The following is a 72,089-nucleotide window of genomic DNA, read 5'->3' on the forward strand; positions in this document are numbered from 1 at the left end:
TGCCCAGGAGGTAAGACGAGAACATTCCAAAAAACCTGTGTTAGCACAGCTGACTGTCAAGATGATGAAAAGCTGGACATAACAAATTCACTCCACACGTGAAACATTTACCCACTTTTAAGAGCAAGATTTAACATAAAGCCAGAAACAGCTTATTCTCTTTCTTATAATGGGCATGCATTGGAACAAAGGAAATAAAGGTTATGTCACAGAAAGCAGCATGAGAGTCCTTGATGTGTCTTCAGGTGCACATTTAGAAGAAAGGCTACATTCAGTGACGTGAAGCCTTAGAGTATATCCTCCCCTCACAGTTCTTTACGTGCATACAGGTTTTGAGCTAAGGCTGTTTGTCAGCCAGAATGCCATCTTCCGTTCCTCTCATTGTCACCCCACTCCATTGTCACATTTGGCTCTGCTTTGTTTGTGGAGTTTGAACACTGAGCTTCTTACCACAAGTTCTACAAAGCTGGCAATTACCCAGTCCTCAATGGCTGAACCAACAAACTCCATCTTTGTTAATATGTAAAGTACTCTGTGGGTGACCAGAAGAACCATATTTCTGATTGAATATATTCATTAAATAGTGATTAAAAAACACAGAACATGGAGGCCTGAAAAATTATTGGAGGCCTGAGGAAGGAACATTAAATGTATCTTCTCTGAAGCCAAGGTCGATTTTAGTAATACATCAAATGGTGCCCTGGTGTCTTGAATTAGTTAATTATATAAGTAGAATGCCTTACTCTCGGGGGGGGGGGGGACGGGACGGGGACGGGGACGGACCTAACTCAATATTTATTTTTCCACAGGGTTCAAACCCTTGTCATAAAAGCCAGCCAAATGTTTCTAATTCTAGGGAACATGTTACTTTAGCCTTGGTAATAGTGACTCATCTGTGAGCTTTACTGCTATGCGGAATTCCAACAGAGATGACATTTTGCAATCCAAGCAGTGACATGTCCCTTGTCTAGGGGCAAACCGAGAAATAGTTCCCTTCAAATGGGCCTCTAAACAGCTGTCAGGTCAGAATAGCTTCAAGTCATTACCTATCTGAGCCATGCTGAAGTAAGGACTTTGAGGTGGTGAAAATCTCTGTATCATGTTACTAATCTCACTGGCCAACAGTGGCTATGTCAACAGCCAGCTTTCCCTCTTAGGAAGCAGCAAAAATAAGACACTGCTTACTATTGGAAGTTCAAAAGAGCACTGGAGAAGCTGGAAAACTCAGGAAGTTAAAAATGGGCCGCCTGAGAAATTTGCCTACCAGAGTGAAACAAGACATCCTTTAAATCACAGATCACTCAAACTCTGACCTGCTAATGGTTAGCAACCCAGACTTTCTTCACAATGACCTGTAAGTAGTAGCCTTCTGCTAGTCTACATTAGCTCCAGAGCTTGGGCCCAATTTCCTGGCCAATTAGCAGCTCAGCAGTCTAAATTAAAGAAATCGGGAGCAGCTGTAAGCCTCTCACTACGATTACTTATAAACCCTTCAAATCTAGACTCAAATAGCTTCCCTATAGTTTTGCTCAATTGATTAACTCCGACTGGTTTATCACTAAACCATTCATTTACTTTAACAATCCACTAAAGCCTCAGATAAAATGCATTTCATGTCCCTTCTTGGGCCTTTAATAATTAGCCGTGTCTACCATGTCTTTTAATCTCTTACTTAATGAGCGCCTCCAATCTTTAATAATTTAAAAGCATATCAAGCCAAGTATCAATTAAAGAGAACTCTTCCAGGCAGCAAAAACAATAAGTGTTAAGTCAGTGGAGAAACGTACACAGAGCCCTGTTGCTTTCCATTGCTCAAGAGCACTTGAAAACTATGGGATTATTTCAAAACACTACACTTCACTGCAATTTATTTTAGTTCGCTTACAGGGAAATTAAATATAAGAAATAAGCATGAAGCATTTTGTGCAGATTCAAAAGAGAATCGTGCATGGCAATATCAAGCCTGGCTCTTACTTCTGGATATATTGCAACCTGCTCAGTTCTTCCTCATTGCCCAAGAACACCAGCTGGCTTATGCTATAATTCACTGGTAATCGATCCTTCCAATACTCTGCCTCGTCTTCAAACTCTTGATTGTTCTAAGATATCCAACTCATTGAAGCTGTTTCACATTATGTCAGGGGACATGTGCTCCATATTTATTAATGAGACTTCTAAAGGATTATTATTAAACCTTTGTTATGTCCTCTTGGAAGGTCATTAGAACAAATTTTGCTCAAAAAAGTAGGTAATTTCTTAGATCTTGAGAGTCAAGGACTTAGTCTAAAAGAAGCTTTAACAGACTATGAAAATGGCTGAATTATCCTCCTTCCAATACTGCAGAATTTATAATGTGACTTTCCATGGGAGGTGAATACTTGGTTCACAGCCCTTGAAATCAAAGTTGGCCTTGTAATTTTTACTCACTAGAATTTAATGGAAAACAGGTGACAGAGAGATCTATCTGTTCTGAATTCAGGGGTGTGAGACTTTGAACGTATCTGCTTGCTCCCTTGGAGACTTGCCATTGTGACAAAGTCTGAGCCACCTCACTGGAGAGTTAAAAACTACACAGAGGAGCTAGCTCTCACAGCTAAAAGGACATCTTAGGAAGCTGTGCTAGCTAGTTTTATGTCAACTTGACACAAGCTAGTTATCTGAAATGAGGGAACTTCAATTGATAAAATGCTTCCATAAGATCCAGCTGTAAGACATTTTCTCATTTAGTGGTTGATGGGAAAGAGCCCAGGACATTGTGGGTATTGCCATTCCTGGGCTGGTGGTCCTGGGTCCTATAAGAAAACAGCCTGAGAAAGCTATGAGAAGTCATTAAGCAGCATCCCTCCACAGCCTCTTCCTCAGTTCCTGCCTCCAGGCTCCTACCTTATTTGAGTTCATTCATGGCTTTCCTCAGTGATGAACTACAATGTGGAAATGCAAGCCAAATAAACTCCTTTCTCCCCAACTTGCTTTTTGTTCATGGTGTTTGATCACAACAACAGAAACCCTAACTAAGACAGCAGGCAGCCTCAGCTGAGTTAGAAACTGAGCATGTGCTTATGAGACAACAAGCCCCAAGAAGAGAAGAAGCACCCAGTGAAGTTCAACCCATATTGTGAACCAACAGATTATAAAATAAATAAATAAATGTTGCTGATGTCTTAAACACTTAAATTTAAGGATGGTCCAATATCCAGCAAATACAATCTAGTGCTTGATCCAAGTGTTTTCTGACTAAATCAGTTCTGAATAAATCACGCATTATTATCAAAATAGAATAGAAATTCAACACTAGTCCACAAATAACAGTTATGTGCTACCTGTGGGTCATCAAATTGCTGTTACTACCAAATGCCATAACCGTCTCTATCTGCACCAAGATCTCATATCCTAAATAATGATGATCATTATTATTATAAAGCCTAAAATTCTAATATTCCATGAATGGAATTTTCTCTATTGACAGGTAAGTATGATGTGTTAGGGAAAAATGGCCTTCAATATCAATAATGTTAATACATCACACATGCTTATTTGGATGTCTCAGTAGCAGAGTAGTAGTCAGAGGACATTTCTATAACTTTCAAAGCAACAGCCGTCTCATTGTTATCTAGGAACACATGCATATCACAGTATCATTGTCTCCATAACCAGTTGATTTGTGAGATAACAACATGAGTAACTCATGCGCCATTCCTAACGTACTTTCTTTAACAAATAACTATTGCAAATTTCTGACACTTTCTGATGACATCAGGAGATATGGCTGAACATTCTCTGGGTGCTGCCACAGCACTGACATCATCTGGCTTTGCTTGCTGATGGAGATAACAACGTTTAGGTGTCAATTTTGATGTCTGTATCTTAATATGCTTAAACACTGAGATTCCTGGGGCATGGGTCAGTGAGGGAGAGCATGTAGAAGGGAGAAGCATAAGCAAAGAGCTTGTTTCTCTATTCTGTTCAGCACTGAATCTGGGAAAAAAAATTGTTTTGTTTATCTTTGAATCACCAGCCATATTAGTGCAGCTGCCATAGCCCTGATGCTACACTGATGTCTTCTCCCTTTTTTACATATCATGAGATGACTTCCAAAAGACTCAGACAAAATAAACCCTGTGTTCATATTTTTATAATAAGGCACTTAGAATCCAAACTTCCAAATCTGCCAAGAATCCCTAAATATGGTTTTGCTTGGAAGGCTAGTGACTATTTAAAGAATCCAAATATGAATATCTTTTGAATACAGATATTAAATTGTGTGATCCAATTTTATTTTGGTTTCTTGAAGTATTTTCTAAGTAATAATGACAACTTTTTATTTGTTTTGTAAATTTGCATCTCATAAATTCTTTCATTCCAAAATTCAACTAATCCTCTTGATATCTCTATAGATACATAAAAAACAAGCACTGATCATTTCATTGTAAAGATGAGAACACAGAAATAGGCATTGACATATGTAAATTAGACAAACTAGATGTAAATATGTTTTAAAATTTGCTCCTGCAGTAATATCTAGCTAACCAATAAGCCAAGTTGAGGCAAGAAAAATATGAAATGTATTGTTCTGGGCTGAATGTAATGTGTATTAATAATGGTGAATTGTTATGCATTGTTAGAACTCACTAAGAAACATGCTTTGGAAGTGGATTGGTACCCCCAACCCATTTCATACCCAAGCATATTTGTCTTACAGTGTCCTCCAACGTCTCTCATGTTGGGATTGGCTGCTTCCCTTAACTATGTGACAGAAAGAGATTATAAGAGTAAAACAATCCAAGTTAAAATACCCTATCCTTGAGAATGAGGTGACTATTGTTTATCCCACAATATAAAAATGCCTACAGTGGGAAAGAGAAGCCTAAATTTCAGCCATGGGCAGCCCAGACATGGAGGGAAAGCTTACTTGGGAACTCCAACAATTGTCTCAATTTCCCTAGTCAGTTTCTGTTGGATGCATTGAGTATACTTGATTTGACAATGTTTTCCTTTCCATCTATCTCTATGGCTAGCTGGATAGCTAGCTACTGGTTTTCTTACTTTGGCTTGCTATATACTTTAGAAACTTACTAATTGAAAACTATCATAGATGATTCTCCCGACCATATGACTTTATAGTATTTTATATGGCTATATAAATTAACATTTCTACCAACAGCATACAGAGATCATTTTTTCCTCATAACTCACCAGGACTTATCTCTGTCTTTTGATAATAGCCAAGCTAACAAGTACAGGGTTATAGATTGAATCAAAATGTGTCCTCTCCTGAGGTCGCTATATTGAAATCCAAGCACCAAGCTAGCTGCTAGTACTTTTAAAAGGTGAATGGATCATGAGCATAATAACTCATGAATGAATCAGTCCATTGATTAATTCACAAATGAATGGACTATTTGAAGGTGGCCATAGATGGGAAATATTGATACATTTTGCAAACCTTTAAAAAGCATATTTTGTCCCTAGCCCCTTCCTCTTTTGCTCTATGCTTGTGGCTGCAATGAGATGTACTGTCCCACTGCTAGGATATTCTGCCTCATTATTGGCTCCTGGAAATAGAATCAGCCAGTCTGAGACAGAATCTCTAAAACTATGGGCAAAATAAATCTGCTTGAAGTTGATTTCTCTCAGCTATTTTGTTGTAGGCATCGACAGCAGAAATGATATCTCATGGTGGCTTTTATTTGCTTTTGTTTCCCCAGTAAGAAATGCTTATTTCTCCTTTGTGCGTGTGTGTAAGACATACATGATTTGTGTGTGTGTGTGTGTGTGTGTGTGTATGTGTGTGTGTGTGTTTTAACAGGTTCAAACCTAGGGCCCTATGCATGATACATAATAGACAAGGTCTCTACTACCAAAGCGATCTCCTCAAAGCACTCTTCATTCCTTAAAAATAGCTTTACTAGTCTTAGATATATGATTTGGAAAGCTTCTGCTGAAGGCCTATATACAATATGTGGAAGTCTCCTTGCAGATGATTGGAGGCATTTGTTTGTATGGTAGTTTGAATGAAAATGGCCCCATAGGCTCATAGGGACTGGTACCATTAGGAGGTGTGTCCTTGTTGGTGTTGGTGTGGTGTTGGAGGAAGTGTGTCACTGGAGGCAAGCTTTGAGGTCTCAGAAGCTCAAGCCAGGGCTAGTGTATTTCATTCTCTTCCTGCTGCTTGTGGATCAAAATGTAGAATTCTCAGCTACTTCTCCAGCACCATGTCTGCCTGCATATCACCATGCTTCTCTCCAAAATGATAATTGACTAAATGTCAGAACTATAAACTAGCCTCAATTAAATGTTTTCCTTTATAAGAGTTGCCTTAGTCGTGGTGTATCTTCACAGCAATAAAACCCTACCAAGACAGTTTGTCTATTTATTTAGACAGTTATTAAATTATTTTTCTGACTTTTGAGAATTTGATTATTATGATGATCCTTTTGTACTTAATATGACTTCTTAGAACTTGATGAATTTAGATATTCAGTCTTTGGGTAGTTTTATACAGGCTTTTGTCATTTTTGGTGCATAAGCTTGCAGCTCTTTTGCCTTTTTCTGATCTTTTGGGATTTCTATCATGTATAATATTGGTTTACTTTCTAATATCTTTCCTGTCCTGTAGATTTTCTTCAGTGTTTTTCATTTTTCCTCTCTAGGTACTTAACATGAACTTTTTTTAACTTAATTTTTTTCTTCTCATTGCATGCTCAGATTTTTAACTTAGTCATTATAATATTCCAATCCAAAAATTCTATTTCATTCTCCTTCATGGTTTTTATCATTTTTGTAGAAAAAAAATGCTACTGTGTTATTATTTAGATTCTGTTTGAAGGTCTGGTGTGTGTGTGTGTGTGTGTGTGTGGTGTGTGTCTGTGTGTGTGTGTGTGTGTTTAGTTCATGAGCTCCTTTGAGATGATTATTCCAAACTTTAATCAAGTAGTTTGTGGAGAATCAGCTTTTATAAGCCAGTTTCTGGCACTGTCTTGTGTTCCTTTGGTGCTGTTGGGTTTTCCTTTTTGAGATCCTCCTGGTTTTGTATTGGTGTTTGTGAATATAAAGAAGTAACTACAATTTATAAGCTAGATTGGGCTGGAAAAGTTTTTCATCAGTGTTGTATGACTGTTCCTGGGGAGATGCACTCTAAAAATCTTTTCTCTCCAGAAAGGGAACAAGTCATAAACCAAAGTAATGATTCTGCCAAAGTCCAACTTATTGGGGGTAACATGAAAGAATAAGGGTGAAAGGCTGCTTACAGTAGAGATTACTCAAAGGCAGATGGGTCAATGAAAAACCCACCTCAGCCAAGGTGATGATTCATGGAATCTGCAACCCTAGAGCTCTCTGTATCACTTGCAGGAAGCTCTGCTGGTTGGAGAGTCTTCTTTCCCTAGCAGTCCTTATTCATCATATATCCTTGGGGAGGGAGGTATAGGTAGGCTTCAAAGACTTCCTGAGAGCTATGAGTTATTTACCTCCTGCCTCCTAACATTCCTTATTATAGGATGGAATATATTGACTCAGAGAAAATTGCTACACAACAGTTAGTCAGCCTATGGTAGTATTAAGTTTTAGTTTGACGACTATGGCACAAGCCTTAAGCCATACTTATAAGAGATTGTCTAGAGCCGGGCGGTGGTGGCGCACGCCTTTAATCCCAGCACTTGGGAGGCAGAGGCAGGCGGATGTCTGTGAGTTTGAGGCCAGCCTGGGCTACCAAGTGAGTTCCAGGAAAGGTGAAAAGCTACACAGAGAAACCCTGTCTCGAAAAAAAAAAAGAGAGAGAGAGAGAGAGAGAGAGAGAGAGAGAGAGAGAGAGAGAGAGAGAGAGATTGTCTAGATTCAGTTAACTTCTGAGAATTTCTATGAGGAACTGTCTAGATTGCATTAATGAATATGAAAATAGTTATCTTAATTGTGAATGGGATCATTTCTTTCATGGGAGATCCTGAACTATATAAAATGAAGAGAATAAGCAGAGCACTACCTAATTAGTCTTCTATGATAGTCAAACTTATAGCCATGTTAAGTTTTCTAGGTTTACATAAATATAATCCAGTTAGGTAGTTAATCTTCAGACACTTCAAAGACCTACAGAATATAGCATTTAAAACCTTCAAGCATATCTACAGTGAAAGGGAGCAACAAGTGAAGTAAAAAGATGTCTGGTGAGGATCCATGCAAAATGGTAGCTGTTCTGGAAACTAAAAAGTGTTTGAAAGTACACAGCAGACAAGTCACATAAAGTCAGTGTACCTGAGTACAGCTGTTTGACTTTTCTGCTACTGGATGGTCTGCATCAACTCCCAATAATTATAAAGTGCTTTTTTTTTCTTTTTACCAGGTTGAAAATGTGCAAGCAAGCCTAGAAAATTTTAAATAAACAAATCTTTTTTATTTGTTTCTGAAAAAAAAAGAAATAAGAAATGTACTCAATGGGTTGCAAAGGGAGAAAAAAGGAAATAAAGTTGAGAGGGGAAATGAGGGATCTTGGAGAAACTGAAAGGTGAAGGGAATTTAGTATGATAAAAATGCATTGTATACATCTATAAAATTATTAAAGAATAGGTAAAGAAAGTAAAAAAATTTAAAAATGTAAAGTTTATAGAGGAATAGTATGTGAGCAAGCTTAACATGAGCAAGGTGAGTGCAGATGGCCAAGTCTCTAGGACTGTTAAAGGATTAGTTCCAATAAACAGAACCACTTGCTCTGTACTGGGATAATCAGAAAGGTGCCCAAGAGGAGAAGTACACCATCAAAGGTACCTTTGGCAGAATACTATTTTAAGATGTGTTACATTTGTTTATGCTGTGGAACATTTGTTTTAATGATGCAAAGATGTATTACATTCTTTAATGTTGCATTTGTTTAACTCTGTGAAAATGTGTTACTTTGCCTGATGGTCTAATAAAGAGCTAAAAGACCAATAGTGAGGCAGGAGAAAGGATAGGCAGGGCTGGCAGGCAGAGAATAAATAGAAGGAGAAATCTGGAAGGAAAAGAAGAAACAAGAGAGGAATGAAAAGGACACTAAGAGCCAGCCACTTAGCCACACAGCCAGCCATGGAGTAAGCATGCAAGTAAGTTATACAGAAGTAAGAAAAGGCAAAAGCCCAGAGGCAAAAGGTAGAAGGAATAATTTTTTTAAGAAATTTTTTTAGAAATGTTACATACCAACCACAGATCCCCATCTCATCCCTCCTTCTGTTCCCCCTCTCCCTCACTTAGCCCCCCTCCCATCCTGTTCTTCCAAAGTGTAAGGCCTCCCATGGGGAGTCAGCAAAGCCTGGTACATTCAGTTGAGGCAGGACCAATCCCCTCCCCTTGCATCAAGGCTGAGCAAGGTATCCCATCATAAGTAATGGGCTCCAAAAAACAAGCTCATGCACCAGGGATAGATCCTGATCCCACTGCCAGGGACTACTCAAACAGACCAAGCTACACAACTGTCTCCCATATGCAGAGGGCCTAGTCAAGTTCCATGCAGGCTCCACAGCTGTCGGACTAATTTAAAGTTAAGAAAAGCTGGCAAGAAACAAGCCAAGCTAAGGCCAGACATTCATAAGAAATAATAAGCCTCCATGTGTGATTTATTTGGGAGCTGGGTGGAAGATCCCCCAAAAGAACAAAGAGCCACTACTCTGGTGATAGGATGGCCAAATACCCTAATAGTCGTGCCAGAAACCCCATCCAAGGACTGAGGAATCTGAATGCAGACATCCACGGCTAGGCCCTGGGTGGAGCTCTGGGAGTCTAATTAGTGAGAAAGAGGAGGGTTTATATGAGTGAGAATTGTTGAAACCAAGGTTGGATAAAGCATAGGGACAAATAGCCAAACGAATAAAAACACATGAACTATGAACCAAAGGCTGAGGCGCCCCCAACTGGATCAGGCCCTCTGAATAGGTGAGACAGTTGATTGGCTTGATCTGTTTGGGAGGCATCTAGGCAGTGGTACCAGGTCCTGTGCTCATTGCATGGGTTGGCTGTTTAAAACCTGGGGCTTATGCAGGGACTCTTGGCTCAATCTGGGAGGAGGGAACTGGACCTGCCTGGACTGAGTCTACCAGGTTGATCTCAGTCTTCGGGGGAGGCTTTGGCCCTGGAGGAGGTGGGAATGGGGGGGTGGGCTGGGGGAAAGGGGAGGGGGGCAGGAGGGGGGAAGAACAAGGGAATCTGTGGCTGATATGTAGAACTGAATGGTATTGTAAAATAAAATAAATGGTAAGAAAGCAAAAAAAAATTATCAATATAATGTGGTAAATTAACAATATAATGAACAAGGATCCATTGCAAAATACAGTTGGATATTTAACTGTAAGTTGGTGTTGCTTCTAAACTGATAATATGGCAAATCCAAATGATAATAAAATGGTATGTGTAGTTTTAAAGTGGAGATAACAAAAAACTACAAGTATTAAAAAAAATCAAGCAACAACAGGTACCAATGTGTGAAAGTTCAAATTCATTTGAAAGGAGATAGCCTAAGCTCACAATTCCAAAGTTTATGCTTTTGGAAAAGTTTCCCAAGGGGCAGTATACAGAGGCTGATGTAACTGTGGTCTAAGGGGACAAGTTCCATTAAGTTGCATCAGAACTTGGTAGCATTGCCTACACGGTGATGCTTTTTTCAGGTATGAAACATGTAATCATGGTGTCTTGAATCATGATCCCATAGATCTGCTGAGGCTAAGAAATGTGTAGCAGGATCAGAACCTCTGCAAAGAGACACTGAGGCTACTGTGTGAAGCTGTAAAGGTGAATTCTAAGCTGCAATGGAGATCTGAAGGATGCTGGAAAATGTGGGTCTCCCTTTACCGGCAGGGGAGTGGGGGGATCATTGGCCACCAGCTAATGAGGAAAAAGAGAGCAGGGTTCTGAAGGCCACGAACATGACAGAAAGAACTTCTAGGAGTCAGCTTCAGAGAGACAGCTCATTTTATTGTTCCAGGGATAAGGTACATAAGGGTTCTTAGGGTTATGGGAGGGTGGGGCTAATTGATCATGACACAGCACCTAATTATCATGTGGATTGGAGGAAAGAGTGGGATTTGTATGCTGAGTCATAAAGTGTTTACATGGAGCTCTGTGCAGGTTCATCCTCCAAGTAAGGTCAGGCATCTCAGCTTAGAGACATTCTTTCAATTCAGGTTAGTGGAGAAGAGGAAGCTCCACTAAGAAAGGGAGTCCTCCATTTTGCCCCAAGCTCGGAGAGCTATCTGGACATGGTGGACTACAACTTTAATAGCAGGGCTTCTCCAACAGGAAAGGCCAGATTCATGGGGTGTCCACTGCTAAAAGCAGCATTCAGGAGTGAAGCTGGAAGAAAAGCTATGTGTTTTTCAGGTGGCAGAGATGGAGGGGTAGAGCTATGTAAGTCTTTAGAATCCCACATCAGACACATCAAATCCAAGCATGCTTGGACTTGGAACTTGGCTTAATCTGATTGTTCCCTTCTGTGCCCCCATCCTCTCCTCACTGGACAATACACTGGGAATGGAACAAAATTTTTTATACCTCAATCTTCCCCGCCTCCACCAGTGAGACTCCTCATTCAAGAAAGCCACACCTCCAAATCTTACTCTGCCAAATCAGCTGGAACTGTGAGCGTAGGGGGCATTCTCTTTCAAACCATCACTTGAGGTGAAACTTTATAGTTCAACTCCAATTCTTGCTCAGACTGGGCCTCCCTCCTGAATGTGAATGCGTTGTGATTAGCCAACCTCCTGCTCCTGCTACCATGACCTCTCCGCCTGCTTCCTAGGCTTCCCTGCCATGTATTCCTCTGGAACTATGAATCAAAATGCCTTGCTTAAAATCAAATCTGGGTATTTTATCAAAGCAATGAGAAAGCAATTAAAGCATGTAATAAACAACTAAAAATGTAGAGTGAGTGGTACTGCTAAATAAAATTGACTAAAAACCAATAGTAATCAATGCAAAAGAGAAGTGTTGATTAGTTTTTTAATGCTACAAATAAGTAACTTTAGGTATTTTTCTTCAAGTAAATGGAAATTTTGAAAGGGTATGCTTTAGAGTAGATAGTATTATATTAATAATTGGAGATAAAGTTTTTAATTTTGTTTAATAAATGTTTTTTTTAATTTTTTAATTTATTTTACAATACTATTCAGTTCTACATAATAGCCACAGATTCCCTTGTTCTCTCCCTTCCTGCCCCCCTCCCCTTCCCCCCAGCCCACCCCCTATTCCCACCTCCTCCAGGGCAAAGCCTCCCCCGAGGACTGGGATCGACCTGATAGACTCAGTCCAGGCAGGACCAGTCCCCTCCTCCCCAGATTGAGCCAAGCGTCCCTGTATAAGTCCCAGGTTTCAAACAGCTAATCAGCCCAGGACCTGGTACCACTGCCTACATGCCTCCCAAACAGATCAAGCCAATCGACTGTCTCACCTATTCAGAGGGCCTGATCCAGTTGGGGGCCCCTCAGCCTTTGGTTCATAGTTCATGTGTTTCCATTCATTTGGTTATTTGTCCCTGTGCTTTATCCAACCTTGGTTTCAACAATTCTCGCTCATATAAACCCTCCTCTTTCTCGATAATTAGACTCCCAGCACTCCATCCAGGGGCCTAGCAGTGGGTGTCTGCATCCAGATTCCTCAGTCCTTGGATGGGATTTCTGGCACAACTATTAGGGTGTTTGGCCATCCCATCACCAGAGTAGGTCAGTCCCTGCTGTCTCTCGATCATTGCCAGCAGTCTTTTGTGGGGGTATCTTTGTGGATTTCTGTGGGCCTCTTTAGCACTTTGTTTCTTCCTTTTCTCATGTGGTCTTCATTTACCATGGTCTCGTATTCCTTGTTCTCCCTCTCTTTTCTTGATCCAGCTAGGATCTCCCGCTCTCTTTCCCTCGACCCTCGCCCTTCATTGCTCCCACTCATGTCCAGGCTGTTCATGTAGATCTCATCCATTTCTCTGTGTCTTTCTTGGGGTTCCATTTTCCAGGTAGCCTCACTGGTGATGTGAGTAGCAGTCCAGTAGCACAGACACTGAGACAAACAATCAATCAATGGGACCTCTTGAAACTGAGGAGCTTTTATAGAGTAAAGGATACGGTCAACAAGGCAAAGCGACAGCCTACAGAATGGGAAAAGATCTTCACCAACCCCACATGTGACAGAGGACTGATATCCAGAATATATAAGGAACTCAAGAAATTAGACATCAAAACGACCAACAGTCCATTTGAGAAATGGGCTTTAGAACTAAACAGAGAATTCTCAACAGAGGAAACTCAAATGGCTGAAAGACATTTAAGGAGTTGCTCAACATCCCTAATCATCAGGGAAATGCAAATCAAAACAACTCTGAGATACCACCTTATGCCTGTCAGAATGGCTAAGATCAAAAACACTGAAGACACTTTATGCTGGAGAGGATGTGGAACTAGGGGAACTCTCCTCCACTGCTGGTGGGAATGCAAGCTTGTACAACCACTTTGGAAATCAATATGGTGCTTTCTTAGAAAATTGGGAATCAATCTCTCCCAAGATCCAGCTATACCACTCCTGGGCATATACCCAAGAAATGCTCAGTCATACCACAAGAGCACTTTTTCAGCTATGTTCATATCAGCATTGTTTGTTTAATAAATGTTATTCTTTAGAGATATAGCAAAACATGTAGGCATGCTGTTACTTTCATGCAATTCAGGAAAAATGTAACTGGAGAGAGATTTGTGTGGACCTAAATGTACATATAAGTAAAAATAGCAGCGTTTGATGCATATAGATAAAAAATGTGACTATTAGCTATTATGTCAATTTTTCTTTTGGTTTGACATTTTTCAAAATAAACCCTTTATGGAACAAAAGAGAAAATAGTCAAAGTACTGTGTGTTTTGGTCCTAAATACTACCCATTATTTCGAACTCCTCCATATACATGGAGAAAAAATTAGGAGTCTTTGTATGGTAATGATGTTTGAGATATTCCTCAGCACTACCACCAACCACTCATCAGAAAAAAATAAAAAGGATCCCTGGATTTCATTTCTCAAAGAAGGAGGAAATTTTAATGTTAAAAAATCAAGGTGAAAACAGAAAAGTACAGTCCTGTGAAATAGCTTAAAACATTAAAAAATAATGTTTTACCATGCTGAAATACCGTGTAATGTGCATGCCTTTCCCTGTCACCCCGGAGTGTGCCTTGTGTGCACCATTGGCCTTGCTCCCTCTACTTACATCAGTTGTATTTAATACTGGCTCCTTTAAGGGAGGCAACTGTGAGTTATCTTATTTACTGATTTGTTCATCTTTGTGCTTATGCAAAAGTTACTTATTGAGTGTCTCATATTCCTTAAGCACTATTCTATACACTATGTACTGGAGACATCAGAATAAAATAAAACATAAAAGAGCAAATTTTGGGATTCCAAGAGCTTTGTATTTTGTTAAAGTATGGGGCCATAATAAGTAAATCAAAAGATTATAGGTCAACTGATGGCTGTGAGTATTATTTTAAAGTAAAGGAAATGATTATTGGGGAGGGAGTGTTTTTAGAATGATTTGTCAGAAACAGTCTGAGTTATGCAGTGATGATTCTGAAGGTCCCTGTTGGAAGGTTCTGGAAACTTTAGGAAGTGAGGCACAATGGATGAATTGGGTCACTGCGAGTGTCTTTGAAGGTTCTTCTGGGTTTGAGTGCCTTCCATAGTCTCCACTTCCCATCTACCAGCAGGCAAAGAAGCTGTTCTGTTCCCACTGCCACATGCACAGACCAAACAGTCTTAACTAAACTCTCAAAATAATGAACTCAATGTATCTTTCTTCCCTTAAATTGTTTCTGTCAAGCATTTAGTCACAGCTATGGAAAAGCATGTAATGTGTTCCACTCTTTAAATCCCTTTCTGTTTCTCTATCCTCTTTCCTCAGTCTTTGGGTCAAATCTGCTCCATCTTTGCCATACGTGAACACTTAACATGGTACTTATGACCCTTTCATGCAATATGGGACAGTGTTCCTTTAAAATTCATAATCATTTCTGGAAACCCTCTTTGTTCACATTACATGATAACAAGAGATTCCGTTTTAGGACTTTGATGCCATAGCAAATCTTAGTCTACCACAAGCAACACTATAATTGTTCCAACTTGGTATGATGAAGGCAGGAGGTGGGGGAAACTGGGAATGTTTGCAAGAGATTTATTGTATAATACACCATTAAGAAGAATTAGAAAGCATAGAGCGAGGGTGAGAAAATGTGAAATAAGTCCTCTCAGATCAAAGAATATAGGCTTTCAGTGACCCAATACTTTTGTATGAGGTAAAAGTTAGAGAATGAGATGTTTTGAGCTGAGACTACAGAAGGATGACACTCAGGTAGAATGAATGAAAGAGTAATTGGAGAAGTCATTTGAGTCAGTTAGGCAATTCAACAGAATTTATGGCCAGAGTAATGTTACAGAGACTGACACTTTACCAAGAGCAAAAAAAGTTTGAAAAGGAAAAATACCCTTTATCAACAAAAATAAGATATAAAAAGTAAAATGAAAACAAAGTATAAAATGTATTTTACTATAATTTTATTTATTATTGCAGATAGCAGCATATGGACTATGATGGATTGTTGTGCTCAAGCTCAGGAATCTCTGATTCATTCTGCATATCCTGCCCACAGCACAGATGACTTCTATTAACATTAAATTGTGTCCATGCCTAGTCATACTTCACATTTTAAGATCATTATATTATCACATGGAATTAAATCTGTTGCAAGCCTGAGACCTACTCAGCAGTCTTTGCATTAGGAATAGTAAAGTAACCACAGATAACATTGATATTGGACTATTATCCAGACAATCATTACCTGAGTGCAAACCATAGATCACATTGCATCAAACAGAAAAGTCTACCAACTAAGAAAATACATATTTGTAAGATTAAACAATATCAACGTAGGGGTCAGGCATGTCTAACCTTTTGACATTGTGCCGATGGTGCTATTTGCAAAATTAATACTTCAGAATTGTGCAATCAAGTCACACACACCCAAAACAAGACATGAAAAATCTTAGGGTTTTGGGAAACTTTATGACTTAATGCTGGGTCACATTTATAGCGATTCTGGGGTTTGTGTGACCCATGAATCACAGGTTGGATGTACTGGTAGACACTAAGCTGAGGAAAATGTCAACAGTGAGAATCCACAGCAATTTTAGCCACATCTGTAGAAGTGTTGAGAATGTCCGCTGGAGCATTTTTAACAACTCAAGTTTTAAATAAAGTGATAAAATTTGAATGATTGTTGGAAACTGAAGACTATGTTTGTTATTTGCCTCATGTACATTTCAGTAATAGAATTAGAACCCAGATGCCAACTGGTTAAGTGGGAGATTCAAGAATCCTGTTTCCATGTTTGCCTGTGTGGTCTCCCTTGGGTTCCTAAGGAACTGTTAAAATGAGATCTGCCTTGTGAACAACATCTCACACAAATAGACGCAACACACATCCAGGAAGTAACATGTCCTTTCTCACAGAAAGCATTTGCTTTCCAGTTTGTATTCATCTCTAAATGAATTGGGGGCATTTCTCATTAGTTCTTGTGTGGCTCCAGTAGGTTTGCAAATCCTTAAGAATCCTTAAGCATATGTTCTAGAAGGATTTTAAAACTATATGTTATAATGCTAGATAGATTCTTTACCAAATAAGACATGTTTTCCAAAGCACGTGGAAGGTATTTTATTATACAACTGTGTACATCATTATTTCATATTTTTCATGTGAAAAGATTTCATACTTTCGAGAACCCTTATAAATACTGAGCAACTCTACATAAAACTGACATTTGCATTCCTGAGGAATGCTCTGTTGGAACTTTTTCTATGCTTAAAGTCTTAAGGTATTTTACTTATGTAGTGCTTCAATCTGCCTAACTGAAGACCTGGCTTTCTTTCATTTACCATTCTGAACTGCCATATTGTAATGTTGATAATGAAAAGCTATCAGTTAACTTCTATTTAGTTTGTATTATCATGTTATAAAATTCAGAAGCATATATTTCAGTAGTTTTGGCAGAAAGCTTTTAAATTGCAGAAAGACAAAAGGAAAAATCATTCCACTAAGTTTCCTGCTAGTACGTGAATCAGTACAAATTTTCTTATGCTATTTCATATAATGACTCTTCTCAAAGACTGGATGTTTATGATCTATATATATGATCTATGCCCAGTTTATTAAAATGATATGAGGAAATAAATAATACATGTGTAGAAATATCATTGAAGATGGAAAAGACTATCAAAATACCCCAAGTCTTATAGAGGTATGGTGAAGAAATAGGTAGATTAAAAATAGATGCTCAAATAACTATTTGAAGGGAAAATTCAATCTAATTTTGGGCATTCTATAAATTGTCTTATACTCAGTCATAATAAACACCTCACAGCATATAAGTATTTGTACTATAGTTCATTGTCTCTACCAACTTCTTAAACAAATAAAACTGATGTAAAGAACTTTTATCTAGGGGCTGGAGTGATGGCTCAAAAATTAAAACCCTGGCTGCTCTTCCAGAGGTCCTAAGTTCAATTCCCAGGAATCACATGAAGGCTCATAACCATCTATAGTGGGGTTTGATGCCTTCTTCTGGCATGAATTCATACATGCGGATAAAGCACTCATATACATAAGATAAATAAATAGTTCTTTAAATATTTTTTTTTAAAAAAAAGAACTTTCATCTAGGTGTGGGAATAGGGTGGGCCTCACAATGAGTCACATGACTTTGTGACAATTCTGTATCATCATTAAAAGTAGACTGTACCCCAGGACTCAGTAGGCTGTGAGCCACATCTACTTCTGAGATAAGAGCTTGGAAATGCTTTGTGGTCTAATAACTGGCATGATGGTCTCTGCAGAAGACTAGAAAACAATAAGAAAGAGAACAGGTTGCCTTTTCAGTCATAATGTTTTAAATAGGATTAAATACAACCACTGAGGAAAAATTTCTGAAAGATTTTCATTCATACATAGTTTTTCCTGAAATCTTTTCAAAGCTGTTGAAAAGCGAATAATGACTAATCATTTACTATTGAATGATGTTGCTTAATGTCTATAAAATATCAAAGTTCATTTTAAATACTTAAGAAATAAGTAAAAATGATTGGGAAGAAACTTGTTTGTGTAATTTCCATAATTAACTTAAATTCTTTTTGAAACTTTGCTCAAAGCATTTTTACATTAAAAAAATAATTAGCAAGTCAATAGAAATCTATAACTTGTAGAACCTGTTCTCAATCCCACTAATCTTCTAGTTACTACTTTTTGTTGCTGAAAAATAAAGTAATTTAAATACTATATAGAGCACAGTTGCTGCGGCAAAATTTAAATGAACTCATGGCACTGTTAAACTCATATAATATATATGTTGCCCTTTCAAAAGTGTTGAGCAGTTGTGCCATGAGCATTATGTTATCCTCTACAGCCAGCTGAAGAGTACCATCTTCCATAGCCAATTGAAGTGCACCAGTTTCTATAGACAGATGAAAAGCTGTTGTTACACATGCTGGTATTCTTTGGGGAAATAAAATTTGTCTTAGCCTCAAACTTTCCTCTAATTCTTTATTCAAAGTGAGCTCACTTACAGTTCCAAAATAAAGATATTAATTGAGTGTTAAGGTGTATAACTCTTGGAAGAAGCTACAGGTCCAAGAGTTGGAGCAATGGAGTTGACTCATGGTAAGGTGCATAGGCTGGGAGAATCTCACAACTCATGGTTAAAGCTGTGGACCTAAAGAGAGAACAGAAATTGACTCAGATTAAGGCAACAGGCAGAGGTGGAGGAAGGGTGAAGTTGTTATACAACTTTTGAAGGGAGCTCTGGACCCCGGGAGGAAACTAAAGCTGACCCAATGTGAGATACTCCAGTTTGCAGATCCTACAACACCTGGCAAAAGCTGTAGAAAGAGATAGGAGGTCTTAACTAATACAGACTAAAACACCCTGGCACACGGAGACACTGAACAATTGTGGGGAAACTACAGAAGAGCTGGCCCAGGGAAAGTTATCTAATGTGGAGAGTCACACCACACAAACAAGCCAGGGGTGTGTGTTGACCCTTGAATAGTGCAGATAGTAGCTGACTCTTAGAGAAGACTAAAGATATAGTCAATAGACCTGAACTAATATCATGTAAGAAAATGAAACTTCAGTCCTACTACAACTTAGTAATATCCTAAACAATGCAAAAAGAAAGGTGACTTGAATTTCAAAAAGAAAGATTCAGCCAATAAACTAACTAGGTGTGTATGTCACCATGCAATAATAAACAAAATATGAAAAACCAAGGACATAAGTATTATCCAAAAAATTACTCATTCTGTAATAACAACCTCAATGAGAACTACTTGGATGAAATCCCAGACAAAGAATTCAAAAAAATGATAACTGTACCCAAATACAGTAAAGAAGATATGAATGTACAATATTCCAAGAGAAAAAACTCATAGAGCTAAATGAAATAAGGAAATCAATAAAAGATATAAAATAGAATCAAATAAAGAGATAGTAATATTTTCAAAAGCCAAACTGAAATGATCCTGGAAATGAAAAACACAAGATGCCAAATAAAAAGCTCAGTGGAAAGCCTCACCAGTAGAATAGAACATGAGAAAAACAGAGTATCAGTACTTAAAAAACAAGGTAGAGAAATTAGATATCCAGTAAAGATCAATGATAATATTTTCAATTATGAATTGAACTTGGGAATGCTTTTTACCACTATGAAAAGATCACATTTTAAAAATTATAGCCATAAAATAATACCATACCTAAGACACAAACTATTTTCAATAAAATCATGATGAAAACTTCACAAATTTAATAGAAAAGGTGTATATTTATGTAAATGAAGCCTCTAGAACACAAAATGTACAGAACCACATGAGAATTTCTCTGTGACATATTTTAGTTAAAACACTAAAGATGTTGGAGGTATTTTTTGCACAAGCTTCAGTTAGTCAATAATCCAACATGGAGTGTGAGGGTAGATTGACTATGCTCCAGTGGACCACCCCCACGTCCCTATTGTATTTAGGCAGCATAAATTGGATATGATAGGTTATAAAATAAAAACAAAACAAGGACATGCAGTTGGGGTGAGGTGGATTTGCAAGGACTTAGGGAGAGGGATGAGGGGTGCATATGATTAAAATACATTGTATGCATGCTGCATGTATGATATTCTCAAAGAATAAAAATAGATAGATAGATGATAGATAGATAGATAGATAGATAGATAGATAGATAGATAGATAGATTTAAAACTTGCAAAAAATAAGTGAAAAGTCAGTTTTAAAGCTAGGTCCATCAAAATAACATTTGAGTAATCCGTGGAAAATTTAAAGCCAGATGGATCTGGAAAGATGTATTATTACTTCTGACAGACCACAGTAGAAATTAAAATTTTCATGATATGAACAGATTAAATAATGGTCTGAACACTAAGTCATCTATATAAAGAATACTAGAAGGAATCTTTCAGTCTACAGAGAAGAATAAACACACCCAAGAGACCATGGGGCACAAATAAATGTTGTCAGGAGAGTTCAGCAGAAGATAACAAAAATGTCTACGAAAAAACCACAAAATCAACAAAATGCCTAGAATTAATATGTAGTGTTCAGTAATTAATCTAAATATCAAAAAATCTCACTCTATAAAAAAATAGCTAGCAGAATAGTTTAGAAAACAAGATACTTCTTTTTCTGCATCTAAAAATATACCTCACTATTTAGGACACATACCACCTTAAGGCAAAGGGGCTGAAAAAGGTATCCCAAGCCAATAAAAATGAGAAACAAGCAGGCATATTTATTTCAATATCTGACAAAATGGAATCCAAACCTAAACTTGTCAGAGAGATTAAAGAAGGTTTCTTCACACTCATTAAGAAAACAATTCATCAAGAGAAAATTACAATTCTAAACATATATGCACCAAACACAGGTGCACTCAGATTCATAAAACAAATAGTTCTAGATATAAAGCTACAGATTAATCACAACACAGTGACAGTGGATGACTCAATACCCCACTCTCACCAATAGATAGATTACTAGGACAAAATTTAAACAGAAAAACACTGGAGTTAATTAAATGACTTCATAAATCAAATGGGTCTAAGAGAATCTAGAGAATATCCCACCCAAGCACTAAAGAATACACATTCTTCTCAGCAACCCATGGAACTTTTACCAAGATTGATCACATATTAGAACACAAAGTAAGGTTCAACAAAGAAAGGAAAATTTGAATGCCATGCTGTAGTTTATCTGACCACAAAAGAATACAGCTAGATATCAACAGCAATAAAGATTACAGAAAAGGTGCAAATTCATGGCGACTAAACAACATATTTGTCACTGAAGAAATCAAGAAGGAAATTTAAAAAATATTTCTAAAATTGAATATAAATTAAAACAATAAACCAAAAATGTATGGTGTGCAATGTAGGTAGTCCTAAAAAAGTTTATAGCAGTAAATGCTTGCATAAAAATAAAGAGAGACCAAGCACATGCCTTTAATCTCAGCACTCAGGACACAAATGCAGGTAGACCTCTGTGAGTTCAAGGCCAGCCTGATCTACACAGTGAATTCTAAGCCAACCAGGACTACATAGTCCAACTCTGTCTCGAAAAAGAAAACAAGAACAATAAAAAGCAAAACCCAGAGAGAACACAAATTAAATTCAACTTTAATTTAATGATATGCTTTAGACCTTGGAAAAACAAGAACAAACCAAACCCCAAAACACTAAATGAAGAAAAATAATCAAAATGAGGGTAGGGCTAGAGAGATGGTTCAGCAGTTAAGAGCATTTCCTGCTCTTTCAGAGGATCAAAGGTCAGTTCCCTTCACTCACATTGGGTGGCTCATTATTGTTCTTAAATCCATTGCCAGGGGATCTTATCACCTCTTGAGGTCTCTGCCGGCAACCACACACATATGGCATACACTCACACAGACATGTACACATACACATAAATACATTTAATGCAATTAATAAAAATTTAATACAGGACAGAAATTAATGAAGTAGAAGTTTAAAAATGGGAATTGATAAAATGAAAATTTGATTCTTTGAAATGATAAACAGGCATGACAAACTAACAAAAAGAAAGACAGAGAAGACACAAATTAACAAAAATTAGGAATAAAAGGGAGATCCTCAACTCTCACCTTGCACAAAACTCAACAATCAATGGACTCAGCATAAGACCTGATACTGTGAAACTGCTAGAGGAATTTGTATTCAATCAACTTAAAGGCACGGGTAAGGATTTTCTGAATAGGATTGTAGTAGCTCAGAATATAAGACCAACAATCAACAAATAGGATCTCATGACACTAAAAAGCTTCTATATGGGAAAGGAAACTGTCAGTCAAGTGAAGAGGCAGCCCACAGAAGGGGAGAAAATCCTTGTCAACTGCCCATACCACAGAGGATTAGTGTCTAGAATATACAAAGACAAAACCCTAAACATCAAGAAAACAAATGATCCAATTAAAAATGGACTATGGAACTGTACAGAAAGTTTTCAAAAGAAGAAACATCAATGGCTAGAACCTTTAGAAGGGTTCACTGCCCTTAGCCACAGATTAAAACTACTTTAAGATTCCATTTCATTGCAGTCAGAATGGCCAAAATCAAGAATACAAAGAACAACAAATGACAGCTTGGATGTGGGGGAAAAGGAGGCTTTATGTACTGTTGGTGAAAGCAGAAACTAGGAAAGCTACTTATTCTAGTTTGTTTTTTATTACTGTGATAAACACCATGACCAAAAGCAACTTGTGGAGGAAAGGGTTTATTTGGCTTACTTCCATCTCACAGTTAATCACTGAGAGAAGCCAGGGCAAGAACTCGAGCAGGAGCTTGGAGGTAGGAACTGAAGCAGAGATTGTGGAGGAATGGTGTTTACTGGCTTGTTCTCATGTTTTGCTCATCCTGCTTTGTTATAAAGCTGCCAGGACCACCTGCATCAGTGCACAGTGCTGATCCCAGAAGACATGGATTATTTAATGAAAGCCACAGTACCAGACATGGTCAGGGAGGCTCCTGAGATCTCCAAATTGATACAGCCTATTAGCATTGTTATTAGCTGCTCAACATAACTAGATGGTAAGACCATATCACAGAAGACACCACACAATCAGGTTGTAAGATATATAAAAATCAGTCTTGAACTGATGAGGATACTTCCTCCTTGCTGGCTAGCTTTTATAATGCCAGAAAGCATTTTACTGACTGTTGGCAGAGAAAGGTTAGTAATGATCTTACTCAATGATGGATTGGGCATGCTACAATACCAAATTTCCATGCAAGATGTGCACACTAATGCAATAGTTGTATGTCTGTTGTAAGGGTAAATAAACTGTTTCAACGTTATATTTGAGGTCTGCTACATTGGAGGGAATCCATGCCTGGTACTGTAAATCTGATCAAAAGTCTATGGCTGGAAAGTCATATGCCCTAGGGAGGAACCTACTACTGTTATTGTGCTAAATGGTCTTTCTGTCAAACTACCTTTTAAATGCTGCTATTTATAACCATAGATCCGGGCTGTTCTCAACCTCTGCCAGAGAAGCTTCATTTCTGCAGTGTGCAGTGATCAATGCAGAGACTAATAACTGGCCAAAGTGCTGTGAACAAGTGACTGTGAGAATTCAGCCTTAGTTGGATATCTATATCATTTCTCCCACTAAGGCTCAGTGAACACCATTGTTGTAGAATATTATTTTAAGATGTATTACATTTGTTTATGCTTTGGAACATTTGTTAATGATGCAAAGATGTGTTGCATTCTTTTATGTTGCATTTGTTTAACTCTGTAAAGCTGTGTTACTTTAGCTGTCTAAAAGACCTGATGATCCAATAAAGAGCTGAATGGACAATAGCTAGGCAAGAGAAAATACAGGTGGGGTTGTCAGGCAAAGAGAATAAATAGAAGGAGAAATCTGGGAGGGGAAAGGAGCAAGGAGTAAGCAACAAGGAGAGGAGGATGCTAGAGGCCAGCCACCCATCCAGCCATGGAGTAAGAATCAAAGTGAGATTACAGAAGTAAGAAAAAGAAAAATCCCAGAGGCAAAAGGTAGATGGGATAATTTAAAGTTAGAAGAGCTGGCTAGAAAAAAGCCAAGCTAAGGACGGGCATTTATAGTTAAGAATAAACCTCCATGTGTGATTTATTTGGGAGTTGGGTGGTGGGCCCCACAAAAGAGCCAAGACAGAAAAGGGCAAAAACAAACAATAACACACCATGGAAGAGCAGTCAGAAAGAACATAAGAGCCAGAGGATGGTAAAGAGTGTTGTGATATTCTGTCTTCCAGATAAGACATAGCTCTCATTACCTACTCATTACCTCATAGTAGCTGTGGCTCCCTGTATAAGACCCAAATAAAATAAGCTAGTGCAAATTCAAGCATGGACAGAGGAGGGCCTCATAAGGCTCTAGCCCTAGATTTAGAGCTATTGGCAACAGGTGGCTGCTGAGGGAATAAGAGTCATTTGGGAGTATGTGTCCACTTCTAGGTTGTCTATATTCCAGTTGCTGGGTGCCTTCTTGTGGATTCTGATTGGACATAAACAAACTAGAGCTCCACCACTCTGTAAAACCTCTAGGTGAGTAGCAGGTCATTTCTTAATCTACTTGTTATAGAATCAGGAAACACTCTTGTCCAAAGCTGTCCACTTCCTTCCCCGGCACTCACACTCAGTAACACTGTTAAAAAGCAGTTGCCTTTAAAACTTCAAGAAATCTATGAAAAATTCCTAGTCACAGTTTCCAGGTCATCCTTTTAATCCAAGAACCTTAAATCAACAAAAATACTTCTAACTTTTAAACTTAAAAAATATTTTCGATATTATCTTTTATCAACTTTCTTCTAATTTGAAGGACCAAATTTGCATAAATTGCTGTCTCCTCATCTTACCTCTGACAGTAGATTTAAAAACAAAACCACTGGGTGGCAGATGATGCACTTACTTGTGTGCACAGGGATTAAAGGGTAGTACTAGTTTTCTCTCACAGTTGCTGAAAAGAGATACAATTTTAAATCCTGCTCTTTCTTTACTTTGTTTCCCTCTCCTGGTACAGGCAGGTCTCTCCCCATCACATTCTTAAGAGCTTGCCAAATGTTGGAGCATCATGAAACCCTCAATTCTCCTCTCAAAATAAACTAGAAGTGTTTATTTTCGTGTAACATTTTAGACAAAGAGAATTCTTATTTAGGATGACTTTTAGGTTCTGGAATAAAATGACTTTAAGTAAATTAGTTGTTTAATTATTGTTATTGTGTTCATAAAAGCTGCTAAAAATAACCAGTTCCTAGGGGGGGAAATGCTAGGAGATATATATATATAGATATATATATATAGATATATATATATATAATCTTCCTCAGATATTTCAGAAATTTGGCCTAGAATAGATATCTATTTCTTTTAAATTGCAACAGAATTAAATACCAAGAATGACTAATGTATCTATAAGTCTTTAATAACAATGAAATTTACATAAACTAGGCTTTCCAAGTACTTAAAGTGATAAACATCCAAAGATAATCTGAGCCACATCTGTCTTGTTTCTCCTATGAATCTTGGAACATGAGTAAGCACTACCCAATGCCAAGCTACAAACTGCTTTCTTTTTACTCTTAAATATGTTTGTTGAGCAAATGTGCCCCTCCCTCCGGGAGCTAGTGGAGGGCCCCAGCTCAGCTCAGTTGCCACTAGAGCGGGAGGAGTTATTTAAACACGAGAAATAGAGCACTTGCAAATGACAAATCTTTGTCCGTGTTTTCAAGCATGGAGGCAAACATTGGCAGCAAACACCAGCAGCAATGAAAAGAATCACTTGGAATTTACTTTATTTTCCTTTTATTTAGAATCAGTAAGGCAGTATTCAGTGCAGTCATAGAGAGACAGCTACAGCAGGTCCATGCCTCCTGCTGGCAAATGCAGCCCATCTGCCCTCTGAGAGAGGCTGTCAGGGACATTCTACACTCCACCCACCATGGGGGAGAGAGAGAGAGAGAGAGAGAGAGAGAGAGAGAGAGAGAGAGAGAGAGAGAGAGAGAGAGAGAGAGACTATGTTCTTCCTTCCCAAAGCACCAGCTCTCTGTTGCCTCTACACACACACACACACACACACACACACACACACACACACACACACACAAGTGCATGCTCAAGGTGGGGAATGGATTACTTTATACTTTCTATCAATGTTTGCTAATTCAGAGAGAGATTTGAGAAATTCCAATATCTTTCCAAACAGCAAGTTTTTGTTTGTTTTGTTTTCAGCAATGCCACATTTTTTGTTTACTGAGCAAAATCATAAATCACTTGTTATGTAACACTCTCATGTTATTTTGTAAAAAAACATTTAATCCTCTGTTAATGGCTCCTTTGAATTATTAAAGATTGCCTTATATTTGAACAACACTTTATACCTTATGAAAACCATATCACATACAATCTACTATGTCTCTAATAACAGCCCCCATACAAGGCAAAAAGACAAATGTCCAATAATCTTCCTTGAAAATCCAAGAGTGGTGCAGCTCTGACTCACCTGATTGCCACCCTAGTGCTATCTGGTCCAGAAAACTGCCCTTCTTGCAGTGTCTTTTGGTGCTTGTTTCCTGTGAACCTTCTAGAAATTCTTTCATGTGATAAAGAAAACTTAGAGCAGAAAATGGTGGTTTATACAGGCATTTACATGCAGGACCATATAAACTGCAAAATAATAGCTTTGTGCTTCAGCACAACAGGAATGCATGTTAGAAACCACAATGCCTGGAAATATCACTGTGTCTCTCCAAAAACAGTACAAGTCCCCGGGTGGTCAACAACTGCCACGTTTAGTTTGTTTTCTTTACAATAAGCAGTGTGGTCCGGTCTGAGTGGCCATCTCAGGAGAATGAACATTGCTGTGGAGAGGGCTGTTTAGGGTCAGTTTGATTGTGTGTGATCAGCAAGCACGTGTGTGATTACTAGAACTTTAGTACTTTTCCTATGGTATAAGCTTTGCTTTCCTTACCTCGTTTTTGCCCTTCAGAGAAGGGATCCTTTAATGAAATGGAGATCCGCCTGCCCCTTTGCGACTGCTTTTCCATTTGGTGTGCAGTCAACTGTGCATTTAATACAAACATTGCTTCAGGATTTCCCGAGCAGATAAGAAGCTGGTGTTAGGGTGCAGAGCTGAGAGAACCTGAACACAGGTAGCCCAGTGAATTTAGCTGGTGAATAATTATCATGATGAGTATAATTAATAATTATCTTGTGCCAGTGGAGAATTGTACTAATTGGTAATCTCTTCTCTTAAAAGTCCTAATATTTTATTTCTGCTTATTGCTAACTATCAAGTGGAATGTTAATGGAAACGTGGGTGACTGGTTTTGTAATAATTATTGCTGTAATCACATTCTGCAGCTAACCTCTAATTAAAATAAATCAGATGATGTAGAGAATTGGCTACAGAGTTGTGTTTCCAATAATATATCTTATTTGGAAAAATTATTTTCTCCCACAGAAAGCTTTTGAAGATCAGATTAAAAACTATATGGTTATATTGCATTTCTAAGGAGATATTTTCTGTGGCAATATGTAGGTTAATTGAATATTCATATCGTGATGTGGTTTTAGGATAAACATGCGTTAGCATGTAATAAGTGCCACCATTTTAATGGAATTATAATATTCTTTCTTTGCAATTATGCGTAGGTCAGTCTTGGATGTTCAGCGGGTAATGAATATATGTATGCAAACCTGGAATTTCTTGCTGAGTTCTTAAAAGCAATCAGAGAAATATATCCATATGGTTTTTAAAACACTAAGTTATGTGATTAAGGAATGATCATTTTTTCTTTATATCGCTGAGAATTTTCAAAAATCATATTTATAATAAGTACATAAGTTAAATATATTTATAGGAGTATATGGATATACATGCATATATGTGGGTTTATACACATATGTATATATATATATGTGTATATGAACAGATATGATCCCAAGTATCTGTCCAAATTATCTTTTGTGATAAATGATCATCACACATCATCAAGTGAAGGCACAGATGCTGGTAATAACTGCACACATGTCTATCTTCATGTCGATAGAAAGGAAGACAGAATAATCTTCTAAAATGACAAATTTGGATGATAATTGGTACTATTGCCTGATCTTGCATCACCCTAATGCACAGCCCATTTTCATTCATTTGGTCAGAAAGCCTTTTCTGGAAATGGCTAGCTAGGAAATATTTAATCTTTGTGGGTCATACAATGCATTGCAACTATTCAATTCTGTTCTAAAGCACTGGTAACAACACATAAAAGAATGTGTGGGTGTGTTCCAATATGTCTTTGCTTATTAAAACAAATGTTGGGCTATATTCAATCAATAGTACATAGTTTGACAACCGCTGATATATTAAAACCTGTTCATGAGCATTTCATGTATATCAAATGTTATTCTGAATGTAAGAAGTATAAAAGTCAATAAGAAATAATACTTCTTTTGTCATCTTCCACTCTATTAATTGCATAAAGTATTTATTGTGATATGCTAAGGGATACAATGGGGAATGAGTTTAATTTTCCTTGTCTTGTTTAGGTTCAGAGTTTGAAGAGTTAGATACTTAGGTCAGTGACAATTATTATGAGCTAGTTAACATACTGGTCATCAAAGTACCTAGAAAGTGTGAGTAGGAGTTTAGTAGTAAAGACACAAACTGTCGAGTAATTTTTCATCCAGGTGGCATCATTTTTAGATGTTCAACTATAGTTCTATTGGCAGGCAATGTGCTGTGGAAAACTCAGGCATGGTTGAGAGCCAGTTAATGTCCAGGAAGAACACCAATGCATAAGGAAGAATTAATGACAACAAGCTTGAAAAGTTGGTTTGGAGTAGACTGTGGAGCCCCTGCTTCTACCTTAAAGACTAGATTTTGTTTCTGACCACTAATGTAGAGAATATGGAGCTTTGTAGAGCATTAGAAGGCGTGAAATAGCATGATAGCATCTAATAAAAGAGGAATGGCTGTGGAGATAATACAGAAAACTGGTTGGGCAAAGAATGCTTTGAAGGACTACAAGTCAAAGCCACAGCTCTGAGTGAAATAAAACAATATTTTAAGGACCTGAGCTAGCTTGCTGTTTAGGGTTAGAGAGAATGAGAGCTTCAAGAGAATTCTTCTACACTTTAGAATCTAAAAATGCATTGAAACATCTTGGCCTGAAATAAATCATCCTGGTGAGTTAGCTTGCTGCCCAGGCTGCTGTATACAGATTATTAAAAAGTAACTAAAGTAATTGTCCCTGGAATAAATAAAGGCAATGAGACTGAGGATGAATTCAGTTTTATCTGTAATGTTTTATGATTTCTTATTTTAAAATGATTTGAATGAAACATCAAAATTAGTAGATCTATGTGGGTTTAATCTTTAATCACAGTGATATTTCTTGGAGGCAAGAAATAAATTTTCAAAATAGTTACATTTTGAGATCATACCAGTTAATTTCAAGCCAACTTTCTGTCACATGCTCTCCAAATTTGTGTTTATTTGATTTATATAATTATATAGGCATATTTTAAGTATTTAGTAAAGTATAAGTATAGATATGTTACTTAATGTACAACATTTTTAAATTAAGCATTGCTCTTCAATTGAAGGTTCAGTATAATAAGAAACTTTTAAGGTCAAATTTTGACTAGTAGTATTAACACATAACAATTAATGATAAACAGAGGTCATGAATTTGAAAAAGAACAAGAATGGGTATATGGGAGGGTTTGGAGAGAGGAAACAGAGGAGAGAAATATTGTAATTATAATCTCAAAACAAAAAATGTCAAAAAGTTGCAATTTTACTCAATAATAAGGACAATGCTTTGAAACCACTGAGGAATGATCTCATTCATAGAGTGAAGAAGATTTCTGCCTAAATCCTGGAGGATTTGGGGAATTTTGAGCACAGACAAATTAGCCCACATGAATATCAAACAAAAGGCAAAGAAACTTCTCACCAAAATCATGCCATCTGAGAAAACAGAGCAGACCCTTGAGAGAATTGAGTCCTGTACATCTGTTCGCCACTTTGCTTAACATCTCATGGAGGCAGCTCTTTGTTTTCTTCCCTTGGAGATCATGCAGGAATCAACTGCCAAGCATGCCTTACACCTCCATGCCATCTAATTATAGCCTGCAACACTCCAGAGTGCTGACGGTGCTGAGCTATTGACTCTTGACACTCTCTAAAGCTCTTAATTATCTTTTCACATAAGCCCCTTTCAGACCTGTCAACTTCTTTGTATTGTTTATGAAGAGGGAAAAAAAAGCATACGAAGATTTCAGGACTATAGGCCTATGCAGTCAGAGCAAGCTCACAGTTAACCTTTGAGAGCACTCCTCTCTGTGCTCACATACAGACAAGATGCAGCGACTGTCTTGATTCCAGTTTTCAGTAGGAATGAGTAAACTTAGGCAAAGTGAAGTCTAACTTTAATCAACATGGCCCTTAAGTCACTGTTAACCTTTTCTTCATTCAAATGTGTATCACACACATGCACACACAAGTGTATAATACAAATACACGTAGACACACCAAACCTATAAACAACGATTAAAATAGCTTGTAGAATTTTGTTCAAACCTCATTTTTTTATTTTTTAAAAAATATTATCATTATTTTATGTGTGTGCCTGATGTGTATGTGTGAGCACACATGGCACGGCATTTGTGTGGAGATCAGAGGACAACTTTGTGTAGGCATTCCTCTCCATCCACCTTTACCTAGGCTTCAGAAATTGAACAGAGGTCACCAGACTTTTACATCAAATGTCTCCCCACTGAGCCATCTCATTGACCCGCAAACCTCAGTTTTGAACTCATTATGTGATTAGGAAATTTCTAAGAATTTTCCTTGGCTGGTGTGAGTAGTTACAGTCAAGTTAAGTATACCGCTCATGCCTTCAACCATGCCAGGCCTTCGATTCTAATTTCATTCTTTTCCTCACTTGTTCTTTTATGCATCTTCACCTTGTTGAAATATGCAAGCAAACAGAATCAAATCTGATACTAAAATGAACAGTACAGATTATGAAACATTTCTTATTAAACAGGAAAACGGGAAACTCAGCAAATGTTCAGGAACACGCATACCAAGTGTTTAGGCATAGAAGTGTAAGTGGGAACAGGAGAAAGAAAAAGAAAAGTCAGTGGTCAGGGAACACTCAGCATTTAAAAGGCAAGGTCATGGTTTTTGAATTGTAGGATAGATTTTAATTCAAACATGTTTTCTCTCAGATGGTGGTTTTAATTCCATTTACCAGAGACAATGTTTTAAAACATAGCAAGAAACCTTATCTAAATTAGCAGTGTTAGTAATAGACTCCAGAATAAAATCCAGGTCCTTTCGATGGCCAAAGCAAGACCCTCCACATAGTAGAAACACTATATAAAGTAAAAGGTTCCATGCAGACTGAGGTCAGGGCAGAGCTCAGTGTCTCATTGTGTGCTCCTAAACATGTTATCTTGATCCCAGGAAATAAGTTTCTAGTCAGTAAATTTAAAAGGATAGCACGTACGTACACACATAAGCTTGCTACAAAGTCCAAATGTGGAAATCCATGTAAAGAGCATGCAACACTGACTTCCATGGTTTTGAGCCTTACAGCTTTCATCAAAATCTTGCTGGGATTAAAAAAAAAAAAAAAAAAGACGCAGAAGCATACATGAATGAAATTCCAAAGAATAAAGTTTTTAAAGGACACAGAAATCACAATAAAGTGACCAAACTAATACACCAACTCCAGTCTTATAATTGCATCAACAGTTGGTTTCCGAATAAAGATAAACCTCATCATCATAATAACGACTATGCTTACTCATATTACACTAAAATAAGAAAAGAGGACCTGGGTTCCATTCCCAGCACCCACATGACAGTTCACAGCTATGGAATTTCAATCATAGGGGATCCAGCACCATCTTCTGGCTTCTGCTGGTATTACATAACATGGCCATAGACATACGTGCAGGCAAAATACCAATATACATATAATAAAAAATAAAAGGCTTTAAAAAAATCAAATCACAATTTTAAGAGTGGATGCCAAATTCTAACATTGTCATAATTGCTTGCTTCTGAAAGATATCTTTTATGAAAAGCAGAGAGACATCAGGCACATTCTAGTACTGCTGGGTCCAGATGGTCCGCAGTTCCTCTTTCCAGCACAAATTCTGACTCAGATGTCATCCAGTGACTGCAGAAAACTTCAGGCATAATATAAAGCCTAGGAGGAATGTCCTCCAGTTCAAACCAACTTCACAAGGCCATTTAAGAGCAGAAGAAAAACTCAGATAAAGGAGTCAAAGATATTTTGCTCAAACTCTGCTTATAATATACTATCTCTAGTAGCTATCTTAACAATATATAAAGAGCAGTGTGGAAAATAAAAATTATTCATTCTTGAAGTAAGCCCAAAGTCTTATGTCTCTTTCTACCATCACCCTCCTTCCCAGGTTCCTGTGATGCCCACAGCCAACAGTGGTACTGGCTATGGCTTACAACCACTTCTTAACAACTTTCTAAAAATAGTGCCTCCAACAAGCTACTTTTTGTGGTGTTAAGTAGATTGGATTTATAGAGACTGTGGTATAAAAAGGTCTATGAGAATATAAATAATACCTGGAACAAGCAGTAAACCAGATATATACAGTTAAGGTCCACAGAAGGAACTGGAAGTTATTCATCTCACAAATGAAATGTTTTAACATTATATCTCAAATAAATGTTGCAGAATTTAGAATGAGTTTAATTTATTTTTATTGCACACGTGAATTGGTGTTTTGCCTGCTTGTATGTCTGTGTGAGTTTGCCTGATTCCTTGAAACTGGAGTTACAGTTGGAGCTGCCACATGGGTAATGGAATTGAACCCAGGTCCCCTGGAAGAGCAGAAAGTGATCTTAACTGCTAAGCCATCTCTCCAGCCCCTAGAATGTGTTTTCTTATGGAAACAAGATCATTAATAGTAGTAATGTTTTGAGATAAGTCTCAACATATTTGTTTTCTGGCTTCTGCTGGTATTGCATAACATGGTCATAGACATACATGCAGGCAAAATACCAATTTTGCAATGCTCATCACATGGAGAATGGTATAAAGAAACAGGACATGAGGATAGTTTGGATTGATTCTACTTGTTGAGAGAACTTATTGTAGGGTAATTCAAAGCTTATTTAAGTGTACATATTGAACTTATATAATTCACTTTGATACAATGAAAATTCAATATAACCATTTAAGGGGAAAGAAGCCCAAGAAGAGTTAATGGAGCCCCTTGTTTCTCCTGCCTCAAGCATTACATGAAAGAAAGGAAGATTGTCCATTTCAATGCCTCTTATCAGTAGCAAAAGTCGCTAAATAAAACTTATAGAGGTCTGAGTTTAAATTAAAAGACTTTAAATTGTCATTTCTATCTAAAACTTGATCTAAGCTATAATCAACATATTTTCCAAAGAATTGGTCTTGTCCAGAATTTTAAAACTGATAGCACATTTTTCTTTTCTTTTCTTTTCTTTTCTTTTCTTTTTTTTGTTGTTGTTGTACAATAATTTATTGAGACCCCTCCCTTCAAGCCTTTGCAATCTAGAGGTCACTTTCTCTGCTTGTAGATCTTTTCTGCTAGTTCCAAGAAGATAGCTGGGGGCAGGGGCACAGAGTACTGTTCTATGAGGCTCCTCAGGCGGCTGTGACTATCTTCCTCACACTTGAGGAACAGGGATGGCAGATCCAGTGCTTCATACAATGGTTTCACCTGCCCCACCTTCTCTGGGTCCTTCTGCCCATAATTCTCCTCTAAGATCTGGCGCTGTTGTGGAGAGGCTCCTTGCAGACCCTGAACCACCAGCCAGCTGCATTTCTTGTCCTGGATGTCGATCTTTCCAGTCACTCTGGGGTAACCATGGAAATCAAGATAGTCATCCTGGATCTGAAAGGACTCGCCCATCTCCACCAGGATCTTCATGGCATTGGCATGCTCCTTCTCCCCATCAATGCCAGCCATGTACATGGCAGTTGCGACAGTACTTGACAACAGATTTGTACCTCTTTTCAGTGTATCTACCAAGATCCACATGGCCCTGGGGGGCTGTGATGAGGTCGAGAGTCTGCCCAGACTCCATTGATAAGAACTCTGCCGAAAGAGCTCCAGCATGTTCAGGCTGTAGGGCTGCTCCCTGCGGTAGAACTTCAGCAGGTGGTAAGATGCAGGCTTCTAGAAGCAGAGGATCGTTGATGGCATCCAAGCCTGTGCCTGGCTTCTGATACCAGCAGATCTGTCCACGGCGAGTGAGGGAAGATGATGCCATCTGACACAAAGAAAAAGCCTGGAGCAGTTCTACACACCAGCCCACAGTTAGGGCCCGCTGAAGACTCTCGGCGGTCTGTTTCCTCGGCTCCACCAGCTCCTGAAATACTCGGAGCACTGTCAAACCCCGATTGTACTTGCCTCCCACAGCATTGTACTCTAGGACCTTCTTGAGCTGGGTAAATGATAACGCCTGTCTCTGGGTAGCCTAGTTCATCCTCAGTCAGCACCTTGACGATCTGGGAGAAGTGCTGGATGAAATTCTGCCTTTCTTGATTATGAGCATCCAGTTTCTGGTTCCCGTACATTGTGAGAGAGAAGCAAAATGCTCTGTTGCTTAACGTGAGTTCTCCTGGGGTGATAGCACATTTTTCAATGATGATCTCCTTTGATTTTTACTAAGCTGGGTTCATTTTGCAGGACGATTAAAAAGCAAGAACATTCAGATGGGGATCATTTAGTATCATCTCCAGGTATTTCTGACAATCAACTTTTGAAATTTTTAAAAATTATATGATATTATACAAAAAAGATCCTAAAGACTCACCCAGGAAACTTCTATAGCTAATAAAAATCAGTTGTCTTCCTATATACAAATGAGAAGAATATTGAGAAAGAAATGAGGGAAACAGTACCTTTAGCAATAGACTCAAATATATATATATGTATATATATAATGAGATATATCTAACTCAGAAAGTGAAAGCCTTGTTTGATAAGAAACTTTAAGACATTAAAGAAAGACAGAAATTGAAGAAGACAGCAGAAGATGAAAATATCTCCTATGATCCTGGATTTGTAGGATTAATATTGTGAAAATAGGCATCCTTCCAAAAGTAGTCTGCAGGTTCAAACACAATCCCCATCAAAATTCCAACACAATTCCTCACAGAAATTCATATGGAAACACACACCCCACCCCACCCCCACACACAAACACACAAACCAAAATAGCTAAAACAATTATCCATAATAAAAGAACTACTGAAGGATTCACCATCTTAGATTCCAAATTGTTTATAGAGCTACAGTAAAAAGGACAGAATGGGATTGTCATAAAAATATTAATCAGAAATAGTAATCAATGAAATAGAATTGAAGACCAAGACATAATTCCAAACACCTATGGACATCTGATTTTTTTAAAGCCAGAAATATGCATTAAAAAAAGGGCAGTGTCTTGAACAGATGGTGCTAATCACATTAGATGGCTGAGTGTTAAAGAATGAAAATAGACCCATATTTGTCATTGAGCACAAAACTCAACTCCAAAGGGATCAAGGACCTCACGGAAGTCTGGGTACACTGAATCTGATAGAAGAGAAAGTAGAGAATATTCTTGAACTCATCAGCAGGAGAGGACTATCTGAATAGGACATTGAAATAACAATACAATAAGAATAATAACTAATAATAATGCATGAGACATCATGAAGCTAAACACTTTAGTCCAGCAAAGGTACACACCATCATTCAAGCAGAGAAGCAGCCTACAGAAGAGGGAATAAACTTTACCAATTACAAATGAGATAGATGGTTAGTATCTGGAATTTATAAAGAGTTTTTTAAGAACCTGAATATCAAAAAAAAAAAAACCAATTGAAATATGAGGTAGAGAACTAAAAAGAGAATTATCAAAAGATGAAACATAAGTGGCTGAAAAATCTTTTTTAAAAAATGTTCAACATCCTTAGCCATCAGGAAACTGCAAATTAAACTACTTTGAGATTTCATCTTACTCCAGTCAGAATGACCAAGATTAATAAAACAAAGTACAGCACATGCTGGGGAGGATGTAGGGAAAGGGAATAGTTATCCATTGTTGGTAGGAGTGAAAACTGGTAAAACTACTATGGAAATCATTATGAAGAGTTCTCCAAGGAAAAAAGAAGCCAAGAATAGATCTACCACAAGATCCAGCTATTCCACTCAAGCATATACACAAAAGACTCCATGTCCTACTACAGAGATACTTGTTCATCCATGTTCATTACTACTGTATTCATAATAGGCAGAAATTGGAAACAGTCTAGATGTCTATCAACTGATGAATGAATGGTGAAGATGTGGTACACTGACACATGGAATACTATTCAGTTGTTAAAAATGAAAATTTAAGGTAAATAGATGAAGTTAGAAACAATCACTCTGACTGAGGTAACCTAGATTTCAAAAGACAAATATTTCATGTCTTCTCTTACATGGGGATGTTAACTTTTAAAATTCAGATATGTGCATTTCAATCCAAACAATTACAGAGGTTAGGTGGCTAATGAGGGACCATGGGTGAGGGTGAGATCCTCAAAGGAAAAGGAAATAGAATATAGAGATATAAAGAAATAAAGGGGAAACTAGAATGAGACGGATTAAATAAGTAGAGGGGTGGTAGAGGATAGAATATGCAGAGGGACAACAAATACTAAAGGCTTTTTGAAAAGCCACAAGGAAACTTACCAATATAGATGCTTCCTAAAATATAGACATGTATGAAAAGAATATAAATGAAGTCGCTACATGATGGATGCTATTCTATCAACCAGAAGTGTTATTCCACCAAATAAAAGCTCCAGTGCCAGGATACACTGAGTCACTGGCCAGAGATCCCATGGATCTCTTTGTATCAGCTGTCCCAACACAACCATCCCAGGGGCTATTGGTTACTCTCCACAATCTAATGCTAAGTCCTTATTGCTGAACAAACAACTTTGTCATCAAGCATTGGGAAATTGAGTTGGTGCCCAACTAGAATCTCTTACCTATAAACAGAGGTTTTTCTGTCCTGCCCGGTCCCACAGCTCCTTTTAAAATAATCACTCAGAGGCTTAATATTAATTATAAACTATTTGGCCTATGGCTCAAGCTTATTACTAACTAGTTCTTACAACTTAAATTAACCCATTTCTATTAGTCTATGTTTTACCACCTGTCTTATGGCTTTACCTGTATTCTAATATATCTTGCTCCTCTGGTGGTTGGCTGGAGTCTATCAGACTCCACCTTTCTTCTCCTATATCTCTGCTTGGATTTCCTGCCTGGCTATATCTTGCCTTGCCATAAACCAAAGCATCTTTATTTTTCAACCAATGAGAGCAACACATATTCAAAAAGTACAGAAAGACATCTCACAGCATTTCCCCTTTTCTGTCTACTTAAAAAGGAAGTTTTTAACTTTAATATGGTAAAATTACATATAACAAAAGAATTAGCAAGCAAGAATTATAGTTACAATATCTAGCCTATTTGTATTTAGCAAAATTAAAAAAAAATACTCATCTATTCTATTTTTGTAAGTCTAAAGTTTCATGTCTAATTTACCTTTTATCATAGCTAAGTAAAATTATAACTATGTAGTCTTCAACTCCATCAAAGACTCCAGAAGGATATAATATTACCTGAGTAAACAGGAAGTGCATTGCAAGTAACTTCCAAAACTCTAGAGATGACAAAGACATCTAGCTGTCTGGACAGTCATTCAAAGTTCTTCTGCAACACTGGGGCCTCTGTCTCAGCCTATCAGCCTAGAGTCTCCAGCAGACTTTTTAGTAAAACAGGAAATTTGAAGGACTGTCCCCCCCATCTATTTTGGAGAAATTCATCAATTGCTTTCCTCTGTGTCCTGCAGAATGTCTGGCAGTTTCCTCTGTAAAGGAATTAGAAGAACCATCCCACCTTGTTTTGGCAAAGTTGAATGGTTATTTTCATATGGGTCCTGAATGTCCAGTTTATACAGCATACTGTCAAGCAGTCCAGGCAAGAGCAGTTTCTTGCCCAAATGGCTAGCCTTGCCACATTGAAAGCAAACTCCATAAGGAGTTTCTTCGATGCCCATTATCTCTGAAGTGAATTGGTGCTGCCAGGAGCAGATGTGTCTCATTGTCATGAAAAGCCCTATGTTAACAAAACATTTTAAATGCCATATTCTATAGGTCTTTGAAGTATTTTAAGATCATTTATCTAAAATATATCTCTATATGATCCTGAAAACATACATAACAAATCTACAATTTGATTGTTATAGATGACTAACTACTAACCTATGTTTTTGATTATCCTAAATAGTCTATAATAATAGCATTTAAAATTTAGAACTTTACCTTATATTTTAAGTGAACTACATAGGTACAATGCCTTAAACAAGTGTAGAAACATATATACTTATGTTGTAACAAAAGTAACCTTAAATTTGTATCAATATACAAAAATCCTTTAAACAAGAATAGAAACATATATACAGTATAACAAAATTAACTTTAAATTTGTATCACTATACCAAAATCCAGGCTAATTCAAAATATCTGAGATTGATAGGTGTCTTTTTATCATATAGTCTTATATTCCCCTAAATCATTACAAATATCCATAACCCACCAAATAACAAAAGACCATCCATACCCCCCAACTCTTGGGAATGTGGGTGTAGTTTTCTCCATAATGCTTCCTGCTGTCTGTGGGTGAAGGCATCCCCAAGAGTCCCTGAGAAAATTTTGAGATAATGACCAAGTCCTGGAAAGATCAGCAATAACCTTTGTTGATAGATATCACCTGTCAAGATTTAGGAGGTCTCTTTTGCTCAAACCTGATCCATATTATTCCTGTAGGAATCCATAACCTCTCATCTTCTGTGGGAACAAAACTAAAAAGCATTTTTGATTTCCATTTGACAAATATATTTTTTGGCTTCTTTTTTTTTTTTACTTTTTTTTTATTTATTTTACAATACTATTCAGTTCTACATAATAGCCACAGATTCCCTTGTTCTCTCCCTTCCTGCCCCCCTCCCCTTCCCGCCAGCCCACTCCCCATCCCCACCGCCTCCAGATCAAGGTCTCCCCCAAGGACTGGGATCGACCTGATAGACTCAGTCCAGGCAGGTCCAGTCCCCTCCTCCCAGATTGAGCCAAGCGTCCCTGCATAAGTCCCAGGTTTCAAACAGCTAACTCATGCAATGAGCCCAGGACCTGGTACCACTGCCTAGATGCCTCCCAAACAGATCAAGTTTTGGCTTCTTTTTTAAAGTTAAGGCATTCCTAAAATATTTAGATTGGTTTAATTTAGCAGTCCATTTCTCAATCTTATGTCTTTTAGCAGCTGTCTTTTGCTTTTCAGCAATCAAAAACAAAACAAAACAAAATCAACACAATAAAATATAGGATCCAGACTCCCTGTGTATTCCATCTCTATGTGACTATTCTTTTTTATTATTTTATTTCTCTCTTTAAAGACTTTATCATATTATTTTGGAAACTATTCTTTTCTATAGCTGTGATACCATTTTTTCCACTCTCTCCCAAGCCTATGTACATTTTAAACACATTGTAACCCATTTAGAGGGTATCTTTTTGTCTGGACCTCTTACACTGTATATCTGTATTTTTTTTTTTTTTTTTTTTTTTTTTTTTTTTTTATCGCTAGAGTCTTTAAACTGCTAAGTGGGCCTAGGACCAAAGTGGCAGCTTTGGCTGCTGGTTCCATCCCTCTTGGGTACATCCAACATAGTGGAGGTACCAATGAGAGTCATGCTTACCTCCCTCCCAATTCTGGGGTCCATGCTGCCACCAAGTAGCATGCAGCTGTGTTCTTAGGCCTACAGCTGTGCTCTTAAGACCATAGGCAGCAGCTGGGAGAAACCTCTTTGTATCAAGCCCTGAGAGACTGTGCGAGTCCACCATGTTCAGCTGAAGCCCACCATGGCCAGGGGATGTAGTTCTGTACTACAGCCTGCAATGAGAGACATGAACTATGAAGCTGTGCTTGGGTAATTTCTGTATGTCTAGACACCCTTTTTCAAGCTTTCTCAGGCTTTACATAGATATATGTGTACTGTGTTGGCGCCAAATGTAAACGGAAGCTTTTCTGTCCCACCAGCACTCCCAAATACCTAGCTGCCACTTCCCAAATAATTGACCTGGAGGCTTAATATTACTTATAAATGTTTGGCTGATGACTCAGGCTTATTACTAACTAGCTCTTACAACTTAAATTAACCCATTTCTATTAATCTATGTTTTGTCACATGTCTTGTGCTTTAACTGTGTTCTAATACATCTTGTTCCTCTAGTGGCTGTCTGCAGTCTGCCAGACTCCACCCTTCTTCTCCTATATCTCTGCTTGGATTTCCTACCTAGCTATATCCTGCTTTGCCATAGGCCAAAGCATCTTTATTTATCAATCAATGAGAGTAACACATATTCACAGCACACAGGAAGACATTCCACAGCATTCACCCTATTGACTAGCAGTCATGGTGCTAGAAGGTACTTTGCATGCTACTGGAGGAGAAAAGTAACTATCAGTCTCACCCAACTATAAACCCTGTTCTGCACAACATAGACCTGCAAGCAACACATACTAGTACAGTAGTGGCACAAATGTTATGGAAGTAACCAAATGCTTTTTAAAAAATGGATTTAAGGCCCACTCCATGAGATATAACCCATACCTGACACTACTAAAGTGTTCGAGAACCTGAGACTAGATAGGTCTTGGGTCCTATGGGAAAAGCTTTTACTATTATTCTCCTAAAGGCAATAAAATAACTCCTAATGTCATATTGTTATGCCTATAGGTCAGAGCATCACTCAGCTTTCATAAGAGACATTTCTTCATACAGGAGATAGTAATTAAAATAAATAGGATGTCTTTATTATATCCCTCAAGGTTCAAGAGCCTATGCAGAAAAAGAAACAGAAAGATGGCAAGAGCCAAAGGTAGTGGATGACTCTAAGAAAATAGTATTTTCCAGATGAAACAGGACTGATGTGACCCCACAAAGACTGGCACCAGCACACAAGACCTGCACAGATTCAAACCAGATAAAAATCCCAGCACTGAGAAAGGAAATTGGACACAAAGTCTCACACCTAACCAAAACACTGTTTGCAATTGATGTTCTGGAGAAAGGGAAATCAGTGCTCTCCAATGGAGCGTCATTAAATATTAACCACACTCCAGGGAAGACCCATGCACAGGAGCAGTTGACCCACACAAAAGGGCCTCTGAGTGTTTTATTTGTTTGGTAGCATTTTTGTCTTATTTGTTTATTTTTATTTTAACTTTTTGTTTCTTCTGATGTTGTTGTTTAGAGAGAGGAAAAAGCATGAAGTTGAGGAGGGAGGGAGGTATGGAGGATATGGAAAGAAAGAGTTGGGAGAGGGGAAAGAATATAAGCAAAATATATTGTCTGGAAATTTTTAAATAAAAATGTAGTTAAATTTTCCAAAATAAAAATATGGATATACAAAGATTGAAACATTATACAAACAAAAGTTATAGTTGGTTTTAGCAAATTCCTTGAATGTGATCTTTGAGTATTGGAAAATCACTCATAGATCAAATTACTCTTCTCAACCTACCTCAAAAAAGTCATTATTTAATTATAAAATGCTTCTTATCTGAATTAGAATACCAATTTTGTCTTTGCTATCAACTCACGTAATTAAGACACAATTCATTAAGAGCATTTTACTAGCTATATTCACAATATCATTTAGAAGTTACAACCCATAACCCCCTCACACTTAATTGGTACAAACACACCCTTGAACAGAATGCCCTATGGTCTATTATGTTAATTTAAGGGATTAAAAAAAAAGAAACACTGACATGATTGCACATTTATTATGTTTATAAATATAAAAAATATTGTGTGTACTTTTATTATAAATATATAAGCTTTTATCATAAGTATATGTGTGTTCTTTATTATAAACATAATTAGTATAATGTATATTACAAATACATACTTAGAAATATGTCTTAAATATGTATGAAATACATTTTAAAAGCAGGGCTTATCACCATCTCCTTGAGATATTAATGCTGTGACTTTTTAAGTTTGCAGAATAAGGACAGAGTCAGTAAAAATGCAAAACTGTTTTCTGCTGTTCATTTGTTCTATTCTGACTCACCAGGCTCTTTTTTTATCCCCTTTCCACTGCCCTTCTCTTTTTTCTCTCCCTGTCCTTTGTGAGGACATGGGCCATGAACACAATTTCATTTCCTCCACCTATTCAATTGTCTGGTCTTAGAGCACTGGAGTTGATTGAACACAGACTGCCTCCAGTTTGAAGTCTCCACTTAATTGTCTAACTTTAGCAAATCATTCAACCTCCTGTTGTTATAGTTTCCTCGCCTATAAAATGAAGTAAATAATACAACTTCTTGTAGCTGGTATTTTTTACTCTTTTGGTTCTTTGGGGACCTGCCACCCAGCTCCCAAGCAAATACACATGGAGACTTATTATTACTTATAAATGCCCAGCCTTAGCTTGGTTTATTTCTAGCCAGCTTTTCTTAAATTATCCCACCTACCTTTTGCCTCTGGGCTTTTATCATTATCCTATATGCTTTTCTTTACTTCTTACTCCTGGCTGGCTGTGTAATTGGGTGGCTGACCCTGGAGTCCTCCTCCTTCTCTGGCTCTTCTTTTCCTTCCAGATTTCTCCTCCTGTTTATTCTCTCTGCCTGCCAGCCCTTCCTATCTTTTCTTCTGCCTTGCTATTGGTGTTCAGCTTTTTATTAGACCATCGGGTGTTTTAGACCAGCAAAGTTAACACAACTTCACAGAGTTAAACAAATGCAACATAAAAGAATGCAACACATCTTTGCATCATTAAACAAATATTCCACAGCATAAACAAATGTAACACATCTTTAAAATAATAGTCTACAACAACTTCTCATGGCTGTTGTGAGGCTGAGGCATTTTTTCTATTTAGGTGCTAAATGGTGGAGACTATGTCATCTCTGATGATACCTGCAAGTTGTTTTACCAGATCAATTCCAATTCATTACAGATTTCTAACTCACTGAAAGTTATGGGGAAAATTATTCAATTGACAATAGTATCCATGCAATAGTTTATCACAGATCCAGAAATCTTTGTGTAGATACAGTTTTTCAAATAATACATATCCTGTTTACCACTAAGTCACACAACAGTCTCATTTCTCTGGCAATGAAAACCAATTTTAGGAAGTCAAGTACTTTTCAAAATATTCCTGAGAAGCAAAGGAAATTAGAATTCAGAAATTTAAGTTATTAGTCTTCTTCTTTAAGACAGTTTCACTATGCAGCACAGGCAGGCCTCAAACTCGGGATTGTTCTGCCTCAGTTGCCCTCCTAACTGCTTGTACCACACCCAGTTTACCTTAGTCTTTGTATCTGAGATCAAAACTTTCATGTTGGCAAGTTCACATTTTAGTCATTAACTCCTTCCCCAAACCAACTCAGGGCTGTACTCTCAATGAAAACTCTTCAGCCATGCTTTGTGAAAAACAAAGATCAAACCAACCTTGCATACCTTGGGTAAACATAATGAAGCCTGTCTGTGCTTCAAGCTTGGTTTCCAGATCTACTGCAACTTGAATAGAGGAACTGGTCTGCTGGGAATCTTCCAGCTTCCTTTGAAATGGATGGAGAGCTATTTCTGATTGTGATGTATTCCACATTTCCAGTGTTGTGAAAATGTCTGGTATGAGGCTCTGAATCCAAATCCCAACTCTCAAATGATATTGCATTTGCTTCTTCTTGATTCTTAAGCTATTTCATTTTCTTAACTGAATTTTCTTGGGTGAGATGACAAGTTTTAAATCATTTTTCTCACATCTGAGGTCAGAACAAATGGAGCAGCCATCTCCATGTCAGTGGGATCTGTGGAGCAACCGCAGCTGGATTTCTGGGATCCTTAAAGTGACCACAGCTGGATTGCTTCCCCATTTTGGATTCAGAAGAAGGACCTGGGTCTGTCACTAATTTGGCACTTCCCTGAAAAACTTCTGCTGGCAAAGGATTAGATGTTATTTTGTTTTGTTCCACAGACTTTTATTGTCTTTTAAATATAGCCGACTTCCTCTCCATGAACTACACTGCCTCTAGAACAATCCATCCACTGGAACACCCAGCCTGCTTCTCAGAGAGAGCATCCAGGCCTGCCAGCTCCATCAGGATAATAACTTACAGCTGAGACTGCTGCATTCCCAACCCCTCTAATGTGACTGAGCACACAAGTATAAATATGCCAGACAAGGGAAAATGTTCAATTATTTTATTGCATTATTCTACAATGTACATCATGTCTCCCCGGGCACTGAAAATAGCCCAAGTAAGCCGCAAATAAGATACATCCTGTGATCATCAAAACAAGAACAAAATACAAAGTATGCCCGTGGTTTGCGGCTGAATAAGCTCCAGTAGAAGATTATTGTCTCTCTCATCTTGAGCCTGCTTCTTTTATGTTATATAAATTAATTACACATAGAAATACTTCCACAATGAGATACGGTGCTCACTTCCTGGGAACAAAGCTCACAGGAAATCCCCAGATTTATTTGGGGAGACATTGATGTGGAATTACTCCACCTTTTATTTAGTTACAACTCAGAAATATAGCAACAAAATCTTGTACATTGTAACTCTCACTGCCAATCTTGTTTTCTCTTGTTTGAGAAGAAAGGAAAGAAATGGGGAAGGGGGGTGGAGAGATCACTGAGGTGTTGAGAATACTGGCTGCTCTTCCTGAGCCCACATAGCATCTGCAACTCCAGTTCTGGGAGATCCAACACCTTTTTCTCACATCATCCCACACCAGATACACTTGTGATGCACAGATATATATGCAGGCAATCCACCCCTCCACATACAGTAAAAATAAATAAAACTTTGAAAAGCAAAAAGAAGGAAATAAACAAGTCATGAGGCTAATAATGATGTAAAGATCAAAGAAAAGGTAACATCTGGGAAACTGGGCTTGTTAATCAGTTTATTTCCCCAGAGATTACATTTTTAAGCATTTATTAAGTACTGGTGGCTTACTCTATACTATTTATAATACTAAAAAGAGTGGGGCTTCTGCTGTATGAATGGATTTTCTAAAATGTTGGGTTGTAGCATTCTAATTGGTCTTAATTATAAAAACCCAGAGCCAGATATCAGGGTAAATGCTGAAAATTAGAGAAACAAAGGAGCAAGCCACAGCCACCTCTTACCTTGCCAACTCTTCAGCCTGAAAGGGGGTGAGCTCCTGTCTCCACCCTGCCTTATCACTTCCTCTTTCCGCCCAGCCATATCACTTCCTGTTTCTTCCACTCAAGTGCTGAGATTAAAGGTGTGTGCCACCACTGCCTGACCTTAGTGTCTAGCTCCACACTCTGATCTCCAGGCAGGCTTTATTTGTGAGAGCACAAACAAAATATCACCACATCGGGTCTTTTAAATATTGGCTTGAATCACACATGAGGGGAGCCTTGAGGACAATATATTGTACTGTATGGTACCACAGTTGTTTCTCCCACGTTGTTCAAGGGAAACAGCCTAAAAACTGAATCACAAGAAGTCCAAATGCTTATCAACATCGCCTTAATTACCATAAAGAGGAAAGAGTTTAATAAGAACAATTAGAAGCCTTGATGGACAAGTGAAATAAGAAGCTATTGAATGATCGCACAGACTGAAAGCAAGCGGATTCCTGCCGTGGGAAAACACAGTGTGGACAGAGAAGCATGAGTTCCTGTAAAGACTGCTGAGGGCAACCAGCCTTAACTTACCACAAACTAGAATCATATGAGAAGGGAGCCTCAACTGAAGGATTAACCTAATTGCTTTAATTAACATGAGAAGACCCTCTCCAAGAGGAGAACCATTTTGTATAGGAGCAGGTAAAAGGGTCATAGCAGAAGAAAAGTTATTCACCTTTTGTTCACTTGGCCTTCCCTTTCTTGGCTGAGTGAATATCTCTGGTTGCTGCTGCTACTGATTCCCCTCACTGCTATCAGAACCAGCATTTCCAGTCTTCCATCCTTGACTGAGAACCAGAGGCTCGACAGGAATCTTCCAGATTTTCAGCACCAGCCTGGAACGACTTAGTCTACAAGCCTTGTAGACTGAGCAACCACAGGGTTGTTGGCCTCAGTAAGAGACTGCTAGAGTAGGACTGCTTCCACTGCTGGAGCACACAACCACAAACACTGCTAAAGCACCCAGCCACATGCACCCAGCAACTCCTGGAGCACCCAACCACAAACACTGCTAAAGCACCCAGGAACTGCTGGAGAACTCAGCCACAAACACCCAGCAACTGCTGGAGCACCCAGGCATAAATAATCAGCAACCTCCAGATCCTTGTCCTCTTGGTGGGAAACAATTGTTACTATTTTAGTATGAGCTAATTTAATAAATTATTTTAATGCATACATTCATCCTATTGGTTTTGTTCCTCTAGAGAGCTCCGACCAATAGGATGAACGTGTGAATTAAAACAACTGTCACTCTGTCTGATTAATATAACAGAAAATTGAAAAGAAGTGTAAGCAAAGGAGGAGCAGGAAGAAGAGGAATGGAGGGAGATTTTTGAAGGAGCACACTTTAATGGGCCTTGGTGCAGAGGATAATTCTGTCAGGAAGCCAAGAAGCCAAGTGTTAAGTTTTCAGAAATGGGGAAATCTATTGTGCAACAAAACAAGGAATTGGGGGAAAATATAGTTGTAAATAGAGAACAGCAAACATAATTCTTAGTCCTATAGATGTGACTCTGTCCTAGCAAAGGACTTTTGGAAATTGGAGGAAAATTCCAAATTAAATTACAAGCCTATGGGGCTTTCCATTATGCTCTATATAATGGGGCACTATTGAATAGTTCTAAGTAGGAATTAGACTTTGCCAGCTTTTAGTTCAGGGTAAGCCTGAAAACAGTGTGGAGTATAAATTTATAGCAAAAGTAACCAAAACAGTAAGAAACAAGAGGACAATATTTCTAATGTCCAGGAAAATACAAAGATTTTTACTTAGTACATTAAGTGTTGCTATGACAAAACACCCTAGGTTGTATATATATATGATTGGGCTGGGGAGATGACTCGACTGTTAAAGTCTAGATTCACAACCAAAAATAAAAGAAAAAAAAAAGTTTATTAGTTCACCATTTGGAGGTTCAAAGTCCAAGACCCATTGGCCTCAAATGTTTGTCCTTTGGTAAGGGCTTCAAGCCAGGTGGCATCCTAGTGGGAGAACGTGCAAGAGGGACCACATAATGAGAAAGGATGCCCTAGCTAATTCAAGGGTGAGCTGTACTTTTACAGTCTCCTCTGGTGAGAACCCCTAATTCACTACATTAGTGTCAATCACTTCAGAGGACCATATATATCCCTAGTAACCTAATTACCTTGCCCTAGGCTACATCTCTTTAAGGTTCCATTGCTTCTCAATATCATGACACCAAGAACTAAGTTTCTAGCACAGGGACCTCTGTGCGCGCACACACACACACACACACACACACACCACACACACACACACACTCAAACCACATCCAAACACTAGCAAGACAATTCAGACAGCAACAGCAAAAGTGGCAATGCATAGGAGTCTCCTAAAATTCTAACTTCTGAATGGCTTTAAAAACATGGAAACTGGAGAAATGAGATGGCACAGTAAACAAAATACACGAGAGGAGAAGTTAGAGGGAAATTTGATTATGCAACAACTGATCCCTAGGACATGAATCCTTCATGCCATCCCAGATCTTTGCCTGCAGCTGGTTAGCAGCCCTATCTCTGTGGGTGAAAATCCATCCATTCACCAGAGCTTATTGCTGTCCCTAGTTTCAGTCCTGAGCAGCATGAACATTGAAAGCCAGAACAGTGGGTTGCTGGGTGGACTTTGGCACTGGTCCTGAGACTAATGACTGGCCAAGTGGAAGACTATTAACTTGAAATGATAAGAGAATACGCTCTTGGAGAAGAGTACAAAGAAAGAGGCCTGGAGAACTCTGCTTTTGACTCTTATCTTTGTTAAAGCTCATTTCCATTGCCTGTAAGCTCTGATCGCCTCTTATCTCAAACAGTAGTTTATTTTAGTTTATTTTTTGAAATGGGGTCTTGCAATGGAGCTTTGGTTGGCCAGGAACTCACTATGTAGACTAGGCTAGCGTCAAACTCACAGAGTCATCTGCTAGGATTAATGGTGTACATCATTATACTTGGTATCAGGATGCATTTGCACGAGATGTTTTTAAGTGTTCTGTAAATTTTAAATAAAATGCACTTGTAAGTAGCTATTTTTAAATTATTTCTTTTTTAGATTAAAATATAGTTAATCATTTCTCCCTTGTCTTTCCTTTCTTCAAGCCCTCCTTTACACTCCTCCTTGCTCTCTTGAAAATTCATGGCCTCTTCACATTGATTGCTGTTCCGTACATATATTTAAGAAGCTATTTTTAATGTTAATGAGAGTATGGGGGATGTTTCTAAAAATCTTTGTTCAGAAGAAGCATTAGATATTTTCATTTCTTCTCAGAGGGCAAGAAAGAGGAGGAGCTTTGAATTCAGCATAGAAATAACTTAAGTATTATGGGAAGGCTTAGAAAATAGACTGTTCTTCTGGCTCTGGGTAGTGGTCCATTGTGGACATGAAAAGCACCCAGTTTCTTGCCATCTAGATAGAAGCATCTAAGGAGGACTGAGCTAAGCATGTCTTAGATCCCATTTTCCACAGCTGAAAGAAAGTTTCTCTGAGCAATACCGGATGCCACACAGATTTCAAATTAACTAAAAAGAAATGTCTAGTGTTGTATGAAAGGAGAGAAGGTTAGCACTCCCCTTGACAAGGATGGAAAAGGCCCTTGGGCCTAACAACACATATATGGTTAAGGCATTGGCACCTACTTTATGGCATCTAACCACTGTTTTTTTTATCTTTGATTGGTGTGTAAAATGAATGAAAAAAAAACTTAATAAAAAAAAGTCTAAGCAATTTTCTTAACACCCAACAAAAAATTGTCTGAGAAAGCTTTAAAAAGAAAAGGGTAGAGGCTAGCTAGACCAGTCATTGGTTGACCACTCCCACAATCCCTACTGTACCCTTAAGCCCCCTCACTCCCCCTACACTTCCCATATGCAGGACAGACTTGTAGGTCAAAGGTTGTGTGGCTAAGCTGGTGTCCCAATCCCTCCACTGGAAGTCCTGTAGGGTCACAGGAGATAACTATTTCAGGTTACATGTCTACCATTGATTGCTAGCAGTCTTAGCTGGGGCCATTCTTATAGATTCATGGGAGTTTCCCTTGTACCAGGTTCCTACCTGATCCTGGAATGCCCCCTTTCCAGTTGCCTCAGTACGTGTCGGGGGTGATTCAAAGGGACCAATGGGCAGCACTGGAGCTCTTGGAAAATGGCTAGGCATTTGACAAAGTGAGTGCCTGAGTGAGCCTTGAAGAGGCAAAGTGCCAAAGGACTACATGGTCTGAGGACCTCATGGTGTTATTGAGCATAGCTCTGATAGTTGCCTTCATGGTCACCACATCCCTTATAATCTATGGGTTGTATAAAAACTCTCAGGAGGTTTCTAGCCCCTCAGTGGGCAGTGTTACTGGTACTTAGAGAATAGTAATTGACTTTTTCCAAGCATTGCTGCTAGAGCAGATTAATGATTCAACCACTACCCTTAGAAATAATTTAGACATGTAGAATTGTTAGTGAAGTTGGGTTAAGGTGTTTTTGTTAATGGCTTTGAAGTAGAATATCTTGGGGAACAATTTAAAGTTTAAAAAGGCACATAGTTGAGTGAGGGACTATTTGTAGTCAAGAAAGAAGAACAATGACAGCCTGGCTATTGCTGGCTGACATACCTCTGTGGTAATATTTTATTTGTGCTCTAACAAATAAAGCTTGTCTGGGGATCAAAGGACAAAGCCAGCCACTATGTTAAACATAGAAGTCAGGCAGTGGTAGTACACACCTTTAATCCTAGCATTCGGGAGGCAGAGACTCATCCAGATTTCTGTGAGTTCAAGGCCACACTAGGAACAGAGCCAGGTGTGGTGGCACACACCTTTAATCCCAGCACTAGTTAACCATAGAGGTCTGGAGGTCTGTACAGACAGACAGGAAGTGATAGAGCTGGGAGGAAAAAGGAAGTGATATAGCTGGGCAGAGAGAGGAAGTAAGATGGCAGGGCACAGAAAGGTATATAAGGCATGAGTACACAGGGAGTAGCTCTCTTGGGCTGAGGATTTCCTATCAATAAAAACTTGTGACTGGCTTGTTCTATTCCCCTGATCTTTCAGCTTTCACACCAATAGCTGGCTCTGGGTTTTTTAAGATCGTTTAGCAATTCATGTTACATACTTCTCTTGCTAGGATGGGTTGGTGATCAAGAGTAATGATTAATTCCTTGCATCCATTTCTGTCTTCTGCTTCCTGTTATGATTTAATAAAACAAAAAAAAAAACTGTTGATGAGTGGGTATGCACCCGGAGAATTTAAAGTAGAGCTGGGGCTGGAGAGATGGCTCAGCCATTAAAGGCTAGGCTCACAAGCAAAAATATAAAGTAGAGCTGACTGACTACTTAAGTTTATATATAAAAGTTCAGATTTGTGATTCTTTTAAGGTTTTTTTTTTGTAAGATTACCTTTTGAGATAAATAATAAAGTGACTGATCCTTTCTTTGAAACCACAAAATGCAACCTGCCAGCAAAAGAACTGGCTGAGAAAAAAACTTTGCTTGCTTTTATATTGTTAATCTATAACAAGTTGCTTGGGTATGAATGCATGTGGGTTCTTAGGACAACTTATTTTTTACTTGTAATACGTAAAATGTTTAATCATGTAAGGGATGTGAAAAACATGCTGCTTTTTTTACTTGTATTCATTGTAATCATTCACTTAAAAAATAGAATGTAACCACATTGTAATTTTTATATTGCTTGAAATATTTTGCTGGGGTAGATAAGCTATAAGGGAAAAAATAAGACACAAGAGAAGGAAAACATCAGAAAAGGTTCTCTGACCCGCTGAAGGCTTGCCATTCATCATCACCCTTGGTGAGATTCTGACATCTTGGAGATGTGTGTGTGTGTGTGTGTGTGTAATGTTTTCCCCTTTTTCACTGACCCCAGAGAGTTAAGTTTTGCTCCCCCTGCTGGCCCAGAGAATTATGATAGAAAAATTAAGTTGAGTGATCAGTTTGCCAACTCCATGGGTCCTTCTCAAAACCTGAACTGCTGAAGTCTGGTCCTCATGGCAGCAATAAGTACTCTCCCCATCCATTCATCCACCCCATAACCCTATCCATCATGTTTCCATTCCCACTCCCCTACCTCCAGCCCCACCCCAACTCTCATCCACCAAAAAGATCTCTTCTATTTGCGAATGAAATCCATGCATTTCCCCATGGGTTCTCCTTGTTACCTAGCCTCTCTGGATCTGTGGATTGTAGCATGGTTATCCTTTACTTTACAGCTAATATCTGGTTGTAAGTGAATACATACCATGTCTATCCTTTTGGGTCTGGGTTACCTCATTCAGGATGATTTTTTTTTTCTAGTTCCATCCACTTGCCTGCAAATTTCCTGATGTCATTGTTTTTGATAGCTGAGTAATACTCCATTGTGTAAATGTACCACATTTTTTAAAATCTATTCTTCAGTTAAGGGGCATCTAGGTTGTTTCCAGGTTCAAGCTATTACAAATAAAGCTGCTATGAACATAGTTGAGCAAGTGTGTTTGTGATATGATTGAGCATCTTTTGAGCAGTATAGCTGGGTTTGGGGATAGATTGATTCCCAATTTTCTAAGAAACTGCCATACTTATTTCCAAAGTTGCTGTACAAGTATGTACTCCTGCCATCAGTGGAGGAGTGTTCCCCTTGCTCCACATCCTCTCCTGTCATTTGTGTTTTTGATCTTAGCTATTCTGACAGGTGTAAGATAGAATCTCAGAGTCATTTTGATTTGCATTTCCCTGATGGCTATGTTGAATGTTTCTTTAAGTGTGTTCTCAACCATTTAAGATTATTCTGTTGAGGAATCTCTGTTTAGAACTACAGCCCATTTTTAATTGGATTATTTGATCTTTTGATATCTAGTTTCTGGAGTTCTTTAAATATTTTGGAGATGAGGCCTCTATCAGATGTGGGCCATTTTGTCCTATTGACAGTGTCCTTTGCATTACAGAAACTTATCAGTTTCATGGGGTCCTATTTATTAATTGTTGATCTTAGTGTCTGTGATACTGGTGTTTTATTTAGGAAGTTGTTTCCTCCACAAGAGTGAGTCCACCCCTGACACTGACTGGAGTGCCAGGACCCAGAGGATGGATGGCCCAAAGACCTGGGATAGAATCAAACATGATTGGGGGAAAAAATCTCAATGTAATGATGTCTAACGATATTCTGCTATAATCATAGATTGGTGACTGTCCCACCTGTCATCAGAGAGCCTTCAACCAGTAACTGATAGAAACAGATGCAGAGACCCACAGCCAAGCATTGGGCTAAGCTTGGGGAATCCTGATGAAGAGAAGGAGGAAGGACTGTACAAGCCAGGAGAGTCAAGTACACCACAAGGGAACCCACAGAAACAACTAACATGGTTTCATAGGAACTCACAGAGACAGAACCAACAACCATGGAGCTTGCATGGGACCAGCCTAGGTTCTCTAAATAAGTTGTGTAGCTCGGTCTACTTGTGGGAGCAGGTGTCCTTAATGCAATGTCTGGCTTTTGGGAACCTATTCTTCATACTAGGTTGCCTTGCCCAGGATTAATACAAGGGGAGGAGCTTAGTCCTACCTCAAATTGAAATGGCATGCTTTGTTGATTCCTAACAGAGGCCTGCCCCTCTCTGAACAGAAACAGAGGAGGAATAGATTGGGGCAGGGGAGGTGTGCAGAGGAGAGGCAATGGGGAGGGAATGGGAGGAGAGGAGGAAGAAAAAACTACACTCAGGATGTAAAATCAATGAATAAATTTTTTAAATAAATGAATAAATAAAAAAAGGGGGAAGAAGTAAAATCTAGTGATTTTTCAGTCTGAAGAAGTCAGATGTGACTAACTTCCTGACAAATGAGAGAGTAAATCAAGGGAATAGACATAATTTCTCCTGCCTTCTAGAGGTTTTCCCTAGAAAAATGCCTTATTTTTTAAGCCATACAAGTTTCAGAGGACTAGCATGATGTAATACATAAGGCCTGCTCTGAATTCTGTTTTTCTCTCATAGGGAGTAAGGTCCTGAGCAAAATGCTTAGAGTCTTTAAGGTTAAGATCACTCAAATGCACAAGTTAGGCAAGACAAAACAAAATAAAAACTCACTTATAACCAAGCCAAAGAAGAGAAAGCGTCTGTCTAGAATCTGTCGGGATTACACAGAACTAGTGATGGCCTTAAACAGCCCTTCCTGGATACTTAGGGACTGAGATAATGGATGAGGAGATACTGAGCAGAACCTCTCTGTTGCCTACAGAGAAACCTATGTCCAATTGTCTCTGGGTTTAAACATGCACAACATGTCAGCTGAGCAGGCAAGTCTCATGTAATCACTGACAAGATGGTACTAAAGGAATCATTCTAAATGAGAATGGAGTTATGAATCAAAACAAAAGGCAATAATAACAACAAGGATAAACAAAACAAAAATCCCAGCTTAAAATAGAGAAGTAAAAAATCCATTTGTAGTAGCAATTTAAAACCTCCTTGGGAAGAGAGAGGGGAGAGGGAGAGGGTGCAATGGAGAAAAGTACTTTGAGCTGACCCGATAGCAAACCATAGTTTTTTTGAGTGATGGGTAACTGACATCAGAGTGTCTTTTCACTCAGCCAGAAAAAGTGGTCAGGTAAACCAAAACCAAGTAACAGGAAAATTGTAAAGAGGATCCTGAAAAGACTGAAATGGAAATATCATTTCAGTCTCACCACTGTCCAAAAGGGTGGAGAGTAATAGTTTGAAGAGATAATCTGTACTCTTGTGTTCATTGTCACATGATTAACAACAGACACAATAATCAGTGGAATCAATCAAATTGGCCATAAATGAATGAATAGATTAAGAGAGTTTTTTATTCATATATAATAGAAAATGATTCCATCATAAAAAGAAACTCTGTTATTTAACATGAATCAGAAGCATGGAAAAGCCAAAAGAGTATTATGTTAAGTGAATTAAGCCAGGCACAGAAAGACAAATACCATGTGTTCTCACTCAAATGTAAAAGTTAAAATAGTTGATCTTATGAAAGAGTAGCATAGCAGTTACCAACATTAGGGAAAGTCAGCAGAGAGCTAGAGAGAGCAGGATGGTGGTTACATACATTGAAATATGACACTATATTCTGTAAATATGTACAAGTACTACATGCCAATCAAAAATTGTAAACTCAGATATCAGTTTAGTATATATTGAACACAGTCATACTCTGTGGTAGTTTTAATACTGAACAACCATAAAAGAGACACTTTATTTCACTTGGCTGTAAATGAGCACACAGCAGTGAAAACAAGTACTCTGGGGGACTAATTTGACAGTGTTCTTGGAAAAGTTTGGGTGAGTACATGCAGTAGAGCAGGGAGGTGCCCAGAGATCAGGCATTCGACCAAGCATGCTACCAATAGACTGGTGCTGAGCCGGAGGCTGCAGGCCTGGAAGAGGGGTGCCAGGAACTGTTGCATTCATGACAGAAAACAATGCCCTGTCTGAGACTGATACACTCTCTGACATTGAAAATACTGCTCTGCTTTGAGAGTGTAATTGTTGGCATTTAGAAACCAAAGAAAAAGAAAAATATTATCAGACAAAAAGTCACACAACTGCACAAATCATTTTGTAAAGAATAATTGAGCTTCTAAACTATGTTCATAGTAGTGTTATCTGTAACAGCCAGAACCCGAAAACAATCTAGATGGCCCTCAACCGAAGACCAGATAAAGAAAATGTGGTACATTTACACACTGGAGTATTACTCAGCTGTCAAAAACAATGACATCATGAAATTTGAAAACAAATGGATGTAACTACAAAAAAAAAAAAATTATCCTGAGAGAGGTAACCCAGACCCAGAAAGACAAACATGGTGTGTACTCACTCATAAGTGGATATTAGCTGTAAAGTAAAGGATAACCATGCTATAATCCACAGACCCAGAGAGGCTAGGTAACATGGAGGGCCCAAATAGAGCCACATGGATTCCCTGAGAAGGGGAAATAGAAGATATCTCCTAGGTAAACTGGGGCATGAGGGATCTGGTTGGGCAGGTTGGGGGCCTGACAGAGGGGGAGAGTTATGAAAGAGATATCTTGATGTGGTGATATTGTGTTCCCCAAAATATCTTGTACCTTAATAAACTTATCTGGGGTTAGAGAACAGAAAAGCCACTAGTTAGGCAGTGATAGCACACACCTTTAATCCTAGCATTCCAGAGATAGAAATCCCTCTGGATCTCTGTGAGTTCAAGGCCTCATTGGAAAAAGCCAAGCATGGTGACACACGCCTTTAATCCCAGAAAGCCAACCTTTAATCCCAGAGAGTGGTGGTAGAAAGCAGAAAGATATATAAGGCGTAAGGACCAGAAACTAGAAGCATTTGGCTGGTTAAGCATGTGGCTGGTTAAACTTCAGGCTTTTGAGCAGCAATTCAGCTGAGAGCCATTGGGATGAGGACACAGAAGCTTCCAGTCGGAGGAAACAGGACCAGCTGAGGATCCGGCGAGGTGAGATAGCTGTGGCTTGTTCTGTCTCTCTGATCTACCAGCATTGACCCCAATAACTGGCCTCGGGTTTGATTTTATTAATAAGAACTTTGAAGATTCCTGCAACATCTTGATGAGGGGGGGGGGGGACCATTTCAGGGTTAGGGAGAAACCTGGTGCCAGGGAAACTCCCAAGAATCCACAGGATGACCCCAGCTAAGACTCCTAGCAATAATGGAAAGAGTGCCTGAACTAGCCATCTCCTGTAATCAGATTGGTGACTACCCTAATTGTCATCAGAGAGTCTTCATCCAGTAACTGATGGAAGCAGATGCAGAGATCTATAGCCAAGCACTGGGCCAAGCTCCAGAAGAGAGGAGGAATTGGATGAGCCAGGGAGGTCAAGATCATGACAGAGGACCCACAAAGACAGCTGACCTGGACTCCTAGGAGCTCAAGGACTCTGGATGACAGCTAGGGAGCCTGCATGGGGCCGACCTAGGCCCTCTGTATGTATGTAACAGCTATGCAGCTTAGTCTGTTTGTGGGGCTCCTAGCTGTGGGATCAGGGCCTGTCTCTGGCACTTGAGTTGGCTTTTTGGAACCTATTCTCCTTGCTGGGTTGCCTTACACACCTTGATGCAGGGGGAGGAGCTTGCTCCAGCCTCTATTTGATGTGCCGTGCTCTGTTAACTTTGGGAGGCCTACCTCTTTCTGAACAGAGATGAAGAAGAAGTGGATGGGGGGAGTCATAGGGGAGTGGAAGAGGAGGAGAGGAGGGAGGGGAAAAGGGGAAACTGCAATCGGGATGTAAAATAAATGAAAATTTTTAATTAATAAAAAAACCTCATAACCTAGAAGCTGTAGCAGCACTGATGTGTGTATGCGCACATACATGTGTACGTGTGTGTGTGTGTGTATTTGGTTTTGTCATAGTACAAAAGAAATGTATAGATCTTATCTTACCTTTAAAAAATAAAAGAATAACTGAGCTTCTACTAACATGCAGAACACTGATTTCCATAACACAATGTTTCTATGGAAACTGGCCTGGACACAAAGAACAACAACCAGAAAACCTAACACACCAAGAAATATGGGTTTTAGTATTTATGTTTTGACTGGCCTTCAAGTTTAACTTCACATTTCCGATTTATGTGAGATTCAAAGTATATTCATGAGTTTCATTGAAGGTACCACCATAATTTTCATAGACTTCTTTAAGACATTAACAACCAATCACTCTGGACTTATTTTAATCATATCCAACTCTTTTGATACATCACCAACATAAGGGAGCACAGAAAGTTATAGAAATGTTGTATTAATATAATTATATTTTTTGCCTCCAGATATGAATAGATTGGAAAAGGACTCAAGTTCAGGACTGTGTAGCAAAAGTTTCAAGGAACTGTGCCTCTGATTATATATAGTTGAGTAAGATATTCAAGACTTGATAAGACGTCATTGATTAAAACAGCATCCACTAATTTTCTATGTAGTCTGAGAATTTTCAAGTGAATTCCAGATATGTTTAAGGGAACAAGTCCAGATATAGAAGTGAGTCTGTGTAAGTGATGTCTAAGTGAATCTGAAGCAACTGGTTGATGGGGAAATGTCAGCCACCATACAAAGCATTGTGGTAAGTAAAAACATAGATTCACTGCTAAATTTAGCTAGTGGGTATGGTTAAAAAGATCATTTTATTATATTTTTATTTTATGGCCTTTGAATTATAACATAATATAAAAGGAAAACTTGTAGAATAAATGATGGAGTTTCTTGGGAAGCCAGAAAACTCTGGTACTCTGATATAGGTTTTTGGTTGGTGTGTGTGTGTGTGTGTGTGTGTGTGTGTGTGTGTGTGTGTTGTGTGAATTAAAACCAGTGAGCCATACAAACATGTGATCTACAACTGAGACATACCCTTATCTCCCAGGTAGAACTTTGAAGTGGTAAATGTGAACTATATAGCAATCTCCATGGATAGCATCAACCACTTTAGCATTTTCTAAACAACTGAATAAATAAATTTTTTAAATCTCAATAGTATTTTGTAGCTTTTTAAATCAAAATGGCATAATATAGCATAATACCATCATTTTCCTCACATCAAATATGTTTCTTATTCTAGTTTTAGGGATGTGATGGATAAAGAAATGTGTCGCCACAATAAAAGGATACTATTTAACTGACTTACTCCATTCACAAGGAGATTTTTCATTCCTTGGGCAGCAATCCATGAGATACTCAGTCTTGCTATCCAGAGGCAACTCTTCAGCACATTCTACTCAAGGCTCCTTCCAACTGTCAGCACTGTTTGCTCTCAAATGTATCAGAGCAGTCTAGGGTTTGCGTTATTTTGGTTTGAGTTTGATAAAGCATAGACTGGCCTCAGACTCACTGTCTTCTTGCCTCAGCTTCTCACATTCTAGGTGAATATAACCTTCTACTTCTAGCTTAGACTAACTTTGCATGAAAAAAGCGATTTCCTAGAAACTGCCATTGCCACAGTTAGAGTACAAGATGCCCCCAGGCCTGTGTGATAATGACAGGTTATTATTGGGAACAGTGAAGACTTTCATAAAAGAAATATAGTGGCATGCTTATATCATTGAAGACACATCCTCAAAGATTGCTTTCTCTTTCTCTTTGTATGCTGACAATGAGGCAAGTTCTTCTCTTCACCATGTGCTGCCTTGCCACAGAAGCAACCAAGTCAACCTGGTCATGGACTAACAACCCAAAATCAATGAGCAAAATAAAGTATTTCTCCTTATGAGTTGATCATCTTCATCTTGGGCTTAGTTATATTAATGGATGTTATGGAAAAATAAACAAGGGGAAGAAAATCCCAAGGTGTCATGTTTTACTTTGTTCTCAAGTGTCTTTAAATTCTTCCTAATCTTTAAACAAAACAAATCTAGTAAGCATATGTAGTGGATTGTGGGAAGAAATTAAACTATAGATATAATGTAATCATCTATCTGTTCTTGCCAAATTCCAATAATTGTAATAAAAATATTTGATTGATGTCATTTAAGAAAAATATACTGATTGTATTGTATATTGATTGAAAATGTATGTTTCCCATTAAATCAAAATGTCTCAGTGAGGCATGTGTTTATGTTCATGTTAAGATATTGGATATAGATGCATATGTACTATAGTATGGCTCAGATTCTCTGATCCCTTAAATGGAATTTTTACTTAACTGGTCAAATGTTTATGGGAATCATTTCCAGTAGGAAGACTTCTACAGAATAACCAAGTATTCTCTTTAAATAGCAGATGATTGGGAGAAATTTAAGACACCCTGAAGACAGAACACAGCTCATGCATGCTACTCAACCGAATTTCTTCCATTTAAAGCTCAGGGGCAGTGGCAAAATACAGCGTCCCCTAAAATCGTTCGAACATGCTGTGATGTTCTGTTGTGTATGAAGTTTTACAAGAATCCAGATACAAAATCCTGGGGAACTACAGGCTCAAAATGAACATACAGCTGCAACACACCTGAAGACACTAGAGCACAGTGTTACTGCTGGAAGACAACTAAGCTGAGCCAAACCACAAAACCTCAGTCTCTGCTTTCCTGGCTTTGGAACAAATAAATTCTCTCTTTTGTCTTGATTTCCTCTGCTGTCAAATAATGAAAAACTCACCTAATCCACAAGGATATTGAAATACATAAGAGAGTGTGTATAATGTACCCAGGAAAATACAAGACACATACAAAACATTCAGTATATGAAATTATTAACAACATATAGCCTCATCATGGGGCCAGTAGCATCTTGTATGTCATGTCACTGATATCCTCTTTTACTGTGGAAACTTTCTTGGAAGATGAAGGAGTACAGCTGTTTTAAAGATGTGTTAGACCCAATAGAATATAACATATTTATAATTTATAATTCCAATTGTCTTCATAAAGTGTTTGGGTATATGATATATATATTATATAATATATATATATCACAGAAAAGATTATATAGAATTTCATTTTGTTATATTCACATATGCCTACATATACATGTCAGAGAGTGTAGAGTGTTTCTTCTAACAAAACCCAAATCCTCCAAACATATTTTGCCTTGTATGATAGTGGTCTTAAAGCACATTGTATTTCTGCTCATTCATAGACATGTCTCTCTCCAGAGTGGGATATAAAAAGAATTTTCTCCCTGGAACCAGTAAAATAAAAATGACCAAAGATACATCATGCTCCCAAAAGCAAAAAAAAATCTCAAATTTCCCTTATTTTACTAAATTTCTTTGTCTATCCCAGCTTGATGAAACTCTGCATAATTTATGTGCCTTAGATAATTTATTTGGGGAGTTATTTAATTTACATGGTATTTTTGAAGTATTTCTGTGTGTGTGTTTGTGCATTTACCTATAAAACTGAGCCTTGACTATTTTCAAGGACAGGGGTTAGTTAAATGTAAAAGAAATGAAGTAGGAAGAAGTTACTGGTTTTTATTAATTATTTCACTATTATTTAAGAAATCATTTTAAATGTTTATTATTAATCAAATTAAAACTCAGTGTAATAAATGAACATAATAGAATCTAAGTTGTCACTATGATGACTGCATTGTGTGAATTAATTTCACATATTTGTATGACAGGGAAAAATGCTTTTATTTGAACTTAAATAATTCAAAGAATGCTCTATGATGCACCAGATGCTTCTTCATACTAAATCTCTTGATGAAAACTACTTGAAAAGAAAACAAAATACGAAAAACTTTTGAGAAGCAGTAAATAACTAACATTTCAGTGAAAGACTCTGGTGCAGAAAAAAAGAAGAGGGTGAGAAGGAGAAAGTGTAGAGGAAGAGGGTGAGAAGGAGGAGGAGCATGGGTAAGAGAAGGAAGTTGAGGAGAGGAGGATGGGTAGGGGAAGAAGAGAATGGATAGGAAGAATATCAACAAGAGTACGAGCCAGAAATTTGAGCTCAGCTTCTGAAATTGCCTTGCTTCTGAAAGCACTTGTGGGTTTCTAAAAGGATACTCAAAATTCAGTCTGTTGAGTTGAATAACCAAATCCTCATAGGTCCTTGGTGATTAAAAAAAAATTAATTTCCTCTGTCAATGTACAAATCAGGTGATTTGAAAATTTTTTGCTCTCAATTAGAATATACACTCTCAATATATAAGGGTTGACCAGAAGTCTGAAACCTATTTTAGAATATTCTTAATTCCTAATTGGATTAATATTGAACTGTAAGGACTAGTTCACCTGTCAAAACCAGAAACAAGGCATTCCACTTCAAGATTAATATAGAATTTTTTAATGTAAGATGTTATAACAGTTTTAATTTGCCATTTCAGTTCTTTATGTACAATGTCCAATACTCATTCAAAATGAACAAACAATGACAAGACAGTGGAATTGAAGATGGCAAGCTATGAAAACATACCTTCAAGGGATGCTAACCAACTAGAAACATAAGGCACAAGTTTCAAAGAACTGTGCTTAATATGAAAAGGCAAATCAAATGAAAAATTCCAGTGGAGAACTGAATACTGTTTAATCAAAAGAATTATATTTAAAATGAAAAAACTTTCTTTTTTTTATATTGTGTAATCTTTTGTAATTTTCAAAATTCTTCAAAATAATTATGCTGGTGACCAAGAAACTATTAACACAAATTTGGAGACACTTATACCTTTTTTTATAATTTCAGTTTTCTTGAGTATTTTTAAATTTGGAAGACCTAAAATTTTTAACATTATTAATTCCTTGCCTTCCAAATATTAACTTTATAATGACTTTATACTTGGGACAACAGTTTTACTGTCCTCAATGAGTGACCAATTTCATCCTCTTCTCAGTGTTTCCCTTCTTACTCCCATACAATTTTCAATTTAAGATCCCTCCTATTCAAAAAACCTTCTAACAATTTCCTAATTATAAGTATTATGAATGTAAATGAGTAGCTATAGAAAATGGGCTAACTAATATATGTATTAGAGAGAATATACTGCTAAATTATAAAACTGAGGATTTAATGACAGAATAAGGAAGTGTTGAAAGGCACAAAATTGCATGGAAATAAATTAAAATTAAAATCAAGCATATTGTCTCCTCTCTTCAGAGAAGAGCAGCTGCTTCTGTGCTGTACTTATTGAAAGAGCTGATGTATGCAATGCTGTCTGGTTCTTTTCTGTATGTATGCATACACATATTTGTCACATTTACAACCCGTGAATACATGGAAAACAGCAGGCTGAATTGACATTGTTTTCTTTCTAAAATATCCCCTTTTGGCACACAATTAAAGATGAAGACTATCCAATAAGAAAACAAATTCTAAAATTATGAAGTTATAACATGTTTGGAAGTACAGACTTCTTCAGATATTTTCCTGTGTTCAAACAAATGAGTCAATTTCAGAAAAATTTTATTGGGGAAAGCAACCATTTATAATAAGTCTTGTGTTAAGAATTTGCCCATGAGAACTCTGCTTGCTGCTTGATACTAATAACTTATGGTAGATGGGTATTTTCAGATAGGAAAAAAACTCGCAAAGCTCCTCAAATGTGAAACACCTGTTTGTAGGCACCAACATGTTACTGTGACAGGAATAGCAAATTGACCTGTACTGTAGGCAGAAGGGAAGATCATTGAAATAAGCCCATGGGTAGATCCTAGGACATTTGTTGAGCCCTGACATGAGGTGAGCTAGAAAGTTGGTGAAAAGGGTAGTTCCTAAGAGGTAGAGAGTACTTTACCACTCTCCTGAGCCTGGGAACACAGAAGGTGGAGTCTGATAGTGCCAAAGCACCCAGCAACTAAGAACAGAAAACTGGAAAGAAAAGTGAGATAGCAAGAATTAAGCACAGCAGCTGTAACTCTTGTTTTTCTCCAATTGTTTTCTGATTACTTGAGAGTCACCTCCCTAAAAATAGAAAAACACAAGATGAAAATTTTTAAAAGAATTTAATTTACCCTTCTGTTCTGGGGAGAGGCCTTGTAAAGGCCCAGTCTATGAGTCAGAATAACTGAAAGTGGGTGAGTGGCAGAACATTGGAAATGGGAAAAAGCATAATGGAGATTTAACTCAGCCTTACAGTCCCCTGACATGGGAAAGTGAAGACAATTTCCAAAGGTAAGCCAGATATCTACTACATATTAATAAAGTGAACAATGTACCAAAAGACATAAAAATTATAAATATATGCACCAAAAGTTGGGGATTCTAATTTCATAAAACAAGAACTAATGAGAATAAGATATCAGATAGTTCCTGATACAATGAAGGTAGGTGATTTTAATACCCTACTCTGATCTCCACAGGTCATCCAAACTAAAACCAAACAATAAGCCTCACAGATAAACTACACTATAAGTCAAATGGTCAAAATAGAAAAACACAAAATACTTCATCCATCAGTTTCAGAATACATATTCTTCTCAGTGGACCATGGAACCTTCCTAAAAGAGATAATATTCTAAAGTAGAAATTAAGTCTTACCAATAAAAAGATAACTAAAATAATTTCTCATATATTTTTGGATCATAGTGCAGTAGCTCTAAATATAAAAAGCAAGAAAAAAACTACAGAAATACATGAACACTGAAAACTACACTCTTTCAAGACAGGGTTTCTCTGTGTAACAGTCCTGGCTGTCTGGAACCCACTTTTTGTAGGTCAGGCTGGACTCAGACTCACAGATGTAAGCCTGCCTCTGCCTTCTAAGCAGGTGCTGATTCAAGGCATGTGCTATCACAAATCAAATGGCCAATGAATCACTAAATGACACAATGACAGAAAATTTAAATTTCCTAGAATCAAATGAAAATGAAAGCACAACTGGTGAAACATTTGGGGCACAGCCATGGCAGTTTTAAGAGGAAAGCTTATAGCCATGAGTACTTACATATGAACAAAGTGAGAAAGGTCTCAAATAAATAACCTAATGATGTATGTCAAGCTTCTATAAAAAAAAAAGACTGAGCTCCAAAGTTATGAACAGCAAGAAACAATAAATATCAACGCATAAAATAATGAAATGGAGACTAAAGGGACATGTGTGGAATCAACCAAAGAGTTGGTTCTTGAAAAAAATAAACAAGACCAACAAACCTCTAGCCAAACTAACCAAAAGAAGGAAGAAATAATGTAAGTTAATAAAATTAGAAATGTAAAGAGGAGGATACTATAGACTCCAGTGAAATTCTAAGACCCATAAGGGAACATTTCAAAAACTTACATTATACAAAACTAGAAAATATTGATACATTTTACACATATATGACAATAATATTGAAGTAGAAACAAAAAGTCTGCCAAAAAATTGATTTTGATTCACTACTAAAATTGTACCAAATCATTAAAGAAGAACTAACATCAATGCTCTTCAAACTATTCAACAAAAAGGAAGGAAGAAGAATGCTACAAAATTCACTGTACGTAAACATCATTACTTAATCACAAAATCAAATATAGACAACAAATAAAGTTATAGACTAATTCCCTGATGAGCATAGACAAAATAAAAAATAAAACAAAACAAAGAAACAAACTTCTCAGCAAACTCTGACACACAAGATTCAAGAACACATTAAGGTCATAAGCACAAGCAATTTAGTTTCATTGCTAGGGAGGCAATGTTGGTTCAACATACCTAAATCAATAACTATAATAGACATGAAAGTATGTGATCATCTTAATGAATTCTTAATGGCTCTCAACAAAGCTCAACATCCCTTCATAATAAAAGCCATGAGTAAACCAGGAATAGAAAGAAAATACCTCAACATAATAAAGGCTATGTGGGACAAATCCATGACCAATGTTATACTAAATGGGGAAAACTAAAAGCATTTTCTGAAAACTGAAATGAGACTAGGGTATCCATTATATCCATGTTTATTCAGCATGGCACTCAAAGCCTGAGGTGGAGCAGTATGGCAAGATAAACAAATTAAGGACAAAAATAAGCAAGAAAGAAGTCAAATCTTTCTTATTTGTGGACTACATGATCCTTTTTACTTGGATTTTTTTCTAAAATTATGTAGGGAAAATGAAAAACTTCTCATGCATGAATACTAAAAGAGGCATGCACAATAGTAAAGAAAAATTTAAAACTCTGCAGTGCATCAACAATAGAATAAATAACTAAGTTGTTTTGATATAGTGCTTTATGATAATTAGATTTAAAAAAACCTTACTGTTAGATTGAGTAGCATGAGTGTTTTTCTTGGAAATGATAGAGAAAAAAATGCAGACATTACCCTAGCTCCATTTCAGTCCCTGTGGTAACCTAGCAGCACTTAGGAAAGAAAAAATGTACTTTAACATATAGTAACAAGTTACAGTCCATCACAACAATGACGTCAAGACATGAATTTAAAACAGTTCGTCATTGATCAGAAGGAAATGAGTGCAATGCATGCTTCTACCACTTAGCTCACTGTCTCTTCTTTTACAGTGTGAGACACACCCCAGGGGATCATGCCACTCACAGGAGCTAAGTCTTCCCACAGTACTGATTACAAGCAGTACAGCACCCCATAAACACTCCCACAGGACAATCTGATTAAGACAACCCTTCTTTCAGACTTTCTTCCCAGGATATTGAAGATTTTGTTAAGAAGACAATTAAAACTAACCATATATGAGTATTTATCTATCAATACTTCACAATCAGATATAATAATGCCAATAGATATTAAAATTCTGGTTAATTTACAGACATAGTGACTAGGAAGTCACAAGATATGGATAATGGATGACAATATTTTAGTTTCAGTTTTATTTATAAGGTAATATTTATGATAAAAGTTCATCAAGCCATATACCATTACATACTTTCCATTGTGTATGCTATTTCTCAATTAAAAAAAATAAAGTAAGTTTTATGACTTAAAATTTACAGATACCCATTATAAAATTGTTCATTTCTTCCCTGAATCATATTCAAATCTCAATCAACAATATGCAGTTCTGGTTTCTTCCTAATATTTATAACATGAGTGTAGTGATATATTGTGTACCCTAATAAAATTTGCTTGAAGATCAGAGGACAGAACAAGCCACTAGATTAAACATAGATGCCAGGCAGTGGTGGCACACACCTTTAATCTCAGCACTCGGGAGGCAGAGATCCATTTGGATCTCTGTGAGTTCAAAGCCACCCTGGACTACATGAGATTGATTTAGTCTAGGAGAGAAACAGATCCAGACACTGGTGACACACACCCTTAATCCCATCACTTGAGATCTCATGTCTTTGCTTGGGAAGCACACATGCCTTTAATCCCAGGATGTGACGGCTGGACAGAGAAAGGTACATAAGGTGTGAGGAGACAGGAACCAGAGACTTTTCAGGCTGAAGAGTCCTAGAGGTAAAAAGTGCCTTGTTCCTTTCTCTCTCTGATATTTCAGCATTTACCCCAATATCTGGCTCAGGGTTTTGTTTTTTTTTTTTTTTTTAATTATAAAACACTTTAGATTTCATACTACATGTGAGTCCTTTTTTTACACAGGCCTTTCTCATATAAATGACAAAATTGTCTTCAACACTATTGTCAGAGAGCTGATGTCACAACAAAACTTCTTGTCGTTACATAGCATGACTTTCAGTATACCTCCAGTTGACTGAAGAATCTGGATGCAGAGATCCACGGCTAGGCCCTGGGTGGAGCTCCGGGAGACTAATTAGAGAGAAAGAGAAGGGTTTATATGAGCGAGAATTGTTGCAACCAAGGTTGGACAAAGCACAGGGACAAATAGCCAAACAAATGGAAACATATGAACTATGAACCAATGGCTGAGGGGCCCCCAACTGGATCAGGCCCTCTGAATGGGTGAGACAGTTGGATTGGCTTGATCTGTTTGGGAGGCATCTAGGCAGTGGGACCGGGTCCTGTGCTCATTGCATGAGTTGGCTGTTTGAAATCTGTGGCTTATGCAGGGTCGCTTGGCTCAGCCTGGGAGGAGGGGACTGCACCTGCCTGAACTGAGTCTACCAGGTTGATCTCAGTCCTGAAGGGAGGCTTTGCCCTAGAGGAGATGGGAATGGGGTGGGCTGAGAGGAAGGGGAGAGGGGTGGGAGGGGGAGAACAAGGGAATCCGTGGATGATATATAGAACTGAATTGTATTGTAAAATATAAATAAATAAATAAATAAATAAATAAATAAATAAATGTCATCTTCATCCCACATTTGTGAAGAAGTAAGCATCACTGTAGACATTTTGTCAGTGAAAAACTGGCTTCTTAAAAAGTTACAGATCAAGATTATCCATTAATGATAATGATTAATTCTGAAAATTACTGTAATAATCAAATATAACAAAATATTTGTCACTGTTAATCCAAAGTCACTCCTGTGGCAATTTTCCAATGGCATCTTCCTTGTATTCTACCAAGGCTAGCAAACCATTGTCATTAGCATTTTACATCACATAGACAGAGCCATTCAGGTTTCCTTTTAACCAGAGAAATTCTTATGTAACCCAGGAATGTAACTATATAAGTACTTAAATAAGGTATATAACCCAACAATTACTGATAATAAACCATCATTAAATATATTTAAATAATTCATTATATATGTTTATATATGTAATTTTATCATTTCTTAAAACTGAAAGTATATATCATACTAATGGAACAGGTAGGTTAGTTTATTTCTATCTAGAGAATAAAATTTGGGCTGAATATTTGGTACTGCATTTCAAAGTCTTTTCAGAGTTGATCAATATTTTGAATTAATTTTGGCTTGGGACAAAATTTCCAGCAGATCTGAAATGGCCCTGTGCATGTGTACTATTTTGTAGTATGCATTTATGCTAAGTGACAATCTTAGCATTGGCAATTATATCAAAATATTTATGAAACTCAAGTCACAAACACAAACAGCAATTTTTTAAAAATGAAACATTCTAACAAATGCAATCCAAATATATACTAAATCAATACTTACTTGCATGGAATAACAATTAATGAGTACAAGGCTATGAATTTGAAAGAAAGCAGGGAGGGGTATGTGGAGGGAGGAAAAGGAAGGGAGAAATGTTGTAATTAAATTACAACTTTAAAACAAACAAAACTACGCTGTTTTCCATAATTAAACCATTATGTTTCCATAACAGCAGAGAACTTTGCAGTGCAGAAAGAGCACTGTGGCTGGTGTTCATCATATCCAGTAGCCTGAGTGTGAGCTGAGGTCATTCTGGCAGCATTTGTTGGTGGCACTTGTCACTTGTCAGTGCAAAGCGCCCTCCTATACTCAGAAGCAAGGTGAGATGAAGTCAGCTGACACACCCCCAGCAGGCACCGTGAGAGACACCCCAGATTCATTACACATTTGATTTTGAATTAAGTTTGGGTCACTGCACCTTCAGAAAATGTCCACTGTTGCCAATTTTTTCCCAAGCTCCATATTCAGTTATGCATTGCCACCCACGGTTTGAGAAGATGTGCTTTAGGCTGTGACCATGATAAGCAACCAAATGCATTGCTAACTTTAAAAAAATAGAAAATTATGGGGACTGTTAACTCACAGAGACAAACATCTACATTGTTTAGTACAGACATAGATTTAAACCATGGATCCATAATGTTAAATGCTTCCTAAGTTTGGCTATAGTGCATGTGGCGGTTTGAATGAACATGACCCCCATAGGCGCATAGGGAGTGGCATTATTGGAGATATGGCATTGTTGGGGTAGATATGGCCTTGGTGGAGAAAGTGTGTCACTGGGGATGCACTTTGCGGTTTCAAAAACTCAAGCCAGGCCCAGTGTCACTCTGTCTTCTTGCTGCCTGCCAATCTGGATGCAGAATTCTCAGGTACCTCTCCAGCACCTTGTCTGCCTATGTGTCACCATACTTTTCACCACAACAATAATGGACTAAATCTCTGAACTATAAGCCAACCCCAAATAAATGTTTTTGTTTATGAGTTGCTGTTGTCATGATGTCTCTTCACAGCAATAGAAACCTTAACTATGACAGTGCTTCAGAGTTAATCAAAATCATTTTTTGTATACTGTAAACAATAGCTATTTCTAGTTAGACTACATATTCTTAAAATATTGAAAGAGGCTCTGAAATTCACCCAGGTAGAAAAAAGTAAACTTCAAAATAATGACTGAAGTCTTTTCTACTAAGGTGTAGCATCACCATATTGCAAAAGCCAGTATCTTGCCTGGCATTCAACTCATAGGTATTTAAGAGGGAAAAGATATTTGAAGTTCACCTACAGATAACAGTTTTTTGTTTTTTATCTTCTATAGTATTAGTCAAATAACTAGGCTTCCTCTCTCTTCCATTCTGTGTGTTCACTCTGTAGACCAGGCTGTCCTCAAACTCAAATATTTGCTGGTTTCTGACTTCTGAGTGCTGGGATTAAAGTTGTTCCTCACCACCACCTAGCTCTGTGTGTTTTTTTGAAATGATCTACAATTATACATTTATAACCAAGAAAGAACACACAGATGCCACTGGATTCAAAATCCCCATCATACAACTGAAGTTTAGTTTCAATGAAAATGTCTATTAGCAACTCTTTGTGTGGGCTTGTTTTGTTGCTGTTGTTGTTTAATTCATTACCATGGACTACATCATGAATTATATCATGTGATATGAAAGCAATGTGTATAGCATTGTGCCAGACTAAGGTACCAGACAAAGAATGAGCAGAATTGGTTTAGATTAACAAAGAAAGGATTTGTAATGATAGGAAGAAAAATCAAAGACAGGTCTGTTTCCAAGAAAGAAGGAAGTTAAACATCAGAATTTTTCTTCCCAAGATACAGTATTCAAGTAATGGAGGCCAGACAAGACTGAACAAACATCCAGTGTGAAGGAATGAAAACCTCAAAATTAAAATCACTGTATTAATAAAGAGACACAGCCAGTAGCCTTCTCCCTGATCATTACTGTTACCAGAGCATTACACAACCCAGAAGAAGCTACCCAAGTAGTAAACACGCCAGGAGAGATGTCATTCTATCTACCAGGGATAACTCCAGTTCTCTGCACCCTGATTAACTGCTTCTTCCCAAGGTACAAACATTCCTAGCATCCTAATATCAGGGTGAACAAGTAGTGAGGAGGGAGGCAAGAGATTTAAAGTAAAAGGATATAATATGTCAGTCTTCCAAGCAAACCAAACTAATGGGAACTCATGAACGTTAGACCAATACCTGTGGAGCGTCTACGGGACTGGACAAAGCCCTTTGCATAAGTGAGAGAGCTGTGTAGCTTGATATGCTTAAGGGGCCCCTGGGCAGTAAGATCAGGATCCAGCCCTGGTGCATGAGCTGGCTTTTTGGAGCCCACTACCTATGGTGGAACACCTTGCACAGCCTTGGTGCAGGAGGAGGGACTTGGACCTTCCCCCACCGAATGTACCAGGCTCTGCTGACTTCCCATGGGAGGCCTTACTTTGGAAGGGATGGGAATGCGGGGTGGGTTGCAGGAGGGAGAGAGGCTGGCAATGGGAGGAGGGAAGAGAGAGGGATCTGTGGAAAATAAAATTTAAAAAAAAATGTCAGTCTTCAGCTTGTGCTTACTGTTTGGATCATAGCTTTTGTTTTCAGATATAGAAAACCATAGACAGTTTCCACATAGAAGTAACCTCACCTGATCAACATTTTTTTAAAAATCACTTCAGATATGAGCTAAATATGAATAAAATAACAAGTAGACACATAAAAATTCAAACAGATAAAAATCAAAGAAATGAGAAAATTCTTGAGTCACAGAAGAGAAAAGACACATTATACATAGTACATTGTGTGAAATAAAGAACAGAATGTCAGAATACAGTGAAATGATGTCTTTATAATGTGGGAGTAAGAAAGATATCTCAAGAAATACATAAAGGGAAGCCAAATATTGGGAGAAAATATTTCCAAAAGACATAGTTATTAAGAATCTCTTATCCAAAATACACAATCTCTCAAAATGCAAGGACAATGAAACTAATAATCCCATTTTAAAAGTGGGTAAAAGCAATGGCCACTCTATTGTGGATGATCATGGGTGGCAAACAGTAGATGATATACCCATAGGAATGAGATGTTCTTGGCTAGCATGTTGAACCCAGTAGAACCCAAGAAGCTATGGGATATAGTCCTGTACATTTGTAGGAAGCAATGGCATGTCCCTGAATGCTATAGAACACACCAGTAAACAACTCCAAAGTTGAAATGCTGGACTACTTTTACAAACCTATCTGAAAGGCTAAAATCTAAAACGATGATAGCAACAAATGCTAACAAGGATAAACAGCAAGAGAGACTATTGATAAAAAGCAGAAGATAGTCTGACATATTTTACAAGACTAAACATAGTCATAAAATAGCAACCATTCCCTGGGAACCAACAGGCCACACTAACCAGGGAAGCAGTCAGCTAACTGCAGCTCCTAACCTAACCCTACTCTCCTGCAAGCTCAGGCCTTCAGGCTCATCCCCAGCTCTGTAGCAGACCATGTGCTGAAGCCTCCCCTTCCTCTCTGGCCCCATCTCTAGAAGATCACACTAATCTTTTCCTCCAACATCCCTCCACACTCACCCAGATGAAACCAAAGAACAAAATGCTCTCCCAACAAAGACAAGATCAGATATCAATACCTAGGATTACAATCATCCCAAACACAGATGCCTAGATGCCAGTATAAAAACACAATAAGTAATAGCCAGAACAATATATATACTAGAACCAGAAAACTCTACTATAATAAGCCCTAAGAAATGCAACATAGGTGAATTATAAGACAAAAACAGTAAAATAGCTTTTATGAATATGAAAAAGTTCCTTAAAACAGAAACGAATAAATTCTGTTACAAAATCGATGAAAATACAGCAAGCAGTTGAAGGAAATGAATAAAATAGTTAAAGATCTGAAAGTGGAAATAGAATCAATAAAGAAAATCCAAACTAAGGAAAATCTAGAAATGAAAAATTTAGGAACTTGAACAGGAAACTGAGAAACAAAAGAATCTCAGGAACTGAAGGCAAGATAGAAGAAATTGATACTCCAGGTGAAGAAAATGTTAAATCTAAAAATCTCCTAGCACAAAACATCCTGGAAATCCAGTACACTAAAGAAAGACTGAATCTTAAGAATAATAGGAATATAGAAAGGAAAAGAAATACAGCTCAAAAGCACAAGAAATATTTTCAGCAAAATCATAGAAGAGAATTTCTCTAATCTAAAGAAGGTGATACCTATCAAGATACAAGGATAGAGAATACCAAATGGACTGGTGCAGAAG

At 37.8% G+C, this 72,089-nt stretch overlaps 1 non-coding gene and 1 pseudogene across 1 annotated transcript; one reads left to right on the top strand and one right to left on the bottom strand.

The window, feature by feature from the left end:
- Positions 1-33,673: 33,673 nt before the first annotated feature.
- Positions 33,674-34,763, bottom strand: LOC114684295 (annotated as a pseudogene).
- A 14,181-nt stretch (positions 34,764-48,944) lies between these two features.
- LOC114684300 lies at positions 48,945-49,070 on the top strand. Its single transcript, XR_003733284.1, has one exon. It is a non-coding gene; the product is annotated as a U6atac minor spliceosomal RNA (small nuclear RNA).
- The last annotated feature ends 23,019 nt before the right edge of the window (positions 49,071-72,089 follow it).

This window comes from Peromyscus leucopus, chromosome 1, assembly GCF_004664715.2.
Source record: "Peromyscus leucopus breed LL Stock chromosome 1, UCI_PerLeu_2.1, whole genome shotgun sequence".
NCBI lineage: Eukaryota > Metazoa > Chordata > Mammalia > Rodentia > Cricetidae > Peromyscus > Peromyscus leucopus.